Raw genomic sequence first — 72,089 nt, forward strand, 5'->3', positions numbered from 1 at the left:
AGAAAATTTTCTTCACCCAACGTGTAGTTAAACTCTGGAATTCATTGCCAGAGAAGGTGGTAAAGGCAGTTAGCTTAGCGGAGTTTAAAAAAGGTTTGGACAGCTTCCTAAAGGAAAAGTCCATAGACCATTATTAAATGGACTTGGGGAAAATCCACTATTTCTGGGATAAGCAGTATAAAATGTTTTGTACTTTTTTGGGATCTTGCCAGGTATTTGTGACCTGGCTTGGTCACTGTTGGAAACAGGATACAAGGCTTATGTTACGTTCCTCACCTGATTCCAGGCCTGCGCGTCTGATTTGCCGGCGAGGTGCAGTCCAGCAGAGCTAGCCGGCTTTTTGATGTTTCTCCAGGATGGGCCGGTTTCAGTGTCCAAAGTCTGGCAGCCATCATCCGGCTTAGAGCAAGGGCAGTGGCCATCTTGGCTAGCTCAGGAGGGGGCGGCCATCTTGTATAAACGAGATCAGGAAGGAACTCCATATTTGGTCTTGGGAGGATCTCCTATGGGGCAGCCATGTTGGCTTCACCTGAGTTTGGTTTGCTCAGATTTCTTCACTATTTAAAGCACTGCCTCCAGGCCTTCATTGCTTCGGCCTCATTTGTTCTGAGGAGTTGCTGTCGGAGTGCTGTTCACCGACTTCCTTCTGTTCCTGTTTTTCCTGTGTATCAGACCTTGGCTAGTTATCTCGGATTTCGCTTGTCTGCTGCCTGCCTTGACTCTGGACTGATTTGACTATTTCTTTGCCTGTTGGAGTACTGGTTCTGGACTGTGTCTGTTTCCTGCTATCCTGGTCAGCGGCTGTGCAACCCCGCCGGTTCCTGAAGTCCTGGTGGCCGCCTGCAGCTGGGGGCTCAACTCCCGGTGAACGGTGGTTGCTTCCCAGGTGAAGCTAGGGGTTGTCTGGCTGCCTGACCGAGTGCGGTGTCACTCCATCTCTGCTGTGCTCAGTCGGGGTACAGGGGCTCACCACTACCGGGTCATAACAGCTTAATGGACCTTTGGTCTTTCCCAGTAAGGAAATACTTATGTACTTATGTAAGTCTACAAAATCCTGAGTGAAGTAGAATGGGTAAACATGAATTGATTGTTTACACTTTCAAAAAGTACAAATACAATGAGGATACTCCATGAAGAAACATAGACAAACCAAAGGCAGATAAAGACCATATGGCCTATCCAATCAGCTCATCTATAATATCTACTATCCCTTCCCCTCCTTTAGAGATCACAGTCAAATAAATTAATCAGATTTGTCTGTCAAGACCTGCCTCTAGTGAAACCATGTTGCCTCAGGACCTGCATTCCATTTGATTCCAGAAATCTCACTATTCTCTGTTTTTAAAGCATTTTCATTAATTTACTTACCACAGAGGTCAGACTTACTAGTCTGTAGTTCTCAACCTCCTCCTTAATTCTACTTTTGTGGAGAGGGACCACATCTGCCCTTCTTCAATCCTCTGAGACCACTCCCTATTCTAGAGAAGCATTGAAAATGGTCAGCCAATGGACTTCCCTAAATTCCTTCAATATCCTCAGAGGTATGCCATTCAGCCCTAATCCTTTAGCCAGCTTTCCACAAACATAGTCCTCTGAAAATTGTTTAGGGTTTACCACACCTCCATTCCTGTTTGTGTTTGTCTTCTTCTTTGCTTTTTTGACTAACAGCTTCTCTTAGCTTTTCCAGATATTGTCAATTGTCTTCCTTTTTCTGTGATCTCGTGTAGTTTATGAAGGCTAACATCTGTTCCTTACTTTTTCAGCTACTACTTTTGAGAACCAAAGCAGACTTCTTTTCCTCTTACTTTTATTTACTTTCCTTACAAAAAAAGTTTTATTGCCCTTAAAATAGCTCCTTTTAATTTTCCCTACTGTTTTCCTTCTTTTTCCAGATGATCCCACCCAGCTAACAACTCCTAGAGGTAAACTCTCATCTTTTTTTTTTAAAGACTAGAACCTTCACATTTGAATGAACCCTTTCCACACCTGTTTTAATATTGAACCACACTATCCGGTGATCACTGGATACCAAATGATCACCCACTATAACATCAGAAATTATTTCCACATTCATAACCACAAATTCCAGTATGGCCTCATCCTGTGTGGGTTCCATTACCGACTGCTGGCACAGTTCTCCTTGTAGAAAATCCAGGACCTCCTTATATTTAGAAGACCCATTAAAAGGGATACCCCAATCAAAATCTGGCTTATTAAAAATCACCTATTAGTAGTATTTTCCCTTTCCCAGCTATATTTTGAACGTCTTCAATTAACTCTTTGTCCATCTTTTCTGTCTGTGAAGGAGGCCTTCATAATCACATAAGTGTAAATATATTTTCCATTTCATCTTTCCAGATTGACCTACAGTGCTTCTTACTCGCCCTGTAACTCCTGCAGTTCTGTTGCGTTAAAATTATCTTTAACATATAAAGCCACTCCACCTCCCTTTCATTCTTCCTTGTCTTTCCTGAATGCATTATAGTCTGGTATAAATATATCCCAGTCAGATTCTCTATGAACCACATCTCTGTGACCACCACTAAATCTAAATCACCATCTTCCATCACAGCCTCAGGATACAGAACTTTGGAGCCCTTGTACAAAACGGTGGTAAGCCCAATACGGGCTTATCGCTTGCTAAACAGGAAGTACCATTAGGCTACCACAGCAGCCCAGCAGTACCCAATGTGCTGTCATATCCGGCGTTTCAAAAATATATTTATTTTTGTACTGCCGGGTTAGCGTGGGAGCCCTTAACGCTACCTCAATAGTACTTGTGATCTGGATTGGCCACTGTTGGAAGCAGAATACTAGGTTAGATGAACCATCGGTCTTATTCTTATGTTCTTATGATTGTTTAGAAACTAGGGGACAAATCATGAATTTACTAAGTCATACATTGAAATCAAATATGAGGAATTCTTTTTTTTTTTCATTCAGCACATAGTTAAGATCTGGAACTCATTGCTGGAGGATGTGGTAAAGGCAATAGGTGTAGCTGGGTTTAAAAAAGGTTTAGACAAATTGGTCTGACCGAGTGTGGGAATTCATATGTTCTTATGTTCACACTTGAAATGGCCACATACATGTGAGCAGATCCAATTAACTGTTGACGCTGCATCAGAAGCTAGCAATAAAATAAGCTAATTTGGCAATCTTTTATGTTTTAAAACCATAGGAGTTGTGACTATGTGCATATATTATGCACGTAGCTAGAGCTATAATAGGTGTTTAAATATTTAAGATCTCATCATGGCATAGGAAAGATAAGCAGGTGAAAATAATTATTGTATTCATTCGGGATATAGTATATTTCAGATCATACAACTGCTGTAGGCTGATATATTCATATTTTATGAAACACCTAAGGATTCAAGTGAAAGCTGGATTCTAGTGTGAAATAGTTTTTCATGTGAGTTATTAAAATTAAGGAGTTCTTTTACTACACAGTGTCCGGAAAAGAACGGGACCTCTTATATAATCTCAAAATACTTTGCAATTGTTTAATCATTTAGTATGACCTTTGAAAATACATTAGTATAATGGGCTTTTTTCTTAGTTAATTTATAATTTGTGTTCAAAGTGTCCTCCTTCAACCTTGACACATTCACAAAGTCTTTGACACCACTGAGCTGTTGGCTCAATGAATTCTGGGGTTTCATTAATTAAGAGCTAAACAGTTTTGCAAGCTTGATGTGCTGGAGCTCTATCTTGTTGAAAAATAAACTATTCAGAAATGTCTTGAATTTCAAACAGAAGCTTCTGCTGCAATATGATATTTTTGGAAAAATATTGGGGTCCCATTTTTTCTATACACGGTGTAATGCTTAGTGCATCTTAATTGGAATTAGTACCTGCTATCTACTGCGTGGCCCATTTTATTATTATGAAACATGCAGCAGATAGCATATACTAAAGGGCATTAACATGCACTAAGTGTTCGTAAAAGACCCTATAAGGTTGTGAGGGAAGCCACTGTACAGATGTATTATGACTAGGAGCAGAAGAACAATAAGCAATCATTGACAAACCTATTCAGTAGGAGCCAAATTCTATAAATGGTGCCGAAAAACGATATGCTTAGCGTGATTCTATAAACTACGCCTAAAGTTATAAAATAAGCTTAGCAGCTGCTTTTGTTACTAAAATTTAGGCACACCCATTTAGGTCATATAAAACCAGGCCTAAATACCTGCACCTAACTTAGACGCAGGTCAGGTATATTCTATAATTGTGTGCATAGTTTTTTGAAATGCCCATGCCCCGCCCATTCCATGCCCATGGCCATGCCCCCTTTTTGGCTGTGCACACTAAAATTTACATGCACCATGTTATAGAATATGCCTAGAAAATTGTGCGCCAAATTCTAATTAAAGCCAATTAGTGCTGCTAATTGGTTAAGTACCAGTTATCGGCACTGATAAGTTGTGCACACAATTTGGCCATGCAAGCTCAATTGACGTGCACAATTTAAGCCACCACTTTTAGATTTTGGGGGTAATCCTATTAAGACAAATAGCAGTGATTCTGAAAATCCCTTTTCTTGACCTAGTCTAGCACTGCCACCAGTCATGTTTTATTGGTTCTGTTTGTTTAATGCTCCTCTTCTACCATGTTCTGAATACTTTACTGGGTATGGGTTTAAGCTATGAAAGTGAACTTTAACACCTCCAGGTTTTAGAAAACTGTAGCAAAGAAAGTGGAGAACACCAAAATGCTTTTAGATGAGGAAGATGCATTAATATTCACCACCGTCTGTATCTCAATGACCTTGAATGTATTCAGCATAGGTATATAAAATTCAGCACTGTTTTACAAGGATGGCAGTGAAAGTTCAATTTGAGTTTAAAAGACTAAGGCAAGGAACTGGCAAGATTTTAATTTGTTGGAGAAAAAAAAGCACATTTAAAAAAATAAGATATACTTCCTGCATGATGATCTTCAATTATGAGGTAATTGATTATAAATCATTTGAATAATTAAGGGCTTAATCTACTAAGGGGCCCTTTTACTAACAAGTGGTAAACACTAATGAATGCTTACTTCATGCTAAAAGGCACTACCGCAGGATGCGCTCAGGTGTTCCGCGGTATTTCTGGGATTGGCAAGCACCAATCCCATGCTAAAAAATAGAAAATATTTTTTAGCAAGGGAGTGTGTTTGGGGGCAAAGAGTAGGTGTGCCCTGTGCTAATTGGCAAATTGTCATGCACTGCAGATTAGCACAAGAGCCTTTACCCAGGGCCGGTCTTAGGGCGAGGCGACCGAGGCGACCGCATAGGGCCTTGCGCTCAAGGGGGCCCCGCACGGCGTACCTGAAGTCACCCCGCCCCGAGCTCCAGTCCCCCCTCCCGAGTCCCTCTTAATTTTAAAAGTTACCTCGTCGACGTCAGGTTACAGTGGACAGCAGGTAGCAGCAGCATTGAAAAGCGTGCGAGCTGTTCGGCACTTCGGGAGCCTTCCTTTCCCTCTCTCAACTCTGGTCCCATTGGCGGAGCTGGGGGGAGGAGAGCCCTGGAGTTGTGGGCCTTGGAGCTGGGAGGGAGCTCGGAGGGGATGGCCTGGGAGCTCGGAGGGTGGGGTGGCCACCCTGGAGCTCAGAGGGAGGGGTGGCCAGCCCTGGAGCTAGGGTGGGGGTGGAGCTAGGGTAGGGTGGAGCTAGGGTGGTGGCGGGCTAGGATGGGGCCCCATCAAATTGGTCTGCATAGGGCCCCGCACTTGCTAAGACCAGCCCTGCCTTTACCGCCTAGTAAATTGGTGGTGGTAAGAAATTGCGGCCATTTTATAGCCACACTAAAAGTGGTTTCAACGCGTGGGAAACCCACACGTTGAAAATAGAGCAGTCCACTTTTTAAGTATGGCTTAGTTAAATCGTTCCTCCCATTCTCTGTCATTCTCTGTCTGTGGAATAAAAGCTTAGTAAATCAAGTCCAAAGTAGATCCATCTTCCCACCTGTAATGTATCTATGATGTGTGAACTGTTCTAGAAAATTGTGCTGCTCTTTTGGTAATTTTAACATTAAAAATGTTTTTTTTTAATGATCAGTTATAGAACCTTGTTTTAAAAAGCACCTTTCTTTCTTGGCATACTTTCTTTCTCTATCCATCTTTCTGTTGTAGTGTTCTTTATAAAAAAGTCATTCTATTTTTTTCTCTACTAAAGTTTGTCCAAGTTGTTCTGGTATCTAGTACAATAGCTTTGCAAATGTGAGTTCAAGTGCATTGACTTTATTGCCTTCCTTTAATGAAGTTTCTGAAAAATATGGCTCAAGTGTCATCAACAGGGGAAAATAATTCAGAATATTATAAAATATTAGACAGGAGAAGACAGTAGCCAAGAGCTGAGCATCAACTTTCACAGCTCATGTGTTTTACAAGCGACCGTGCAGTAAGATGGTAAATGGCACGAAGGAAGCCAATCAAGGGAGCAACAGGCAGATAATTAAATTGCTTCAAAAACTGCTGGACTAGGTGCCAGCAAAATGAGATGTTGATTTAGTCTGCAGGCCTAGACTAACAATAACAGGATCTTTTGTTGTATGTAAAATAAAATTTGCTGCATAAAATATATTATGATAAATCTAATGACAGAATATTCCTTTTCACCCCTTTCTAATTTATATCATCTACTTTGCTTTTTTTTTTTATTTTTTACAGTTGCCAATATATCCACCCCTTTATATCAGTCTCTTCTCTTGTTCAGTATATCTGATATTGAATCTTTCCTTTGCAATTAAAATGAGTCTATGTACTCGCTGGTACACTGAGAACAAATGTCAAAGCCATTTATAGGGGCTAATAATGATCTACCAAGGCACGGCACAGTTAGGTATTATTAGGAAAGGAATGGAAAACAAAAATGAGGATGCTATAATGCCTTTGTATCACTCCATGGTGTGACCGCACCTCGAATATTGTGTTCAATTCTGGTCGCCGCATCTCAAAAAGGATATAGTGGAATTAGAAAAGGTGCAGAGAAGGGCAACAAAAATGATAAAGGGGATGGGACGACTTCCCTATGAGGAAAGGCTAAAGCGGCTAGGGCTCTTCAGCTTGGAGAAAAGGCAGCTGAGGGAAGATATGATAGAGGTCTATAAAATAATGAGTGGAGTTGAACGGGTAGATGTGAAGCGTCTGTTTATGCTTTCCAAAAATACTAGGACTAGGGGGCATGCGATGAAGCTACAATGTAGTAAATTTAAAATGAATCTGAGAAATGTTTTCTTCACTCAACATGTAATTAAACTCTGGAATTCGTTGCCAGAGAATGTGGTAAAGGCGGTTAGCTTAGCGGAGTTTAAAAAGGGTTTGGACGGCTTCCTACAGGAAAAGTCCATAGACCGTTATTAAATGGACTTGGGGAAAATCCACTATTTCTAGGATAAGCAGTATAAAATGTTTTGTACATTTTTGGGATCTTGCCAGGTATTTGTGACCTGGCTTGGCCACTGTTGGAAACAGGATGCTGGACTCGATGGACCTTTGGTCTTTCCCTGTATGGCAATACTTATGTACTTATGAGGGAAACAAAAATGCATTCCACTTCTACTGATAAAAATACAAATATAAAAGAAATGCACATTTTGAAAATTTGCATTCCACTCTAAACTGAATGCAAAAACGATCTTTTCTACTTTTATTTTTATTAATTGGGTGGTTTTGGTCTCTTTTTTTTTTTGTCTTCTAAACTCATTTCCAGGGTCTTCTTTTCATTTTCCATTTCTTTTCTATTCTGTTATCATCTCTACCTTCCTTATACTTTGTAGCTCATTTTTGAAAGAGGAGAACATCCAAAAAGTGTCATAACTAACTATTTGGACAGATTTTTTCTCAAAACGTCCAAATCAGTATTTTTGAAACTTATTTTGCAGACATCTATCTATCTAAGCATTTCATCTGCAGTGTGTCTAAATCACAAGTGGGCATGTTGGGGGCATTTTGAAGGCTGGATTAGGGTGGGCTTAGGGCAGTGATGGCGAACATTTCAGAGACAGAGTGCCCAAACAGCAACCCAAAATCTAATTATTTATCGCAAAGTGCCAACAGGGCAATTTAACCTAAATAACAGAACTTTAAAAGCATTTGGCATGCTTTTGAATAATTAATGTGATTTTTGCTGTTGCATGCATGCTGATAACTTGTCTAACCTTGGCTCATACTTTTCTCTCTCCCCAGCCCTCCCCTCCATCCACCCATCCACCTATGTCCAGCAACTCTTCTCTCCCCTGCCCCCTCCATCCATCCATACCCAGCGATTCTCTTCTCTCCCTTGCCCTCCCCTCCTGCTCCCATCCATGCCCTGCATGTAACTCTTTTTTATTACCTCCGTCGAAGTGACCGTGTCTTTGAAAGCCCTTCCCGTCTCTAGCTGTCCCTTCGTGAGTTCGTTCCCTCAGAGTCAGTCCAGCCCTCGCGGAAATGATGTCAGAAGGCAGGACTGACTCTGAGGGAATGAACTCATGAAGGGACGGGTAGAGATGGGCAGGGCTTTCAAAGATGCAGCCGCTTCGACGTAGGTAATCAGTGCTGGCAGGAAGGACATGCGAGGGGATGTTGGGTGGGTGGGCCTGGAGGGAAAGTGGCTGGGCCTGGGCCCGTCCAGGCCTGCTCATGGCTACGCCCCTGGGCGACAGTGCACGTGCCAACAGAGAGGGCTCTTCATGCCCTCTCTGGCACGCGTGAAATAGGTTCACCATCACTGGCTTAGGGAATGCCTAACACTTGCAGGTTTTACAGCCATAATGGAACAAAACCAAAACGCTTAGGGTGAAAACTTCAATGTTTTGGTCTAGAACTGTTTTTCTAATGAATAAGACACAAAAAGGTGCCCTAAATGACCAGATTGCCACTGGATGGATTCAGGAATCACCCCCTTACTTCTCCAGTGATTCAGGGATAACCCCCTCCCACCTTCCAAAAATGTGAATAAAAATAGTACTCACCAGCCTCTATGACAGCCTCAGATGTTACAGCCAGGTCCATTAGAGCAGCATACAGGTCCCTGAAGTAGTGCAGTGGTGGGTGCAGTGCACTGTATACAAGTGGGCCCAGGCCCATACCTCCCCCTACCTGTTACACCTGTGATGAAAACTGTGAGCCCTTCAAAACTTACCAGAAACCCACTGTACCCACATATAGGTGCCCCCTTCACCCATAAGGGCTATTGTAGTGATGTACAGTTGGAAGCAGTGACTTTTGGAGGGCTCAGCAGACAACATAAGGGAACAATGGTGAGATGTGTACCTGAAAGCATTTATGTAAAGTTCACAGCAATGCCCCCCAGGGTGCCCCATTGCTCTCCTGGGATGTCTGGGTGATCAGTCTGTTAAAAATGCTGCCCCCTCCTATATCCCAATGGCTTGATTTTCTATGTTTTTCACTTGTCCTTTTTTTTAATGGCCTGAAAAATAAATGCACAGAGCACAAAATCTTGTTACAAATGGTATTTTTGAAAAAAAATATAGATGTTTTGCTTTTTTTGAAAATGGTTACATTTGCTATTCAGGTTTGGGACATTTAGCGCATATCGTCCAAAGACCAATTTAAACATCATATTGAAAATGCCACTCCACATATCTGATATTGATATTTAATTCTTTATCTTTCTTTCTTTCTTCCTTCTTTATCTCTGTACCTATTCATAGCTGAATTTCACTTATTCTATTCCCTCTCTTAAGTCCTTCAGTCATCAATATCCCTTTTTCCATCTCTAACTTACCTACCAACTTTCCATCTCCTATTCTTACCCTTCCCGAGTCTCACTGACACAGACTACTCAATAATTACCGTGGATTCTTTTGGATTCGTATTAGGTAAATGAGACTTTTATTAGAGGTGCTAAAATCTACAATGATTAAGATATATACAATGGTTAGCTATATAAACACAATGATTAGCTATAAAAACAATCATTACATCACAGGTCTCTACATCTAAGCAATGCTAAGAGTTCTTAGACCAGGAAAAAAAGCAATAATACACTATACATACAACGCCATTGGTCCTTACATCATCCAGGCTCTTAACATCAGCTGGGGGACCCGCTTCACAATGAAAGCCAGGAGCTTCTTTGACCAGGAACAAGTCCTCTGCGCGGTACATCTACCCACAGATGAGCCCCCAATTTCATGGAAAGAAACTCCCCTTTTTATTAGGCTCAGAACTCATGTTCAGAGCTAAGGAAAATTAAAGAATGCTTCTCTGTTTAGGTACTGTGGGAACATGGTCACATGTTTTCCAAGTCCCGGTGGACAGGCTGAACTCCAAAAACAAGCACCATCCCCCTCTTCACATACCAAATTAATTAGAGCTGTGTCTTATCTTCTGCATTCCAACTTATTTTCACAGAATCAAAGTTAAACAATCATTTAAACAGAATTACTTCTAATCAACAATACAGACCCCAAGTGCACTGGTCGGTTAAGACAGAGTTGAAAAACAATCTTCAAAATTCACTTTTATTACACATACCTTCCTAAATCTCCTATTACCCCTGTATTTTTCATCTCCCCATTTCCACCCTCTCTATTAGAGAGTTGCACAGGGACAGAGATCCAACCCATCCCCACTCATCCCCTATGGAATCTAACCGATCCCCATCTGTCCCCGTGGGGAATCTAACCCGTCCCCACCAGAATTTAATAGTGCATTAAAAAAAAATTCCTGTCTGCTCTCTGGGTTCGAGCCACAGCACTGCAGGCAAGGAAGGAATGGAAGTTGGAATACGCTGGTGCGTACATGTAAGATTTCTCTGATTCACTGGCACTGTGTGCTAAGAGATCACCAAATGCACACACCAATAGGTCAGGTGACATCTGATGCTCGTGCCTATGTCAGAGCTGAGGTTTGCACATCATCCCGGGAGCAGAGAGGATTAATAGTAACATAGTAATTGACAGCAGATAAAAACCGGAACGATCCATCCAGTCTGCCCAATAGATAAAATCATTATCAATTCATTATTAAATCAATAATGAATGTGATATTATATACTTGATTATGGTCTTTACTACTACTACTATTTAACATTTCTAAAGCGCTACTAGGGTTATGCAGCGCTGTACAATTTAACATAGGACAGTCCCTGCTCAAAGAGCTTACAATCTAATAGACAAATGTACAGTCAGTCAAGTAGGGACAGTCAAATTAGGGCAGTCTAGATTTCCTGAAAGGTATAAAGGTTAGGTGCCGAAGGCAACATTGAAGAGGTGGGCTTTGAGCAAGGATTTGAAGATGGGTAGGGGGGGGGCTTGGCGTAGGGGCTCAGGAAGTTGACTCCACACAAAGGGTGAGGTGAGGCAGAATGGGCGAAGCCTGGAGTTGATGGTGGTGGAGAAGGGTACTGAGAGGAGGGATTTGTCCTGTGAGCAGAGTTTCGGGCGGGAACGTAAGGGGAGATGAGGGTAGAGAGGTAATGAGGGGCTGCAGACTGAGTGCATTTGTAGGTGAGAAGGAGAAGCTTGAACTGTATGCGGTATCTGATCGGAAGCCAGTGAAGCGACCTGAGGAGAGGGGTGATATGAGTATATCGGTTCAGGCGAATCATTTCTCAGATTCGTTTTAAATTTACTACATTGTAGCTTCATCACATGCCCCCTAGTCCTAGTATTTTTGGAAAGCGTAACCAGACGCTTCACATCTACCCGTTCAACTCCACTCATAATATAAGACGTGCAGTAGAGTTCTGAACGGATTGAAGGGGGGATAGATGGCTAAGTGGGAGGCCAGTGAGGAGAAGGTTGCAGTAGTCAAGGCGAGAGGTAATGAGGGCGTGGATGAGAATTCGGGTGGTGTGCTCAGAGAGGAAAGGGCAAATTTTGCTGATGTTAAAGAGGAAGAAGTGACAGGTTTTGGCTGTCTGCTGGATATGCGCAGAGAATGAGAGGGAGGAGTCGAAGATGACTCTGAGGTTGTGGGCAGATGAGACAGGGAGGATGAGGGTGTTATCAACTGAGATCGAGAGCGGAGGAAGAGGAGAAGTGGGTTTTGGTGGAAAGACGATAAGCTCGGTCTTGGCCATGTTCAGTTTCAGGTGGCGGTTGGACATCCATGCAGCAATGTTGGATAAGCAGGCCGATACCTTGGCCTGGGTCTCCATGGTGATGTCTGGTGTGGAGAGATACAGTTGGGTGACATCAGCATAAAGATGATACTGGAAACCATGAGATGAGATCAGTGAGCCCAGGGAAGAGGTATAGATTGAAAAAAGAAGGGGTCAAGAACAGATCCCTGGGGAACTCCAACAGAGAGCGGGATGGGGTGGAAAAAGAACCATGAGAGTGTACTCTGAAGGTGCGGTGGGAGAGATAGGAGGAGAACCAAGAGAGGACAGAGCCCTGGAACTCAAATGAGGACAGTGTGGCAAGAAGTAAATCATGATTGACAGTGTCAAAAGCGGCAGATAGATTGAGGAGAATAAGGATGGAGTAGTGGCCTCTGAATTTGGCAAGGAACAGGTCATTACAGACTTTAGAGAGTGCTGTTTCTGTCGAGTGTAGAGGATGAAAACCGGATTGAAGTGGATCGAGGATGGAATGAGAGGAGAGGAAATCAAGGCAGCGGCTGTGAACGGCGCGCTCAAGTATTTTGGAGAGGAAGGGTAGGAGGGAGATGGGGCGGTAGTTGGAGGGACAGATAGGGTCAAGTGATAGTTTTTTGAGGAGAGGTGTGACTACGGCGTGCTTGAAGGTGTCAGGGACAGTTGCAGTGGAGAGAGAGAGGTTGAGGATATGACAGATGGAGGGGGTGACAGTATGAGAGATGGTGTTAAGTAAATTGGTGGGGATGGGATCAGAGGAACAAGTTGTGCATTTCTGTAGCGTTTCTGGGACATAGACCATAGAAGTCTGCCTGGCCCTATCCTTATGTTCCAACTGCTGGAGTTGCCCTCGAAGTCCACTCCAACCTATTTATCTTCTCATTTGCTGGACACAGACCGTAAAAGTCTGTTCAGCACTGTCCTCATATTCCAGCCACAAAGGTTGCTGTCTAAGCCCTTTCCAGCCCATCTTAAACCAGATTGCCATATATGAGACACAGACCACACAGGTCTCACGGTATTGGCCCTAGTTCATCACAGCCAGAGTTGCCATCTATCACTTGACACATCCACACACATTTAGCCATTTAAGTTCAGTTTTTTCATAACTTCCACTTTCTAATTAGAGGTCCTCTGTGTTCATTCCATGCCTTTTTGAATTTCATCACCATTTGTATCTCTGCCACCTCCTTAATGGAGACTTTCCACATCTGTGCTGTTAAAGCAAGAAGGAGGAGGAGGAGGAGACAAAACTCAAAGAACTTGGTACTCGGGAGGTGAGAGGCTGGAGAAAGTGCAGCATACAGTTCCATGGGAACCCAACAGAACTGCTTCCGTCCCCGTGGGAACCCTGCAGGAACTGCTTCTGTCGCCACAGGATCTCAGCAGAACTGCTTCCATCCAGGCGGGAATCCCACAGGAACTGCTTCCGTCCCCACGGGATCCCCGCAGAACTGCTTCCATCCATGCAGGAATCCCACGGGTTCCATGGGACTCCTGTGAACCCCGTTCCCATGCAAGGCTCTACTCTCTAGTCACCTCATTTTCAATCATCATCTACCTTCCCCTGCCTCTCATCCCTTCACCTAAGTCACCTCCCACTCAATCACTCATTCTTTCTTTGTCCTTCAGCCCATTTCTTCTGTCTCGTACCTGTTATCAGCCCTCCCATTATCCTTCCTTCACTGCCTAACCAGCCTTATTCCTACCCTCCTTTACCTCTTTACAAACTCTTCTCATTAACTCAGCCCATCTGAAGTCCTTTTTGTCTTTCATACTGCTCTCATCTCCCCACCCTTCAACCTCCATAACATACCTTCATTTTACACATACCTTAGACCATAATCACATAATTTGAGTCCTTACTGTCCAACTCAAATATCTTCTCAATTGACAATTATTCACTATTCCTATCTCCAGTCTTGGAGCACTGGACCCTGAGCTACTGCTCTCTAATTTTGATTTCCCATTCCCAAGTTCTAATTTTGGCCTTGCGTTCTCACCTATTTGCTGAGTCCATTCTCTCCATTCCCTTCCCTTCCCTTCCCCATTCTGCCAATCAATTTCTGACTATTTGATCTCCCCAAATTCTAAGTCCTTGATATCATTCCTTCCCTTTCTCTGGTTGTTTCACATGACATTATGATCTGAAACTTTCTGCTATCCCTGCTTCCAGCTTGTATGTATCTTCTCTCCTCTCCCCTGCAGCCAGCACAATTCAGACTTAATTGTTTGAACCATGGGGCTTTGTATCTATAGAGTCCCACATGATTAGTACATCAGCTGTTTGAACTGAACAGAGATGCAAAGTTAAGCATCAGCTCTTTGAAAGTATGCATAATTCAGATTTCAGCTGTGTGCAACTCCAGATCAAGAATGAGAAGGAAGGAGGAAAAAGGCAGCTGAGTCACCTGCAGGAACACCCCCCCCCCCCCAATCTCCTCCTAACAGGAAAAATGCAAAAACCAAGGAGATTTACTAAAACAATATAAACCTCACAAGTTTGCAATTGTTTTCAATAATGTCGGTGAATGATTGGGATCACTCAATATGGCAGCAAGTTCCACCTACTGTCTTCAGCCCAGATAATGGGCTGAAGGCAGCCGTCTCCTGTCATAAAACCTCCTTGGTGTAGACACCCTGAGGATGAGAGGTAGGACCCTGTTCTACAATAGAATCTGGGCACCCAGATTCTATTATAGAATACCAGAGTAACCCAATATTGGAGTGCTTAATATTTAGGCACCTGAAGTTATATCTCCCCTAGATCTGGAGTAAATGCAGGCACCTATATGTGGCAAAGATGCATAACTTGGAGCCCTGCCCATGTGCATACCGCTTGCATTTATGCACAATGAAGGTCAGGCATACCATTACAAAATAATGTATAGGCACCCTGCATAAATGTACAGTTACACATATAAGTGCTAGTATTCTAGACATTTATGTGTGCAAGGGGCATATAAATGCAGGAACACATAGTATTGAATTGCCTTCCATTATCTTAAGTTTACCCATACAAGATGCTGCTGAGGCTAGTGCTAGCTTTAGCACCATTAAGAAAGGGTCCTGATAGTCATATAATAAATGATGATAGAAAAAATCCCAACATAGCCCATCAGGTCTGCTCAGGAAGGTTGTTGGGGCTGTATACGCCACGCAATGGTTACTATTTCTGTGCTTTAGTTGTTGGAGTTGAACCTGCTGCACAGTGAGGGTTAATTTCCCCTTGCTTGTGTTGAAGATTACTTGTAGATGGAGGAGGTTCAGATGCCAGGATTCATCATAGTTGGGCCTGGATAGTTTCCCTTCCTGGCATCAATAGAATGGATGTGCCACAACTGATTGAAGGATATTCTGATATGATATCCTGTATGGAATCTTTTACATTTTTCATTTCACTTCATGTTCATTCCATATACACAGTTCAGTGGAGTAATCTTTATTTTCAAATCAAGCTGCTTTATTTTAAGAGGATTTTAACTCGCTGAGCTTCATTGAAGTTATTTCCAAGTGCATTATTGAATATAGAACCAGAGTTTATGATTCTTCTTTCAGCACCCACAATTTTAATACAAGGTATGCTCCTCATGTTGAATTAAGCACATTTTTATCAAAGTAATTTCATTTGTCAAATCATTGTTCTTATTCTTATCTTTATATTTGTTTGAAAGCTACATTACATATGTTTTGGTGCAATAGTAATTTATGATGATCATTTATGTTTTGGGTGTTCTAATGTATATCAATCAAATGTTATGTTTATTTTCACTTTTTTGGTCATTTATATAGTTTTTATTTTTTGTTTGTAGAGAAGTTACCCCTGACACAGGCATATTTGTATGCCAAAACACAGCTGTGTCGGGTTTATCCTTATTCATAGTTGCTGAGCCTAATAAAGATTCATCTGGTTCCACTTTTATCCACTAACTCCACTTTTTGACTATATGGTTTGCACCATTCGTGAAGTCTTTTTCCTTCTCCTTCTTGCTATCAGAACTTCTCCTCTATACAAAATCCACTTGCTAGATGTTGTTTGTTGATATGAGTAAGTCATTCACGAAGGGTGTGACACTGCATTCAGAATGATACTATCTATTCCCTTTTCTCTAACCCTTTCTTCTTCTCCTGCTATTCTTTGTCCTCTATGTTCTTGGATGACACTGGAGATATGTGTTTGGTCTGGTTTTACCTCTCTTAGAAGACTTTTCTTTCACTTCCCTTCTGCTTCTGAATGTTAGCACTAACAACCCATTCCAGGTTTATAAAAGGGATGACCCATATGGAAAAGAGAACTGTAACTGCTCAATTTGGTACGTATGCACCACTTAGTGATCAGTCAGATATAGCACATAGTAACATAGTATATGATGGCTGATAAAGACCTGTATGGTCCATTCAGTCTGCTCAACAATATAAACTCATAGCATAAGGTATGATGCGATAATACATATTTATACTTGATCTTGATTTGTTCTTACCATTTTCAGGGCACGAACTGTAGAAGTCTACCCGCTACTGGCCTTATTCTCCAACTTCTAAGATATCATCAAAACTGCACTCCAGCCCATCCAAATCTGTCCACCACTGGCCTTGTTCTCCAGCTACTGAAGCTGAATCTGTCCAGGCATAATCAGGGCACAGATTGTAGAAGTCTGCTCAGCACTGGCTTTGCTTCCCAACTACTGGTGTTGTCCTCTAATCCCAGCTAAGCTTGCTTGGTTCCATGCCTTTTATGAAGGTTTCCTTTGTGTTTATTTCATGCATTTTTGAATTCTGTTACCACTTTCATCTCTACCATCTCTCACGGGAGGGCATTCCAGATATCTACCACCCTCTCTGTAAAAAAGTACTTCCTGAAATTATTCCTGAGTCAGCACCCTTGCAACCTCAATTCATGTCATCTAGTTCTACTACCTTTCTGTCTCTGGAAAAGGTTTGTAGATTAAAACCTTTCAAATATTTGAATATTTGTATCATATCACCTTTGTCCCTCCTTTCTTCCAGGGTATACATGTTTAGGTCTTCAAATCTCTCCTCATACATCTTGTGATGCAAATTCCATATGGCTTACAAAACTGAACACAATATTCCAAGTGAGACCTCACCAATGACTTGTACAGGAGCATCAACACCTCCTTTCTTTTGTTGATTATACCCCTCTCTATTCAGCCTAGCATCATTCTGGCTGTGGCTTCCACTGTTAGGACTGGGTAGTGAGCCCTTGTGCCACGACTGAGCATGGTGGATGAAGAGCAGTACTGCACTCGGTAAGGCAGCCAGACAACCCCTAGCTTCACCTGGGAAGCGACCACCATTCCCCAGGAGTTGAGCACCCAGGTGCAGGTGGCCAATAGGATGTCGGGATCCGGATGGGGTTGGGCAGCCACTGACCTGGCTAGTGGTAAGAGCGGGCTTAACTTGGTGGGTAGGCAGGTTCAGTCCAGAGATCAAGGCAGGCAGCACTACAGTGGGTAATCAGGTATGGTCCAAGGGTCAAGGCAGGCAGCAACACAGCGAGTAATCAGGTCCGGTCCAAAAGTAAAGGCAAGCAACGATACAGCGGGTAGTCAGGTTAGGTCCAACGGTCAAGGCAGGCAGCAAAACAGCGGGTAGTCAGGAACGTTCCAAAGGTCAAAGCAGGTAAAGCAGATGAGTAGTAGTGAAGCATACAATACAAGCACCAAACCTCTAACAAGATAGAAGCCGAAGTAAAGATGGTGTCCCAGGCCAGCTCTTAAATAGGCCTCCAATTAGAGGATCCTGGTCTCAGCTGAGAGGCGAGAAATCTCATAGGGCATGCCCAAAAGACATTCAAGATGGCTGCCTCCTTGATGAGCTACCTAAGATGGCTGCTCCTCAAATGATCCTTCCAAGGTCGCTGCCCCTCAGATGATCTTCCCAAAATGGTTGCTGCTCAGATGATCCTGCCAATATGGCCGCTGCCAGAAGAACAAGGTAGGGATGCAACATCCACCTTGTTTGTTTTGTCACTTTGAGGTCTCCAGACATCATCACCCCAAGGTCCCTTTCCTAAACTTGGCTTATCAATCTCTCTCCTCCTATCTGGTATATCTTTGAATTTATGCACCCCAAAATGCATCACTTTGCACTTCTTGGAATTACATTTTAACTAAAATCACAAAAACCACAATAATTCAAATATCAACTAAAATATAAAATAATAAAAATTATGAATTATAGTGCTCAGACCCAGTGCATATTGATCAATGGAGAAGCAGCTCCTAAAAAATTACAAAGGGACAACTACAAAGGGATAAAAAGTCTCAGCTGAAATTTGTATTTGCCTCCCCAAAAAAATTATATGTAATTTTAAAATGAAAAACTATGTTCCCTTGACCTAACTACACCCAGGAACACTTCCAGAAATACATAATAAAGTACACCTGTTGTGAGACAGGTTGTGATACTTTCATCCACACATAGTGGATGGAGTGGAGGAGTGGCCTAGTGGTTAGGGTGGTGGACTTTGGTCCTGAGGAACTGAGTTCAATTCCCACTTCAAGCACAGGCAGCTCCTTGTGACTCTGGGCAAGTCACTTAACCCTCAGTTGCCCCATGTAAGCCACATTAAGCCTGCCATGAGTGGGAAAGCACAGGGTACAAATGTAATAAAAAAAATGTATAGGGTAGACAATTTTCAAAAAAGCCTTTTACCCAGGTAAATGGCCATTTATAACTTAACAGGTGTTTTAATGTGCAGGCTTCTAAACTTGAACTGGTTCTCCTATTTGTAAAGATACATGCATTTAAGCCAGAAATGTAATTGGAAATTAGATTTGCAATCAATAGTTGGACTTAAAGCGATCGGCTGGATAAAGATTCTGAAATAATAACAGGTCAGTACTGAATTTGATAAGAAAGCAAAGCTTAAAAATTTTGATGACTGGGACTGAGGCTTAACAGATCGCCTGTCAAATGGAAAACTCATTAACTTCTTTTCCTCTGTCAGCAAAAGCTCAGCAGTTAAAGCTTGGAACAATGGGGCATATCCACTAAAAGCACAGTAAAATTAACAAACATGTCTATCCCTGTTAGCATGTGTTAATAAGCAAGCAGATTGTATGTTAACATTTTGTCATAGCTAAACAGGTACAATGCCTTGCAAAAGTATTCATACCCATGTACAGGTTTTGCATTATGTTATCTAAATATTACTGCATTACATTAGAAGTTAGTTTCACTGATCTACACAACATACTTTACACTTTCAATGTGATGCAAAAAATATATATAGTTTAATTAGAAAAGGTACAGAGAAGGGCAACGAAAATGATAAAGGGGATTGGACGACTTCTCTAAGAGAAAAGACTAAAGCAGCTAGGGGAGATAAAATAATGAGTGGAGTAGAACGGGTAGACATGAATCGCTTGTTTACTCTTTCCAAAAATAGAACCAGGGGGCACACAATGAAGCTAGAAAGTAGTAAAGTTAGTGTTGGGGTGGTTCATGGAGAGACCTTGGAAGGAGCCAGTATTTAACTAGTTAGCAGTGATATTTAGTCCACTAACTGGTTAGGAAAGGCTAAGTCGGTTAGGGCTCTTCAGCTTAGAGAAGAGGCGGCTGAGGGGTGATATGATAGAAGTCTACAAGATAATGAGTGGAATGGAGTGGAGAGGCGTGAAGCATTTATTTACACTTTCTAACAATAATAGAACCAGAGGACATAAGATGAAGCTAGAATGTGGTAGATTTAAAACAAATAGGAGAAAGTTTTTCTTTACTCAGCGCATAGTTAGACTCTGGAACTCATTGCTGGAAAATGTAGTAACAGCAGTTGGCCGTGCTGAGTTTAAAGGGGGTTTGGACAGATTCCTGAAGGAAAAGTCCAATGAACATTATTAATTAAAATTTTTGTTTTGTTTTGGGGGTTTTGACTGGTTCCTGAGGCCTGGATTGGCCACTGTTGGAGACAGGATGCTGGGCTTGATGGACCCTTGGTCTTTTCCCAGTATGGTGGTGCTTATGTTCTTACTAGCCGTTGAGCCCATTAAAACGGGCTAGTATGGGGTTTTTCCAAGGCCCCCTCCCCTTGCCGCTGCAGGCCCCCCCCCAAGGTCGCCGCTACCAGTCCCCCCCCCCCGGAGTCGCCGCCGCCGTCGCCACCCCTCCACCTGGCCCGGGCCATCTCTTCGCTATTGAACTTATGTCGCCGAAACGCAACACGCAGATCAGCAGAGCTCCCGTCGGCCTTCCTTCTCTGCCTGTGTCCTGCCCTCATGTGACGTAACGTCGGCGAGGGCGGGATTTTGATTCTTTACCACAGAAATTTTTGCAGCTCACCGGTGGTGAAACTTTAAAGATTGAGAATAAATCTGAAGTGTTTGGTATAATACTAGATTCAAATTCACCCTTGAGTATTAAATTAATGTTCTTGTTAAGAAGTTTAATTTTCATCCTCAACAATTAAGAGTATCCAAAGTATTAGAAGCATTTCTCAGGTGGTTATTTTACCTTATTTGGACTACTGCAACTCTTCATATGAGGGAGTCAAAAGATAAACCTTGCTTTCTCTACCTCACCAGCTCTCCCTCCACTAGTCCGTTCCCCTCTCTCTCCTTCCCCTCATTCCCTTTCCTCCTTTCCTGAAGTTACTATTGAGGAAACTACACTTCTCCTTTCTTCCTCAAAATGTACCACCTGTTCCTCTGATCCCATTCCCACCCACCTTCTTAATGCCATCTCTCCTACTCTTATTCCTTTTATCTGTCACATTCTCAACCTCTCACTTTCCACTGCGACTGTCCCTGCTGCCTTTAAACATGCTGTGGTCACACCTCTCCTTAAGAAGCCTTCACTTGACCCTACTTGTCCCTCTAATTACCGACCCATCTCCCTCCTTCCTTTTCTCTCCAAATTACTTGAGCGTGCTGTTCACCGCCGCTGCCTTGATTTTCTCTCCTCACATGCTATTCTTGACCCATTACAATCTGGTTTTCGCCCTCTCCACTCAACCGAAACTGCGCTTACTAAAGTCTCCAATGACCTATTACTGGCTAAATCCAGAGGTCAATATTCCATCCTCATTCTTCTTGATCTTTCCGCTGCTTTTGACACTGTCGATCACAGCATACTTCTCGATACCCTGTCCTCACTTGGATTCCAGGGCTCTGTCCTTTCCTGGTTCTCTTCCTACCTCTCCCTCCGCACCTTTAGTGTTCACTCTGGTGGATCCTCTTCTACTTCTATCCCTCTGCCTGTCGGCGTACCCCAGGGTTCTGTTCTTGGTCCCCTCCTCTTTTCTATCTACACTTCTTCCCTTGGTTCATTAATCTCATCCCATGGCTTTTCCTACCACCTCTATGCTGATGACTCCCAAATCTACCTTTCTACCCCTGATATCTCACCTTGCATCCAAACCAAAGTTTCAGCGTGCTTGTCTGACATTGCTGCCTGGATGTCTCAACGCCACCTGAAATTAAATATGACCAAAACCGAGCTTCTCATTTTCCCCCCCAAACCCACCTCCCCGCTCCCCCCGTTTTCTATTTCTGTTGATGGCTCTCTCATTCTCCCTGTCTCCTCAGCTCGAAACCTTGGGGTCATCTTTGACTCTTCTCTCTCCTTCTCTGCTCATATCCAGCAGACCGCCAAGACCTGTCGTTTCTTTCTTTACAACATCCGTAAAATCCGCCCCTTTCTTTCCGAGCACTCTACCAAAACCCTCATCCACACCCTTGTCACCTCTCGTTTAGACTACTGCAATCTGCTTCTTGCTGGCCTCCCACTTAGTCACCTCTCCCCTCTCCAGTCGGTTCAAAACTCTGCTGCCCGTCTCATCTTCCGCCAGGGTCGCTTTACTCATACTACCCCTCTCCTCAAGACCCTTCACTGGCTCCCTATCCGTTTTCGCATCCTGTTCAAACTTCTTCTACTAACCTATAAATGTACTCACTCTGCTGCTCCCCAGTATCTCTCCACACTCGTCCTTCCCTACACCCCTTCCCGTGCACTCCGCTCCATGGATAAATCCTTCTTATCTGTTCCCTTCTCCAGTACTGCCAACTCCAGACTTCGCGCCTTCTGTCTCGCTGCACCCTACGCCTGGAATAAACTTCCTGAGCCCCTACGTCTTGCCCCATCCTTGGCCACCTTTAAATCTAGACTGAAAACCCACCTCTTTAACATTGCTTTTGACTCGTAACCACTTGTAACCACTCGCCTCCACCTACCCTCCTCTCTTCCTTCCCGTTCACATTAATTGATCTGATTTGCTTACTTTATTTATTTTTTGTCTATTAGATTGTAAGCTCTTTGAGCAGGGACTGTCTTTCTTCTATGTTTGTACAGCGCTGCGTATGCCTTGTAGCGCTATAGAAATGCTAAATAGTAGTAGTAGTAGTAGTAGTAGTCACTGTGAAGCTGCTGAATAGATACAACTGCTTCAAAATACAGCAGCTTGGTTGACTTGAGTGAATAAATTTGAGAGAGCATCTCTTCTCAAAGTGTTGCATTGGCTTCCAGTTTCCTCTCATATATAGTTTGATTGCTTGTATGTTTTTTAAATCACTTGCAGGTCAAAATTTGGTAACAAAGATACTGTCTTTTATTATCTAGTGGTAGAGATTCTTGATTAGTACATTCTTATACCCTGGTATTTCTGTGTCTAGTGTTCAGCACTGCGTATGTCTAGTAGCACTAAAGAAATGAGCACTAGTAGTAGTAAAGTAGTGAAATTAAAGAGATATTTATACTCCTCTTTTAAATATTTAGCTGCAAAGGTCTGGAACAGGATACCGAGTTGTATAGCATATGTTGACTCTTATTTTTTTGTTTAGAAAAAAATTGAAGACTTCTTTGTTCTCAGATATTGATACTGATTGATCTATGATATATTTTATTGTTTATAATATGTTTTAGTTGCAATGTCCTTGATTTTACTTACACTATGTAATTCCATTGGCTGGGATGGTCCTCTTTTTCTAAACCACACCTCTCTACTCTAAACCACACTGAATCTATATGGAGATACTGTGTACAGTATAGCTTAGTATAGTATAGTAAAGCACAAAGAAAACAACTGTCCATGCTAACAAATTTGGTTGAAAATGTAATTTGCTGGGTAGTTAAAATAAAATAAAATAGTTCATTTGATACTTCACAGACACCAATCAGGAGAAAAAAAAAATAAAATGACAGTATAAAAATACATGGTGAGTGCTTCATTCATGAAGTGTTCTTAGTTGTCCTCTACGTATTCTCCAGAATTTGTCACCTAAGATTAAATGCTAAAAAATGCATTTAGGCCACAAAATTCCAAGGTTAGTTTAGGGAACAAAGTGTTTCTGTGCATGAAAGAAGAGCAGGACTTTGTATGTGATGATCTTAAGGTGGTCAAAGAGGTAGAAAAGGCAACGACAAAAGTCAGAAAGATATTGGATGCATAGAGAAAGGAATGACCAGCAGAAAAAAAAAGAGGTGATAGTGAGAACTCATATATAAAGGGTGGGGCAAAAAAAAAAAAAAAACCCAAAACCCTAGAGGTTTTTTGTTGCCATTTTCTTAGCAACTGCTTTGAATTTCAATGACAAATTTTACATACTTATTTAGTCATCATCTTATTATTAAATAACATGTAATTACCATCACAAAATGCCTAGCCATCCGCCTGGGGCTTCCCCATAGCCACTTAGAGGGTCTATCCCTAGCACAGCTCAGGTCTGCATGTAGCTGCCACTTGAATGGGCTGTGCCAGCAATGCCACACGGCAGCCGCTAGCTCGGCTTAGTAAACAGGGTGGGTAGGAGTGAATATCACTGCTGTAGCCGATTTTCAGGTGAATTTCTTTTTTTCTACTACCTGAGGTGGCGACAAATCATTTTGAGTTTGAATTGTTTTATTTCTCCTTTAGAAAAATGTACTGCACTGAAGCATACCATTATTGAAGAGATTACCATACTTCATATGACCTTATCTGCCCTTTTTGTTTTCAAGCATATTGACCACTATCTCAATGAACCAGGTTGTGCTATGGATCAGGAATTCTTGCTGCTTTTGTGGTTGTTGAATTGGAACAATTGGTAAGAGGTCTCACTTGGCTGGTGGGAAAAGATTAAGGATTTAAAAGGAATTATGGTACCATGGTCATATTACAGATTGTTAGAATTAGATCTGACTCTGGTAGTTTCTCCTTGAAAAATAAGTAATTTGTATACCACTTACAAGTTAATAAAAAACAATCAAAGAGAAGTACAAGCAGCAATAAAACTACAACGTTCCTCCTTTCTATACCCAGTATAACATATACAATTAACCCTCGACTTTAAAAATCCTAAAAGTCATTAGAAAAATTTAGTTCATTTCTCTTCCCTTACAAATAGCCTAATGAAACTCCTCTTCAGCTGACACCACTCTCTCCAGGGAATGGCCAGGTATTTAAGGCTTTCTGAACCCTTCATAATATTCAATCATTCAGAGTTCGGGTGTTAATCTTCTCCATCTCATAGGAGCTGCCACAGACAAAGGTCTGTCTCCGAGATAAGAGCTTCCAGTTTGATGCACTGATGCTTAAACCAATATATCCAGCATAAAGTATCTACATGCAAAGGATGCATGTACTTTGTATTTATCTGTGCTGGTAGAAAGTTTAGGATAAAATCATGCATTCCTATAGCAAAAAAAAAAAAAAAACCCTATGCATTCTTTGGATGCTGATGCCTACTTTTAGCAGGTCAGACGGCTGCAAATTTAGGCCTGGTGAATTTACATCAATACATCAGTGCTTATCCAAGTAAGGGGGGGGGAGGGAAGAAGGTGTGGAAGAAGAGACCCCCCACCTCCGCCCAGGCAACAATGCAGCATGTGACTGCAGCTGAGCCCCCTAGAAATGGCTGTCACACCTGTAGGTGATCCAACCCTTACACAGAGACATACAACAGGAGCTGGGACGCTGCACAACATACAGGGGGAAATCCTCACAGAGTTAAGGGTGCTCTGTGAAGACCAGGGCAGCCAGAATGAAGGCCATGAACCTAATTTTTGTTACATAGTTTGCTGTTTTATTTTTGTCACAAATACAATGTTCACAGTTATTTGCATACAAAGGTCTCTGCCTCCACTCTCTAAAAAAGGTGTACATTCCCTGATATGCAAGGCTGACAAATGCTGTGGTTTAAACACTACTAAAAAATTATGAAAATACTCAGATTATTATTTTTTCTCTCCAAGCAGCTCATCTTAGCAAAGATGTTCAGGCCTTTTTTTTTAAACTTACTATTTTAAGTTATTTTTAATTTTTGAAATATAGAAAAGCTCATGTATTCAAGAAATTTGTTTTGCAATCTAATAAATAGTATGGATTAGCTTATCTAAGACTATTTGTTTTTTTAATGTGTATGTAAACCTTGCTGATTATTTCTTGTAATTCCTGGAAATGTCCAGCTTTTCGTATACTGGGATCCACTTTGAACCGTGAGTAATTAGTGGAATACAAGTTTCATTGTTAATGTTAGTGATACTAGGCAAACCCTGGAAAAGGGAGACTATAGAAAGAGAGTCAGGAGAGACAGAGGTGTCCAAAGGGCCCTCAGTGTACACATTCAGAGCAGCTTAACCAGAGGGCTACCTACTTGAGGGGGATCCAATGTGTCCTACATCATAAGAAGACCCAGTGGGACTCAAACCTGGCATACCCAGGATCCCACACCATTCCCCAAAACATTATGCCATGCCTTCAGTAGCTAGAAAAGAGGTGACAAGGAACGTGTAATGGGCTACTACAGCCAGAAATAGCCTTTGAACCTAGGTTGTCCACGCCAACACCTGACGCAGATGTAAGGTATATGGAAGCTACTGCCAGCTTTCACAATGGGGGGGGGGGGGGGCACATGACTGCAATCTCCCTTTCCAGTCCTTTCTCCCAAGCTCATGGCTGTAAGGCATGTTAGTGGGACCTTTCCTGAGAGGAGACCTTTGGTCAGATATCGCCCTGTCAGGTCCTGGGAACACCCTAGTCCCTTAGGTGGTGAGGAGATGCTCAAATAATCTGTCTGAGAGGTATGTGCAAGCACTGGCAATGCTACCCCCCAGCAAGTACATGACCTTCCCACTGGAACTGGTAAGCCCCCAGAGGCAACAGCCACCACAGATAGCAGGTAGCAACCAAGCAGGTCCTGTGTGGCCCCAGTAACAGCTTCACACTGACCTGTTTGTCAATTTCTTCTATGTCTAGATGTTCAAATCAGACTTTATACAGATGATATGCAGTTCTTTTTTTATGGCCACTGAGTCTGTTGAGAAGAGTTTGCAATTTTTAACTATCTGTCTTCAGTCAGTGAGGGCTTGAATGAGTGCTAATCACTTTGAATTGAATGGGGCCCATATTTAGACCATGGGAGGCAACCTGGCTAATTCCCACAGTTGGTGGTCAGCCCTGAAATTCAATGCCGGGACATTTCCGGTGATTGGTATTGAATATCTGGTTTATTTTTGGCTGGTTTAAACTTAAGCAGCTATGTTAATATTCAGAGATAGCCAGTTAAATTTAAACCAACCAAAGATATTCCAGCTATTTATGCAACCCAATGTGGCTGCTTACAATAGCCGGCTATGCACTTAATATTCACGGATAGCCAGCTGGCACCTTAACATAATAACCTGGACAAAATAGCTCTAACAAAATAGTCCATAGCCCTTTACAAAATTAAGAAATATAGTAAAAACTCTGTCTCCATCCCTCTGGGGGTCCAGCTTCCCTTCTCCCCCTCTATCCCCCTCTCCCTCATCTCTGTCCTATTACCCCCTTTCCTGTATTCTGGCACCTATCTCCATTCTACCCCCTTCCCATGGTCTGGAAATGCATCTCTTACCCTTCCTTCCTTCCCACCTACCTCCCAACATACTCCAGCATGTCTCCCTCTTCCTTCTGCCTAACTCTCCACAGTTTGGTATCTCTCCCCCCCTCCCCCCGGCAATCCTCCAATATTCCTGTGGTCCACCGGCAGCATCAACAAGCTGCTTTAGCCATAGGCGTAGACTGGGGGGGGCGAGGGGGGGCAATGCCCCCCCAAACGACGCGAGGCGCCGCCGTGCCATTACTTAAAAAAAAAAAAAAAAAACATGCAGGCACGCGCTCCTCTCCGTCCGCTTGGCTTCCCTGCCCTCTCTATCTGCGTCCCGCCTTCCTCTGACGTCATTTCCTTTCGGGCGGGACGCAGACAGAGAGGGCAGGGAAGCCAAGCGGACGGAGAGGAGCGTGTCCGTCTACCCCTCTCTCTTCCTCCCTCCCTCCGGCGCAGGCAGCAGTCTTCCAGCGTTCCTGGCAGCGGTAGCGTTGTACACGCTGCCTTTGGCTCTGCCCCGAAGCCTTCTCTTCAAGTTCCTGTTCCCGCATAGGTGGGAACAGGAACTTGAAGAGAAGGCTTCCGGGGCAGACCGAAGGCAGCGTGTACATCGCTACCACTGCCAGGAACGCTGGAAAAGCTGAAGACTGTTGCCTGCACCGGAGGGAGGAAGAGAGGGGGTAAACGGAGTCACCATCTTGGACCTCGGGGGGGGGGGAGCAGAGGGAAGATGGATGGGACTGGGAGGGGTGGGAAGCAGAGGGAAGGAGCAGGAGTTGAATGGGACTGGGAGGGGTGGGAAGCAGAGGGAAGGAGCAAGAGATGGATGGGACTGGGAGGGGTGGGAAGCAGAGGGAAGGAGCAGGAGATGAATGGGACTGGGAGGGGTGGGAAGCAGAGGGAAGGAGCAGGAGATGAATGGGACTGGGAGGGGTGGGAAGCAGAGGGAAGGAGCAAGAGATGGATGGGACTGGGAGGGGTGGGAAACAGAGGGAAGGAGCAGGAGATGAATGGGACTGGGAGGGGTGGGAAGCAGAGGGAAGGAGCAAGAGATGGATGGGACTGGGAGGGGTGGGAAGCAGAGGGAAGGAGCAAGAGATGGATGGGACTGGGAGGGGTGGGAAGCAGAGGGAAGGAGCAGGAGATGAATGGGACTGGGAGGGGTGGGAAGCAGAGGGAAGGAGCAAGAGATGGATGGGACTGGGAGGGGTGGGAAGCAGAGGGAAGGAGCAGGAGATGAATGGGACTGGGAGGGGTGGGAAGCAGAGGGAAGGAGCAAGAGATGGATGGGACTGGGAGGGGTGGGAAGCACAGGGAAGGAGCAGGAGATGAATGGGACTGGGAGGGGTGGGAAGCAGAGGGAAGGAGCAAGAGATGGATGGGACTGAGAGGGGTGGGAAGCAGAGGGAAGGAGCAAGAGATGGATGGGACTGGGAGGGGTGGGAAGCAGAGGGAAGGAGCAGGAGATGAATGGGACTGGGAGGGGTGGGAAGCAGAGGGAAGGAGCAAGAGATGGATGGGACTGGGAGGGGTGGGAAGCAGAGGGAAGGAGCAAGAAATGAATGGGACTGGGAGGGGTGGGAAGCAGAGGGAAGGAGCAGGAAATGAATGGGACTGGGAGGGGTGGGAAGCAGAGGGAAGGAGCAAGAGATGGATGGGACTGGGAGGGGTGGGAAGCAGAGGGAAGGAGCAAGAGATGAATGGGACTGGGAGGGGTGGGAAGCAGAGGGAAGGAGCAAGAGATGGATGGGACTGCGAGGGGTGGGGAGCAGAGGGATGGACCAGGAGATGGATGGAATTGGGAGAGGTCAGGCACAGCAGAGGGAAGGAGCAGAAGATGGATGGGACGGAGGGATGGTGAGCAGAGGGAAGGAACAGAAGATGGATGGAACTGGGAGGGTTGGGGAGCAGAGGGAAGGAGCAAGAGATGGATGGGACTGGGAGGGTGGGGAGCAGAGGGAAGCCTACTGGAAAGAAGACACTGCATAAAACAGAAGACACTGGGATCAAAGCGAATAGAAAAACTAAATGATCAGACAACAAAGGTAAATAAAAGTATTTTATTCATAATTTATTAATTGAAATGTGTCAGCTTTTTGAAATGTGCATCTGTGATATTTTGCCTGTAAATTTCATTTCCTTCCTCCATATTAGCATATTCATTTGCATATTTATATATGCAAATGATATGCTAATATGCTCCGCCCATTCTTTGCCCCCCCAAATGAAACAGTCAAACTACGCCTATGGCTTTAGCTGGCCCCAGAAGCATTTTCTCTGTTGTGTCCTGCTTACATGGACACAGGACATTGTATCAGGTGAGGCAGGACACAACAGAGGGAACGCTTCAGGAGCTGCCTGAAGCAGCTTGTTTTTCTTTTGATGCGGCTGATGGCCCACAGGAATGTTGGAGGATCAGGCAGAGGGGTGGGCCCTTTTGTCAAGGGGCTTATTTGTCAGTGGCCAAATTTGGGCAGGCCCTTTTGTCAGGTACTGATTTGCCGGGAGCTATTTTGTCAGGGCATTTTAGTTTGGTTGGTTGTTTTTTTTTTTTTGGGGGGGGGGGGCTATTTTGTATTTGGGCCTTTTTTTCAGAGCTTTTTTGTCTGTACTATTTTGACCGCTTACAATAGCCGGCTTGCAGTTGTTATGTTTTAAGCTGTGTTAATCTACTGTGTTAACTAAAAAAAGAAAGGCCAGTTCTTTGTATGCTATTACAAAAAACTGACCTTTCCTTCTCTATTTAACACAGATAAAGGACATGCTTGCAGTGATGTAACCAGTTATTTTTGAAGACTGTTGCTCTGGGTTCTGATTGACCCAGAAGCGCATTTTGACCTGGGTTTTACTGGCTTTTTTTTCCAGTCTTATTCAGGAAGAAAAGAGTGACAGATCTCCTTACTGCGGCTCTCTGAACAGTTATATGTCCTGATCTTCCCAGATACTTTTTAGAAAGTAAACAAATGTTTGGATAATTTTATAATTGATCCATATATCAGTTATATGTTAGTTAGTTAGTTAGTTAGTTATTTGTTACATTTGTATCCCACATTTTCCCACCTTTTTGCAGGCTCAGTGTGGCTTACATATAACTGATAACGGTCTGAATTTGGTTAGGAGAGTGAGTAGTACTGTTTCAGTGCTGATTGCACTTTTTTTGTTCATTGTTCAATTTTAAAGACAATAAACAATTTAAGTTGTTGCCTCTGTCTGTCTGGACTGATAAAGAATCCTGGTGGTTTGTGTGTTGGGTTTGTGAGTGCTTTTTGGGAACTGTGGGACCACTGGGAGTGTGGCCCCAGTAACCTAGAAATCATTGGGGATAATTTGAGAGATACTCACCCAGAGATGGTTGTGACCCAGTTAGTGGGAGGAGGGTGCTAGTATAGATCACAAGTGGCAGGTGGACCTGAGCTGTGCTGGGGATAGACCCTCTAAGTGCCCACGGAATAATCCAGGCTGGTGGCTAGGCATTTCATGACAAGGGGAATGTCTTTAAATCACAGATCTTGTTTCTGTCTGGCAAGGCCTTCCCTTCTTTGGTTCCAGAAGTTTTTTCCAGTTCTTAAGAGTTTAAAGTATCTTGGCATCTGGATGGAAACTAATGTATCTTTGGTAATTCAAGTTAGAACTGCTTTCTGGAACATTTTCTTTATACTGTGACTAGTCAGAAGACTGAAGTATTTATCTTATGTTAATTTTAGAACTGTTCTACCGTGTGTAATTACACCATTGTTCTCTGTATCTAGGAGGACCTTTAGGTAGGATTTGGTCTTTGCAAATTGCACAGAATGTCACTACAAGCCAAAACAACCAAAAAGTAGAAACAAAACCTTACTTCTCACCACAAAAGCTCAGGTTGTATATGTAGGGAGTGGATTATTTCTCAAGTTTTTGTTTTTTCACTATTGAATGCCACTGCCCATTTACTTACAGATACACCTTGATTATCTCACATAACACCGATTCTTAAAGATCTGCACTGGTTGCCTATTCAGTGGAGGATTAGATTTTAGGTTTTTACGTTGATTTTCAAGGCACTGAATAATGATGTTCCTATCATTGTTGCCAGCTCCTTGAGAATCTGTCGTCCTTCTTGGACCTTGGACCTTGAGTTCTATAGATAAACTAATACTTAATATTCATTATTTTCACCACATCAGATTAACAGAATATTGTGCTTCCACGTATTATATTGAGGGGGCAAAACTATGGAATTTTTTATCTTTCAGTTTACGAAGTATTACCTGGTTTTTCAATTTAGCAAACATTTAAAAGCACATCTTTTTACTCATGCTTTTGATGCTGCTTAGAGATATGTTTAATGAGATGCTGATGTTAGCTGTTTTCGTTACTGCATTTGAACTGATTGGATTCTCTTTTATTACTGCACTTCATCTGCTTGGAATTTATTTTGTATGTTTATATATTTTTATATGTATGTGATATTGTGATTCACCTATGGTTGTAGGATAGTGTGGAATATAAATTTTTTAAAATAAATAATACCTAGGGCAGGGGGCCCCGGCCTCAAGGTCTACTGAACATGAGGGCCAGTACAGGGATATAGGTACATGATCCTGGACATTGTAAACCTCAATGATGGGAATGGATGGCCATATGTCCCCAACTAAATGAAATCTATTACTCAAAAGGAGATGTGGAGGATTGGCCAAAAAAATGGGAGAGAACTGAAGAGGGATGTGAAGCGCAAGGCTGGAGAAAAGCCATCAGATGTGGACCCTATGAAGCTCAGCCTTGAGGTGCACATGGTACAGAGGCCTATTCCCAGGGACTCCAAACTCCACCCAGCTTCTCATGCAGGCAGACACAAAAGGGTGTGTCCACTATAGTACAATATGCACATATCCCTACAGTTACTTAGTTTCAGCATTAAAACAGTAAATACATAAATAGCATAAAACAGTGTCTTGCAAAGTCCACTTCTGTCCCTTGTGCTGACCAGTGCCTGTGCTGTATCTTGTCCAGCAGCCAGATACTACAAAAAGCAAGGAGTCCTTTGTTAGCAGAGACATGAGGCAGACCAGATCTCAGGTCATTTCCCTCTGCCTGAAGGGGAAGGGTAGAATCAAAGGTTTCTGCCTACCTGGAGACAGTGGCAAATGGGGACTTCAGTTGGTCATGGCTCCCAGGGTTCAACTGCCTGATAATGAGGGGAAAGAATGGAGAGCATAAGAGTCAGCTTCTAAGGTGCTGAGGATTCAAGGCTGATGATAATCCACCTCCACCTTAGCAATGTTGATACAATGTTGAGGGCCAAAATGGCATCTAAATCACTTTATTTAGCTGTCATTCTCCCCAAAACATTTTCATGTGTGAGCCATTATTTAAAAAATACCTTTATCTCTCAAACATCTAAGTGCCTGCAGATAAAATGTTATGCCCTATAAAAATGTGCATCTAGGGATTTTCAAACCTCCACAGCCCCCACTTGCAACGACATCCTAAAAAAAGGGCCCCTAGCAGGAAGCCCAACTTCAGCAATGCTGAGATTGAGCTCATAGTCAATCTATTTGCTCCCAAGGGACAAATAATTTCTACTTAGACCAAGCAGAAAGAATCGATGACAATATGCCACAGGTGCTGTGGAGGACTTGCAGCCCATCTGCTTATCCTCCTAGCCTACTCCAGGGTTACTCCCTGGTCCACCCCAATCCACCTAGAGCCTCCATTTCAGGTGCCTAGAACTCCCTCCAGTTGCCTGCCAGGTGCTGTGGAGGACTTGCAGTCCATCTGTATATCTTCTCAGTGGTCGGAGAGAGACCCCGACCATGCAGCAATAGACAACACTAAGAACCTCACCTAGAAAACCATGATGAATTTAAGTATGAATGACCAATGTGCAATGACACCTCAAAAAACACTTTACCAGATGCTCCTAATACTAACACTGCTCATCCTTACAATCAGGACTTCCACACTTGTATGGGGGGATGAACAGATGATCCTGATCCTCACACACCACAGCTGGTGTTTTATCACCCTCACAGAGTTCAGACTAACGCATACCACAAACAGCCTAACTGATACCGCATGTGAACTCAACCATTTGATAAACCAGAACAAAGAAGGAAGCCAAACATACCACAATAACTCCAGGAAATGAATCCAAAGGCAGCTGATCAGGGTTTCAGCAGAACCCTCAAAAGAGGAAAACTAACTTCCTATTCCCATTGGATATATTAATGCACGATCAGTGATAAATGAAGCTGAGATAATCAGAGACTGGATTGAACAAGAAAAACTAGGCCTGGTCTTCATTACTGAAACATGACTGCTCTAAGGATAACACAATCCTCAATTAAATATGCCCTATGGGATATAAAATATCCCATTAGACCAGGGCACAGAAAAAAGAGGAGGAATAGCAGTCCTATACAGATTCTTTTTTCAGACCGAAACTATTGCAGAACTCATAACCTCACAACTGGAAATATCTGCCATCAAAATAAGAGATGACTCATGCTCAGGCCACCTTTGTGATGCTTTGATATATAGACCACCAGGTGGACAGTTTCAATCGGACTTCATGGACTTTATCTCAAATGTCAGCATGTCTTACTCAAATATCTTGGTCACAGGAGACATCAACCTTCATCTAGAAACATGGCAGATGAAAACACCAAGGAATGCAAAGAATTCCTAATGTGGGACTTCCATACCCCCCAGCTCCAAAAACACATATTAAAAGTCACCCACTGGACCTCTTTACCTACAGGTTCACCACCAATCAAGACCTTTATGTGGGAGACTACAAGTGGGAACAAGTACCTTGGTCAGATCACCACAGACTTCATCTAACATTAAACTGGAGGCATACACCGACTCAACCAAAGAAAACACAAACACAATACATATCCCGAGAAAAAAATCACTAGTGAGAAATTCTGGGACAGAATCCATAATGACACCAAATGTATCCCAACAGAGGCCACTGAATTCCTCACAACCTAGGATGAAAATTGCAAATAATAGACAAAATCACCCCTTTAAAGATGAAACAGCAACCCAGAGTGAAACCATCCCCCTAGTTCCACGAGGTACTGAAAAAAGCTTAAACTCTAATGCAGGAAGCTAGAGCAAAAATGGCAAAAATGTAGAGATGAAAAATCAAAACTTGCATGGAAAGATATCATCAAATGCTACATGGTGAGTATAAGACGCAAAATGGAAATACTAAAGCGAGCAGGTTGGAACCGACTACAGAAACGTAAAGAACTTATATGGACTAATAAACAATCTAATAGATAAAAATCTTGTGACATCAAAAACTGAGGCAGCCCCATCTGCAATTGATTTAGCATAATACTTTGAAAAAAAGATCATTGACCTAAGAAAGGGACTAATACAAGACAGTAGAAACCTAGAACTTTACATCGAAGAACTAGAAGAACAGCAAATAGGAATCATAGCAGACAGTCTCCACCCACACTCGAAGCAGTTGCCCACTCTGTGAAGAAGCTCTCCAGGACCTACTGCATATTAGATCCCTGCCCCAACTACCTAATGAAAGATGCCCCAGCACACTTTACAATTCAAATTCACTCCCACATATCATTCATGCTAACCAACGGCCTATTCCCAATGGAGAGAGGTATAATAGTACTGACACCAATCCCAAAGACTATGCAAAAGAGCAGAAGTGAAATCTTGAACTACAGACCAATGACCTCCATCTCACTCATGACCAAGGTAACTGAATGCCTGGTCTCCAGTCAACTAATAGACTACCTCAACAACTTCTCCATAATCTATAATTCCCAATCAGGATTAAGGCTTCAGTTCAGCACTAAAACTGTTCTTACAATCTTACTAGTCAACTTCAAAAGTGAAATCAGCAAGGGCAAGAAAGTCCTGCTTCTACAATTTGACATGTCAAGCACATTTAACATGGTCGACTTCCAAATCCTACTAAGAATGCTAGACAAACTGTGTATCAGAGGCGAGGTACTACAATGGTTTAAAGGATTCCTATCATCAAGATCCTACCAGGTCAAAATGAACAATATACTCTCCCCTCATGGAAGGCAGACAGTGGGGTACTGCAAGGCTCACCAATCTCACCCGCACTGTTCAACATAATGATGATACCACTGGCAAGGACACTACCAAAGCATGGCTTCAACCTTTTAATCTATGCTGATGATGTATCTATACACATACAAACAAAAGGAAAGTCCAAATCTCCCATAAAATCAAACACAAACCACAAAAAATGGCGGAAGATAAACCAAAACAGACCAGAAAAACCATAAGGAGTAAGAGCACCAGACAAGTTTAATGGGACCCATTAAACCTTTCTGGTGCTCTTACTCCTTATGGTTTTTCTGGTCTGTTTTGGTTCATCTTCCGCCATTGTTTGTGGTTTGTATCTATACACATCCCATTTAGTCAAGACATGTCAGAAATAAACACCTTAATAACTCAATATCTTGGAATCCTGGACCACAATATTCAAACTCAAACTCAACAGAGAACAGATTAAATTCTTAGTGTTCACATCCAGTTATTGCAAGGAGTCCTTCTCCAGTATTACCCTTGACAGCACCACCTACCCAATAGCAGACAACCTGAAAATCCTAAGAATTGCACTAGACTGATACCTGTCCTTCAAAGTACAAAGAAAGAATACTGTGACCAAAATATTCCATACACTGTGTAAATTGAGGCACAACAGAAGCTACTTTCCAAGAGAAGTCTTCCAAATGCTTGTACAAACCCTAACCCTTGCACACATTGACTACTGTAACAGTGTCTATGCAGGCTGCAAAGATTCAGTTATTAAAAAAAAAAAAAAAAACTTCAAACAGCACAAAACACTACCGCCCTACTGATCTTTGGAAAATCGCACTTTTGAAAGAGCCAACCCACTGCTGCAAGCCTTGTACTGGCTTCCTATGTAGGCAAGGATAACATTCAAGCTCTATACACTAGCATACAGAATCATCTTCGGTATGGCTCCGGAATACATGTAGAACTTAATAAACCTACTGCTATGCAACATACACACGGAAGCACAAAGCTATCTCACACTCCACTTCCCCAACTGCTGGAGTGTATGATACAAGACAGTTTACTCAACAGGCTTCACCTACCTATGCACTAACAGCTGGAATGTACTGCCTAAATCATGGAGGAGCCTAGATACTTACCTGATCTTCCGTAAAAAAGAAAGGCCCACTTCTTCAAAAAATCCTTCCACAAAACTCCACTGTGAATTAGCTTTGACTAGCCATCACTCTTACTCAGCAATGTCTCCTCTATCCCTTGCCTGTTCATGACCCCTCATTACCTTCTGCTAATAGATCTACCTGCCCACTCTGCCACTCTTCCCCTGTTCTTCATGTTTCCTCCTGCCTCACTTCTCCCCTATCCCTTTTCAAGCCACTTCAATTCTATACAGTATAATTCAGATACCCTATCTTATTGTATTTCTTAGTTTCACATAATAAATTCATTCAAGTATGTTTGTGTTTTATCCCAACATTTCCATGATTCTGCTGAACTTTTATAAGAAAGATAATGATTAGTGAGTAATGTTTTCCATATGCTGATAACATGTGATGCTGATAGCATGTGATTCCTGAATCTAATGATGATGTGGCTTTGATTCTTATCAATAAAAAGAAGAGGGCTGAAGTGTATCTGTGAGCCAGTCCTGTAGAATCTCTGCGGTTCAAGAGACTCAGGAATTCACTCCGCATTGGTCTTTGCTTTTATGTGCTTGGGGGGGGGGGGGGGGGAGGTCTGAGTTTGATGTGTGAGGGGAAGTGGTCTATGGTGTAGAACTAAGTCAATTTGTTCTGTAGGACCTGGGTGGTAGCGGGGAAGGTAGTATAGTGTGAGGTGTGGGTGAGGAAGGCATCGAGAAACTGGGTAACACAGTTGGAGAAGGTAAGCTGGGTGAGGTCTGCATTAACTGTGCACTAACTGAAAAGTGCTGGTGGCAAGAAAGGTGAATGAGGCAGCGACCTTAAAATGGACTGGCATTGGACTATTCCTGTGTGTCATGGCCTGGAGGAGGGGTTGTTTCTGCTGCTATATGGCAGGCCTGTCAAAGCAGTATCTAGTAAGGCATTGCTGGTCAGTGAGGTCCATGAAGCAGGTTCTGGGCCTAAATAATCTTAGACTGGGATATCTCCTCCTGAGTCCTCTCTCCAAACTCTCATCCATATCCAGCAAAGCTTCAACCACAATAGCATTCAGCACAGCCATGATTGATGTACAGATGTCCCACCATCACAGGTGCAACCCACTAGCCCAATATACCACTGTGTACTCCTCTACCTACTGAACCCAGTGAGACCCAGCACTAGCACTCAACACTCACTCTCCCAACAACAGCAAACAGTCTTCACACAAACAGCAGCAACACAAGGCATAGTGACAAACTGGAAGTGGACAAACAAAGGAACAATGAGAGACAGAAGACAAGCAGGTAAGGAGTTTGAATGGGAAGTGTGAGGGTTTGGGACAGTGAGGGTTTGGTGGGGGGCAAGCTATAGAGCAAGGGATGGGTGTGGCTGGGGGGCTAGCAGGTGTGGCCAAGGACCTCAGGAGGTGAGACACAGTGGAGGCATGGCAGGAGATGTGAGGATCAAAAGGTTCAGACAGGGGCAAAGAAACAAAGGTTACAGACCATTCAGCAACTTTCCACATTAACATAAACCAACAATTCCACCTCTTCACTCTCCAACTCAGCAAAATCACAAATGGGTCCAAAGACAAGTTTGGTCTTGAGCTAGTTGCTTTTAAGGCATGTCTAAATCATGATGTTTTTCTTTCCAGCACAAGGAAATAATTTTGCTGTTATTGAAAAAAAAAAAAAGCACGTTACATAACACCACCCATCTCACACCCACAACACCCCCCTGAAACACACTCTCAAAAGGTTTTTCTTTTTTGAATATCAAACTTAAACTTTTTCTTGTTTGATTATATGCTTTATGTGAGAAGCATGCCCATCTGCCCCTTATGCTATTTTTTGTATGTTTGTTTTTCTTTTGATTGTGAGCCCCTGTATGAAATAATTACTGTGGTAATCAGGTAGTCATTTAAACAAATCCCTTCTCCTTCTCCTTTTCTTATATTATACTCACCTATATGAGTGAAAAATACACCTCATTTGTAGAAACCAACAATCAATATCAGGATGACACAGTGTGCAAAAACTCCAAACATACCAAGGGGATGGTTTCCTGAGCAACAAGGCTCCATAAAAGGTAAAAAACAGCTCTCCATTTATATTTCTTTATGTTTAAAGTGGTTTGTCAATAGAAGAATCATGCAGTGAGCCTCCAGTTCACATTTTCATTAGCAGTGAAAATGCAATGATTCATGGACACATCCATTTTATTAGTAAACTAACTTTGAACTGAGGCTAGTTTCTTTCGAAGGCCAGCAGATTTCTTTGTACTGAACAATGAGGTTGATTGACTGTGTTTAACCCACCTTAGGTGCGCAGAGGCACATATTTAGGTCTTCCCAAATAGAAAATGTTATATAAAGGACTACTTGAGAGACATTTAGATGCATATTCAGCATAACTCTAAATTATTCAAAGCTGTTTTAATGGCTGAGAATTGTGGAGATCTTGTGAGACTGAGCATCTAAATGGCAGATTGAATTTAATGTGGACAAGAGCATTGTGATGCCTGTAGGGAGCAATAATCCTACTAGAAGTACAAATTCTTGGCTTCTAAATTAAGAGTCACTACCCCAGAAAAAGATCATGGAGTCATTGTGGATAAACTAATATCCAAATGTTTGTCCGGTTGCAGATCGACTTCACTATTATACAAACAAAAGAACTGCTGTCAAAAAATGACTAAGAACAACTAAATAGTATGCCACGCTAGCGGAAAAGGCCTCAAAGAGCTTCCAGGTCTTGAATTGATCTGTTGAAGCTATATCGGGTCAAAAGGACCCTGCTTTCATCATTGGCACAAAAAAACGCTGCTGCTGCTTAGACTGTTTTTAATTATTTTGCTTAGTTTTTAATTGTTTTACTTATTGGTTTTATTTTACTAATGTTACTATCAATGTTAGATAAACACCACACTTATCTTTATAGTGGGTGCTTCATGGATCGCGTATATTGCTGAATTCTTCTCTCTCAGGTACATGTGCGGGGCCGACGATGGCCAGCGTTTCACAAGGCTGCTTCAGGGCCTCTGTCGCACACTTTAGAAGAAAGGTCAGCCCAATGTATCACTATTTAGTTGTTCTTAGTAATTTTTTGACAGCAGTCATTGTGGATAAATACATTCAAAATCTCTGCTCCATTTGCTTTGGCTGCTAAATAAGAAAATGGAATAGTAGGAATTATCTAAAAAAAAAAAAAAGGGGTGGAGAATAAAACTATCATTAAGCGTCTGCATAGGTCCCTGGTGTGCCATTGTGGTCACCTCATTTGAAAAAGGACGTAGTGGAATTGGGAAAGATTCAGAGAAGTGCAACAAACATGATAAAGGGAATGTAACACCTATGGTATGAATAACGGCTAAACAGGTAAGTGCTTTCCAGCTGGGAAATAAAATTATAAGTGGAGTAGAATGGTTAAATGAGGAATGGTTGTTTAATCTGTCAAACAACACAGAAACAAGAAGAGGATGCGGTCAAGATGACAAATATAGCCAGCAAAAAAAGCACAAAGGAGCCCTCAAGACTAGAACAGTGTAGAAAACTTTAATGCCAAAGACCTTCTAAACAATCTACTTTAAGGGGACCATATAAAATAAGTGTGAGGATTAACCTGCTTATAATCGAACGAGAATAACGCCCAAGTTCCGACCTAAATCGGGAGATGGGCGTTCTTCTCACAAAAACAAATAAAGCGGCATAATCGAAAGCCGAACTTTGGACGCTTTCAACTGCACTCCGTCGCGGATGCGGACAAAGTTGACGGGGGAGTGTCGGAGGCGTGGTGAAGGCGGAACTGGGGTGTGGTTATCACCCGAACAGAGATGGGCGCCCTTCGCCGATAATGGATGCGTTTGTAGCTAGAATTTAGGGCACTTTTCCTGGACCCTGTTTTTTGACGAATAAGGCCCCAAAAAGTGCCCTAAATGACCAGATGACCCCCAGAGGGAGTCGGGGATGACCTCCCCTGACTCCCCCAGTGGTCACTAACCCCCTCCCACCACAACAAATGATGTTTCACAACTTTTTACTTTCACCCTCAAATTTCATACCCTCCTCCCAAGCAGCAGTATGCAGGTCCCTGGAACAGTTGTTAGGGGGTGCAGTGGACGTCAGGCAGGTGGACCCAGGCCCATCCCCCCCTTACCTGTTACAATTGTGCTGCTTAATGCTACTAGTCGTCCAACCCCCCCCAAACCCCCTGTACCCACATGTAGGTGCCCCCCTTCACCGCTTAGGGCTATAGTACTGGTGTAGACTTGTGGGCAGTGGGTTTTGAGGGGGATTTGGGGGGCTCAACACCCAAGGGAAGGGTGCTATGCACCTGGGAGCTCTTTTACCTTTTTTTTTGTTTTTGTAAAAGTGCCCCCTAGGGTGCCCGGTTGGTGTCCTGGCATGTGAGGGGGACCAGTGCACTATGAATCCTGGCCCCTCCCACGAACAAATGCCTTGCATTTATTCGTTTTTGAGCTGGGCGATTTCATTTTCCATTATCGGTGAAAAGCAAAAACGCCCAGCTCACACCTTGGCGAATAAAGCATGGGCGTCTATTTTTTTTAAAAAATACGGTTCACTCCACCCCTTCACGGACCCGTTCTCGGAGATTAACGCCCATGGAGATAGGCGTTTCTGGTCGATTATGCCCCTCTAAGTCAATCAATAATCTTCAAATCATCCCAGACACTAAAGAATTAAATCATTTATAGTCTTTTCACAGTGTATTCATTATTAACTCCTTCATGTTTTAATACGCGGGGATCTTCAGAATTAATAACAGCAGAGAGCCATCTAACAAACTTTTCAGTTATAATGATGGAGCTATTCACCTCATCATAGATCAACCCGTTTTCTCCTAATTTCTTACTTATTTATATTTATTTATTCATTTATTTTCAGTCGTTTCTTAAATGAGTTTCTTCTTGAAAATTTTCCTAAATACTTTTTAATGGCAGCCATTTTGTTTGTACAAACTAATGAAGTTTTAAATGTAAACCTCTTCCCTGAAGAAGACCTCTGAAACCTGGCCAAGTCGGTAGAGGTTTATTTTGGAGATATAATGCTGCTTTAAGCTTCTTCAAAAGCTAAGTTATATTATTTTATTTCTTCTGGAAAAAGATTTAAAAAGTATTTAGGAAAATTTTCAAGAAGAAACTCATTTAAGAAACGACTGAAAATAAATGAATAAATAAATATAAATAAGTAAGAAATTAGGAGAAAACGGGTTGATCTATGACGAGGTGAACAGCTCCATCATTATAACTGAAAAGTTTTTTAGATGGCTCTCTGCTGTTATTAATTCTGAAGATCCCCGCGTATTAAAACATGAAGGAGTTAATAATGAATACACTGTGAAAAGACTATAAATGATTTAATTCTTTAGTGTCTGGGATGATTTGAAGATTATTGAAAGACCTTCTAAAGGCACATCAAGTTAGGCAGTAGGTTATAGAAGGATGGCTTTGGATTTCATTTTCTATCAAACAGAATATTATTTTGACCCCTGACGCAGGCACCTTTTTGCACCAAAACACTGCCCATGTCTGGTCTTTGGCATTAAAAATTTCTACACTGTTCCAGTTTTGAGGGCTCCTTTGTGCTTTGTTTGCTGTCTTGGGGGTCCTTTTACTAAGGTGCACCAAAAAATGGCCTGCACTGTTGTAGGCACATTTATTAGACATGTGCAGGTCCATTTTTCAGCACGCCTGCAAAAAAAGATCTTTTTTGTTCAGCTGAAAATGGATCTGTGGCAAAATAAAAATTGCCATGCATCCATTTTTGGCATTAGTCCCTACCGTCACCCATTGACTTAGTGGTAAGGTCTCATGCGTTAACTGGGCAGTAATCATCAGCATGCATTTTCTGCCAATTACTGCCTGGTTAGCGCCACTTGGTAGAAAATAAAAAAATATTTTCTGACACATGTAAAAAATGGAATTATCGCCCGGGGAATGCGGTACTACTACTACTACTTATCACTTTTATAGCGCTACAAGGCATACACAGCGCTGTACACCATATATCACAAAGACAGTCCCTGCTCAAAGAGCTCACAATCTAAGTATGACAAGTAAACAGACAGAACAACTAAGAGGTAAGGGAATTAAAGAGGTGGGGATAAGAGGATACAAATGAAGTGAGTAATGGTTAGGAGTCAAAAGCAGCGGTAAAGAGGTGGGCTTTTACCCTGGATTTGAAAACGGCCAAAGACGGGGCTAGACGTACAGGCTCGGGAAGTCTATTCCAGGCGTGAGGTGCAGTGAGATAAAAGGAACGGAGTCTGGAATTAGCAGTAGAGGAGAAGGGGACAGACAAGAGAGATTTATCCATAGAATGGAGTACCCGAGGGGGGGGGGGCGTAGGGAGAGACAAGAGTGGAGAGGTACTGGGGACCTGTACAGTGAATGCACTTATAGGTCAGTAAGAGAAGTTTGAATTGAATGCAGAAATGGATAAGGAGCCAGTGAAGTGACTTGAAGAGAGGGCTAATGTGAGCATAGCGACTCTGGCAGAAAATGAGTCACGCAGCAGAGTTTTGGACTAATTGAAGGGGAGAGAGATGGCTAAGTGGGAGGCCGGTGAGTAGCAGGTTGCAAAAATCAAGGCGAGAGGTGATAAGAGTGTGGATAAGGGTTCTGGTAGAGTGCTCAAAGAGGAAGGGACGGATTTTACTGATGTTATAGAGAAAGAAATGACAGGTTTTGGCAATCTGCTGAATGTGAGCAGAGAAGGAGAGAGAGAGGAGTCGAAGATGACCCCAAGGTTACGAGCTGATGAGACAGGGAGAATGAGAGTGCCATCCACAGAAATAGAGAAAGGGGGGAGAGGAGAGGTGGGTTTAGGGGGAACGATGAGAAGCTCAGTTTTGGCCATGTTAAGTTTCAGATGACGTTGAGACATCCAGGCAGTGATATCCGATAGGCAAGCTGATACATTGGTCTGGATGCTGGTTGAGATTTTGGGGGTAGAGAGGTAGATCTGGGAGTCGTCAGCGTATAGATGGTATTGAAAGCCATGGGATGATATCTGAGAGCCAAGGGAAGAAGTGTAGATGGAGAACAGGAGAGGACTGAGAACAGAACCTTGAGGTACACCGATTGGTAGTGGGATAGAAGTGGAAGAGGATCCACCAGAGTGTACACTAAAGGTGCGAAGCGAGAGGTAGGAGGAGAACCAGGAAAGGACAGAGACCTGGAATCCAAGTGAAGACAACGTATCAAGGAGTAAGCTGTGATCAACAGTGTCAAAAGCGGTGGATAGATTGAGAAGGATGAGGATAGAATAGAGACCTTTGAATTTGACCAGTAAAATGTCATTGGAAACTTTTGTAAGTACAGTTGAAGTTGAATGAAGAGGGCGAAAGCCAGATTGGACTGGGTCAAGAACAGCTTGAGATGACAGAAAGTCAAGACAGCAGCGGTGAACGGCACGTTCAAGTATCTTGGAGAGGAAGGGGAGGAGGGAGATGGGTTGATAGTTGGAAGGACAGGTAGGGTCAAGTGAAAGCTTCTTAAGGAGTGGTGTGACCATGGCATGTTTGAAGGCATCAGGAATGGTTGCAGTGGAAATTGAAAGATTGAGGATATGACAGATAAAAAGAATGAGAGTAGGAGAGATGGTGTTAAGAAGGTGGGTAGGAATGGGATCAGAGGAACAGGTAGTTCGTTTTGAGGAGGAAAGAAGATGTGTTGTTTCCTCGACAGTGATTTCGGGAAAGGAGGAAAAAGACGGTAGCCGGGCGGTAGTTCAAAATTAGCACACATTGGACGCGCATAGGTGCCTATGAGTCTTAGTAAAAGGGCTCCTTGATTAGTATACTTTTGCACCCTGAGTGGAGGAGTGACCTAGTGGTTAGAGCACCAGTCTTGACGTCCAGAGGTCACCAGTTCAAATCTTGCTGCTGCTTCTTTTGATCTTGGGCAAGTTACTTAACCCTCCATTACCTTAGGTTCAAAATTAGATTGTGAGCCTTCCAGTGAGAGGGGAAATAACCAGTGTACCTGAATGTAACTCACCTTGAGCTACTATTGAAATGTTATGTAATTTGGAATACATCTTTGTTAATCTCTCAGTGGGTATATATCATCAAGTCAATATTTTTATCCTATTCTCATTGATTTTCATGAGTGCTATTGAACACCTTTATCTAGCTCTTTTCCTTTCAATTCTTCCCCAATATTTTCCTCCAAGGCCAACATTTGGGGAAATTCTTGAAAGTCATCCTGTGATACTATTTTGTATAATGCCAAAACAAGCTCTGGGACTCACCTCTTTTCCAAATGCTTTCCAGGGGTGTTAACCTCTTGTGAAAGCTCCCCAACATTTCCTCCCTTGTATGAAATGTCTGTCTTGCTGATATTGGAAAAATCCCCCCCCCCCCCCCCCCCCCCACTCCCACCTCCTGCAACTCAGATTCCTCCTGCAGGTCCTCAAATGACTATACTTTCCCTTCTTGCACAAATTGAAAAAAATGTATAAAGCTCCTTCTACTCCCAGTTTTGAAATACTGTACTGGTTAGGGCCAGAGAAAAATGTATTTTATACTTTAGCAGTATAACTAGGGAGAAGTCCTTACCCCTCTGTGCTTGGTGCCGCTCCCTTGTCCACAAACCACAAATGTCTCACATAAGAGTTGTCTGTCGGAATCACACGTTTCCCCCTCCCTTCCCCAATCACATGTTTCCCCCTCCCTTCCCCACAGTACATAATAAAGTGGAGTTACCCTTGTATGACATTATTCAGGGGTCCTTTTACTAAGGTGTGCCAAAAACTGGCCTGCGCTGTTGTAAATGCATGCATTGGACGCTTTCAGGTCCATTTTTCAGCGTGCCTTCAAAAAAGGCCTTTTTTTGGCCAAAAATGGGCATGTGGGAAAATAAAAATTGGCGTGTGTTTCCATTTTGAGCCTGAGACCTTACCACCACCCATTCACTTAGTGGTAGGGTCTCATACGCTAACCGGGCGGTAATTGTCAGCACACATACAATGCCAATTACCGCCTAGTTAGCACCACGCACCGGAAAATAAAATTTATTTTCCAGTGCGCATACTGGACACGCATAAAAAAATGAAATTACTGCCAAGGCATGGCTTAATAAAAGAGCCCCTCAATTTGCACACATCTCTTAACCTGAATCACCTGCCTCCAATCCCAGATATGTTGCAATTGGGCTGCCACATAATAAGCCCACAAATCTGGGACTCCCTACCCAATACTCTCTGGAAGCATATAGCATTTATTTTTTTGTGGAACTTGGCTTCCAACACTTCTACACAAAGTCACAAGTTTCCACTGAAAATCATTTAGCATTGTGCTGGGAAGTGAGATGGGGGGGGGGGGGGGAGTCTGTAAAATGTAAACTAACCTAGGGAGCACATTCATTTTAATAATGGCAATTCTCCCTAACCATGAGAGGTCTCCACCCTTCCACCAATTTGAGTCTACCTTAAGAATCCATTGAACCAGTTTGCAACTGCCCCATTGATTCCCATGTTGTCAAGTAGGGTCATTAGTGTTGTGTGGTCTACCATATTGAAGGCACTCGACATGTCAAATTGTAGTAGTAAGATTCTCTGGCCTTGGCTCATCAGCCTTCTGAATTTTGTTATCAGCTTAGTTAAGAGTGTTTCAGTGCTGTGTAGTGGTCTGAATACTGATTGTGATTTGTAAAGGATTGAAAAGTTTGTTAGATATTCCATTAGTTATTGAGCTACTAATCCCTCCATCGTTTTGGTCAGTAGTGATATTGAGGCCACTAGTCCATAATTTGTGAGTTCATTGATCTTATTCGTTGTGTTTTGGGGGATTGGGGTCAGTGAGATATTGCCCTTGTCCCGGGGGAATTGACCATTTATAAACATGTATTTTATATGTTCAGTGAGGCAGTTGATGAATCAGTCTAGTGGATTTTCATGAGGTAGTTGGGACACTTGTCCAGTAGGTATTTGGCATGTGTGTATTTTGTTAGCATTGTTTTAACTGATTTGGTTGTAGGTACCATGAATGATGTCCACTCGTAGTTGTGTAGAAAGTCCTTGATGGATGTATATGTTTTAACTAGGTTTGAGCGTAGGTTAGTTATTTTTTGTTCAAGGTTTTTTGCAAGCTTGCTCGCAGTTTGATACTAGTAGCTTTTTGGTGATTAGTAAGTTATCCATGAGTTTGTATACTTTTTTTGTGTTAATCTGATCTTGGCTCATGTACGTGCTGTAATATTCGGCTTTTGTTCTTTTTATCTTGTGTTTATATGTTCGTATTGCTTTACTCCATTTGGTTTTGTTTAAGTCTTTTTGGTACAGTTTCTTTCTAGTTTCTACATATTTTTTTCATTTCTCCTAGCTCATTACTGAACCATGGGTGTGGTTGTTTCTTACATGTTTTTGTTTTAAGTGGTGCTATTTTGTTCAGTGTGTTTGTGCTTAGTTCATCCCATTTACTCATGAAGTAGATGTTGGGTGGTATGCTAATTTGTTTATGTAGCACTGTTTGCCAGAAGGTGTGGTTGTCCATTTTTTTGTTTCTCTTTTCTTGCCATTTTCTTTCCAATGAAGTGTGAATCTGACCATATCACTTCTTCCCATTTGTGATTTTCTAATTTGTGGTTGTTTTCCACTGAGAATCTGTAGGCAAGTATGTCCAGTAGATGACCTTTTGTGTGTGATAATGTGCCTTGTGGTGTTTTGAAGTCCCATTGGGTCAGGAAGGTCAAGAGATTTCTAGTGTTATGGTATTACTGGTTTTCTAGGTGCAGGTTAGTATCACCTAGTAGAAGGACATTGGAGAAGTTAGTGCAGATGGTTGATACAAATTCCATAAAGTCCTCTTGAGGATTGGACCAGCTACCCGGAGGATGATAAATGAGTATGAAATTTAATGGGCCTGTTAGTATTGGATCTGTGATTTTGCATGCCAAAAGTTCAATTGTGGAGGTTTTGTGTTCCGCAATGTGTTCTACTGATGATTGTATATTAAGGCAACTCTGCCTCCTTTCCTTTTGATTCTGCTGCTATATATTATTTTGTAGTCTTGTATAACCAGATCATCTTTGAGGTGCAGCCATGTTTCTGTTATGACTAGCAGCCCTAGTTGTTCGTTTTTGATCTAGTCTATGATTGTGTTTGACTTGTTAATTACTCACCTCACATTTATATAACTTACTGGGATTGGGACATATGTTTTGTTTTTTGTGTTGCTGTATTTGACTGGTTGTAGTTGTCTGTTCTTTCTTTTTTAGCTATATGATCATTTTGCTTTTGGTTTTCGTAGTTCTATTCTTCTAGTAGAATGTAGGGGTACCATCTTTCTGATAAAAATACCAGTATTTTGTTCCATTCGTTCAGCACTGTAGCTTGCAGCTTGATTATCCATAGTAGTATCAACTAGAGGAAGATTCATTCCCTTATGTTGGTCATTTTCGGCTCATTTTATGTCACAGGTGTTGAGTTCCTTCTAGGTTCAACACTGGACTAATTGGTGATCTGCTTTCTGCTTTCTCCTAAAATTCTATGATCCTAAATCTCCTGTTGAGGTCATGTCCCTCTTTTGTGAGATGCTGCTTGCGTTTAGGTATGCATTTTAGATTTTAGGAGGTGGGTCTCCAGTTGTGGTTGTGTCCCTCAAGTTGTGGGACCCAGCTTGCGTCTTGGGTAGCATTTGGGGTTATAGGAGGTGAGGTTCTGATTCATTCTCATCCCTCCAACTGTAGAATTAAGTTAGTAAAGGGATCTTTTACTAAAGTTTAGCTCGAGTTATCTTCAGCAGGGCCCATTTTATTCCTGTGGGCCCTGCTGCAGATAACTTGAGCAAAGCTTTAGTAAAAGACCCCCTAAGTTACTAAAGGTGGTTAAGTTCTCACAGGCTGTTTGTGCATGAAAAAAGGCTTAACACAAAATGTGTTAATGACTGATTAGGTTAATTTGCCAGTTTGCTTTTGCTAGTTGCAAATTATTTATTTATTTTATTTATTAACATTTGGGAGAGGATTTGTCATGGGCTGGGAGTGGATATAAGTGTTATCCAGCTAGCATGTTCACATTAGCACATGATAATTCTTTTGCAAGTCATGTGTCCTGTGCCAGGTTTCAGTTGGTGTAAATCCTCACACCCAAAATTCAGCATGGAAATTGGCTCTAAGTGATATTCTATAAACATCATGCAACTCAGAGTGCCATTTATAGAATAGTGCTCCAAATGGATTTTTGTTGGCACCATTTATTGAGCACCATTTACTAAATTTAGTCCTATATGACCTATTGCTTGCCTTTTCTCTCTTTTTTTCCTCCTGCTGTATTTTCTGTTTTGTCCTTCAAGAATATTGTAGTTCATTTCTTTCTGTTTTATAAACTGTTTTATAAACTGCTTTGATAGCTCTGCCAAAAAGGTGGTATCGGAGATACCTAACAAACATATTACAATACATTTACTTGGATACCATAGCAGGAACGTAGGACCTAGAGCTAAAGTCTCTTGGTGCAGTGCCAGCAACATTTTCCCTCTCTCTTGCGTGGCATGAGCTACTTCTGGAAATATCCAAATACTTTGTCCCAGAAAAGAAACTTAGGGGGTCTTTTACAAAGGCACACTAGCATTTATACTGCATTCTGAATGCTGATGCCCATAGGAATAGGCATCTTAGCATTTAGTGCACACTAATTTTTAGAGCACTAAAAACGCTAATACACCTTTGTAAAAGGGGCCCTTATGCATTTCAGAAGTAAAGGTGCAGTAGCATGTTTAAGTCCAGTGCAGATACCAGACTGACCAAAAGGTTTGCTCTATTCAGAACCTCTGTCATAGATGATTCTAATAACTTCGGACTTCTTATACCAAACTGCGCTAGCGATTCCCATGCGGCAATGCAGATGAAGCCTTTGTCCGCACTGCCGTGCCGGGATCACTGGCACGATTTGGTAAAACAGGCCCTTAGACATATCCAAGCTACCAGATCTACCTTCCAAATGCCTTTCTTTCTTCACTATTTCTTTAATGTAAAAAAAGTAAATTTTAATTTTAACATACTTTAGCAAATGTCCTCTTCCTCCTCCCAGTTCAATTTACATTATTATATTTGATTGTTTATATTTTGGTGTTACCGGCTTTAAATAACCTTGGAAAATGGGATAAATATCAAAATTAATAATTTTAACCATCACCAAGGTCAGACTAATTGGTCTGCAGCTACTAACTCCCTTGCTATTGCCACCAGACAGGAATAAACAGGGCTGATGCCTGCCTTTCCCCAGCTCTCTGGAACCAGGAACTTCCCCTTAAAGTCAAGGTTTTTTACTTCTTGCTCATCCACTGAAATGTTTGGCCTGTACTAATGTAGCTTCCCTCTATTGAGAGGAGAACTCAGTCCTACTTTTATCTATCTGTTGTCGTGAACAGGCGAGTTACCTTAGACTAAGTCAGCTTTCAGGAGTGAGGTGGTACAAAAGAAATGACTCCATCTAATTATTCAATGCCAAGAACAGATGAAAACTAGAGTAACATGGTTAAAGTGTGTGAGTCCTTGATGTTAAACAGAATGAATAAGTGTCACAATATTTTTAACTTTCCACTCAGTGCAAAGATGTTCACCACACTGAAATAAAGTGCAAACAATAAAATTTATTACACAAATATTTGTTTTCTTTTTAAAACCTTAAAATGGATAGAAAGTTTAAAATGTAGAATAAATATTTTTAAGCAATGTTAAAAACTGCCTACTGGATCTAATTTAACAAAATTCTAAGGGCCCTGTTTACAAAGGCACACTAACCGTGTAGACGCGGTTAGCGTGCGCTAATTTTTAATGCACACTAAAAATGCTAGTGCACCTTTGTAAACAGGGCCCTAAATATTTTAAAATAGTAAAATGGTGAAATAGCAGGTTACATTTAAGTAATTCAACTCAGGTAAGTATATTTCAATTTACTTAAAGTGAATAATTAACTTCAAGCCACTAGTTTGAAGTTTATTCACTTTAAGTGAATAATTTAAGATCAATTTTCTCTTTTTACAGGGTCTCCAGTAACTCTGGGATCCTTTTACCGAGCTGCGGGAAAAAGGGCCCTGTGGTAGTGGTGGATGCAATTTTTCCCATGCGCCAGGGCCCTTTTTACCCCAGTGGGTAAAAAGCTTCCCTCAAAATATGGCCACACGGTAAGATAACTCTTACTCCATGGCCATGCAGTGGGGAGCACTTACTGCCACCCATTTGGGTGGCGGTTAGGGCTCCTGCGGTAACCCAGAGGTAACTGGGCAGCGTGCGGTGATGCTCGATTATTGCCGGGTTACCACCGTGCTAACCATTTCTGGGGTTTTAATATTTTCCCTGGAAATGGTACACACTTGACCCGGAACTACTACCGGCAGCTACGTTGGGCCAGCAGTAGTCCAGGAATATTATGCAGTATGCCCATGTTGGGCTTACCACCACTTCATAAAAGGGCTTCTCTTTGTATGAAGTAAGTATAACTTGTTATACTTGTTATTTGTTATAACTGAAATTTACTTTAGTGTTTTAAAATGTATTCCGTATTCTTTCTCAGAACCTTTTCATGATTACTCAGCAGATTTGTGACTGGTGAGTACAGGTAAGTATGGTATCTATGTTGTTGTTGTTTTTTTTGTTTTAATTAGAGTCCTAGAGTCTCTAAGCTTTCTTTAATTCATCTTCTCTTCATCTCAGTTGAATTCATCTGTGTCTTCACCCTGTAATCTTAACCCTTTTACTTAACTTTATGTAAGCCACATTGTGCCTGCATGTGTGGGAAAATGTGGGATATAAGCAAACCATAAATAAATAAATAAATAAATAATCTCACTTTTAAATAAAAATCATAGGAGAGACTCCTTCTCCCTGTGTGTGTGTCAGTAAATTATTTGCCTTCCTGTCACTATATACCTGAAGTTGTTTTCTGACTAAAAAAATAAGAAGTACTTTTTTTTTTTTAGAAAACTCTGACTATATTTCCTTACTATTCTTATTTATTACTGTTTATGAGGAGCTGGCTAAGCTAAAGGTGGACAGTGCGTTGGAACTGGATGGCATACATCTGAGGGTACTGAAGAAAGTTAGGGAAGTTCTAGCAGCTCTGCTGGCTGACCTTTTCAATGCTTCTTTAGTGTCGGGAGTGGTCCCAGAATACTGGGAATGTGATCCCTCTCCAAAAAAGCAGAAGTAAGAAAGAGGCTGGGAATTACAGGCTGGTAAGTTTGACTTCTCTGGTAAGCAGCGGCGTACCAAGGGTGGGGCGGTCTGCCCCGGGTGCACACCGCTGGAGGGGTGCAGAGAGCAGCCATGCGCCTGTCGGCTCTGCTGGTTCCCTGCTCCTTCTGCCCCGGAACAGGTTACTTCCTGTTCCGGGGCAGAGGGAACAGGGAGCCAGTGGAGCCGAGAGCCCGCGCGGCTGCTCCCAGCAGCCAAGAATGCACCTGGGGGAGGGGGGGTTGATGCGCTGGTGGGATGACATTGCACCAGGAGGGAGGGTCGATCGGTGATCCGCCCTGGGTGGCAGCCGACCTAGGATCATCACTGCTGGTAAGTAAACTAATGCAAATGTTTTTAAAACAGAGAATAGTAACGTTTTTGGAATTCATGGATACAGGACCTGAGGTGACATGGTTTCACTAGAGGCTAATCTTGTCAGTCAAATCTGACTCATTTCTTTTACTGGGTGACATAGAGTTGCATCGAGGAAGAGTGCTAGACGAGGTGTATTTAGATTTTAGCAAAGCCTTTGACATGGTTCTGCATAGACATCTAAAAAATAAATTGAATGCCCTCGGTGTGGGCCCTAAAGTGACTGACTGGGTTAGGAACTGGTTGAGTGGAAGGCGACAGAAGGTAGTGGTAAATGGAGCTCATTTTGAGGAAAAGGATGTTACCAGGTTCGGTTCGGTTCTTGGGCATATTCTTTCTCCTCCTATTTTAAAGGATTCAATTCTTTCTGTAACTATTAAATTTTTTTACTCTGACTAAAAGAACAAATTAAGGGATCCTTTTATTAAGGTGCGCTAATGGATTTAACATGTGCTAAATGCTAAGACCCCCATTATATTCCTATGAGTCTTATTACTTAGCGTGTGCTAAGCATGTGCTAAAGCAGTTAGAGTACCTTAGTAAAAAGACTACTAAGTTTCAGACAAAATTGGTACTTTTCTTCAACTGTCAGACTTATCTATCTGCAGGGGTGGACTGACAGTGATCTGGGCCCCTAGGCAGAAAAGGTCATTGGAGGCTGGGGCCCTGGCCAGAAAGGGTCATTGGTGCCCCTACCACTGCCGTCACCTCCTTTTGTTTCCAGCACCCCCTTGCACACTATAGCCCCTCCCCCCTCCAGTCCTACATTGAAGAGCCCTGGTGGTCTAATAGCCTCTTCAGGAGGCAGGAAAGAACGCCACTCTTTCCTGCCCAGTATCACCACTTCTAATGGCTGCCAAGACTTCCTGCAGCAGTCATGCGGGTGTCAGCAGTCTTGCGAGACTGCCACAGGATGTCTCAGCAGCCATTTTGAAGACACGGTGGTGCTGGACAGAGCAGCACAGCGGGCAGGAAAGAGTGGGGTTCTTTTCTTCCCCCAAAGAAGCTACTAGACTGCCAGGGCCCTTCAAAGTATGCCTGAAGAGGGCAAACTGAGGCTCAAGGGGCTGTAGTGTACAGGGGGAAAAGAGGCACTTTGCACCCCAGACCCTCTGGGCTATCATGCACTGCCCGATTGTATGATCAGTCTGCCACTGTCTAACTGAGTTTAAAACTTCTTTTATGGATCAAACTTTACTTCATAATTTAGAGTCTATATCAATTGACTTTCTGTCAGAAAACTACTCTTATTTGTAAACTGACAGACCTGAAACAGACCAATTTCTCAGAAAATATTCCTTTCATCTATTTTAAACTCCTTCTCAATAAGTTTTCAAGTTATACCAAATATCAGCTCAGATACTACTCTCTGAAGAATTGTCTTCCTCAGAATTAATCTAAACTTTGGAAATTCCCTTTTATAAATTTTATCAAACACTTTAGAGTTTATTATTTGTCATCAAACACCCACTTTCAAGACCTAACATTTTTTCTTACACTCTTAGCAGCACCTCTGCTCTCCTCAGTGGTGTCTATTGCTCTCCTCCAACTGTTTCTGTGAAGGTTCCTTTTATCACTAGTGCAGCCAATCAGAGAACAGTTTACAAACACTCGAAAGCCCACATACATTCCATTACTCTATTTCAAGTTAAAATAAATATTTAAAAACTTCATTTTTTGGTTTAAACTAGAATAACTGAAGAGTACTAGCATCAAAACTCACATTTATCTAAAAATTTCCAAACTTTGAAATTATTTTATTTTTATTTTTGACTCTATCTCCTGCAATTTTCAGTCTTTTGCAACATTTTTGGAAAGCTGCAACCTCATAACACATCTTAAGGGACTTGCAGCATCTTTTCTGGCCACCTTAGATGGTCTAAAATTATTACAACTGAATTTTTACATTTTTAATAAGGAGCTGGTCTAAATGCCACTCTCCTTTGACCCTACTGGACATAAGCGAGAAAATCGCACCAAAACACCAATTCTAGGCATTTCTGGTCTCCCTTGTTCTCCCATAACTTCCTGGGACCACTTTTCTTCTAAATTGTGTGTTTTATGCATTCAAAAATGCAAATTACACGATTCGCGTTGTCAGCGTGACCACTAAAGGCTGCTTTTCATTTAACTTCCCTTGCTCCTCTGGTGCTTTAATAATTTAAAATTTAAGCTCCTGCATCCCAATCCTCCCTTTTTGGCCTACCCAAAGCTCCAGGTCATATCCCAGTGCCTCCATGCATACGTGACCTGCTACATCATCTCCATACTTGTGCGATGACATCACGCACATGCACGGACAATCTCTGGAAGTGGCCCCATGGCTCCGGCAGAGTCAGGGACTAGCCTATCACAGCTCCCCTGAGTGGAATGAACCCCATGTGGCTCAAAAATGGAGTCCCATGCTTTACAGTGCCAGCCTTCTCTTCTGCTGTGAAAATCTCAGCATCACCCGCAACAGCACCCTCAGAGCTCCTCCAATCCCTGGCACCCTCCTCAGGGTTAAATACATATATTTATTTATTTTTTCCTTTCTGGATACACTGTTGGGGTATGATCAAGTCTTTTTGTTAAGCCTTAATCATTCAGCGGGTGAACAAAAAGTACAAATGTTTTAATTCTAGGGTCAAAGCTCTCGTCTAAAAAAAAAGAAAGCCAAGATTGATCTGAGGCCAAAAACCTAATTTGTTATAAACACATTAATCTGAGTCAGGGTGATTTCGAGGGACTCATTTTCTCTTATGGTAACTTTGTGACCTTCCATATTTATCAGTTCTTCTTCTAGTTCTTCAGTCAGGTTAAAATATACATTAGATTTAATGGTACAAGTGTACCTGAAGGCACAAATAGATTAATGGTTTAATATTGCATCAGTATTGTAGAGTGACCACTAGCTTCATACAAGGTTGAATTACATTACATTGTTGTGCTGTTAGCTAAAGTATTACTGTATGCACACCATTGACCTGTATTGCTGACTATAATATATGTTTTCACCTTTTTGTATGTGGCATTAATTGTTCCCTTTAGCTTACTTTCAGTCAAATGTTTGACAATTTTGTTTGATTTTGATCTAAGGGCTTAATTTGGTTCATTGTAAGAATTGTTTCTCATATCTATGTCTCTAACTTCCTCCCATAGGTCTACACTAGGCATATCTAGGCCTCAAGAAGGGGCAACATTATCTGTTTGTTCCATAGATACAAATTACTGAATTAGAATCTCATTCTCATTTATCAGGGTTTCTTGTTTGTAGCTGCCATGTTCTTTTGCTTATGCTGCTGTTTTCTCTCCTTTATGTTACTTTATTAAAAGAGCTTTGGGATTTTCAGCTACCATTTTTTGAGTACTGATTGTTCTGTTTAGAGCACTATAAAAAGCTGGCTTGTATTTTTTTAAATATACATAATAGGAAAAGGTTTGCTCATAAGAACATTAAAACATATGAATAAACATTCTGGGTCAGAACAATGGTCCATCTAGCCCAGTATCCTGTTTCTAACTGTGGTCAAGCCATGTCACAAGCATTTGACAGAAACTCAAAGTACCTGGCAGAAACCCAAGTTTCTGATATTTAAAAAAAATCTTTTCTTTCTTACATTCTGTCTATTTGTATCTCTTTCTTTTAATGTGTGAGCCTTTTGCATTTTTAATTGCATTGAGGTAGGTGTAAAAGGCATTTGGAAGTAAAATGGTTATGAATGAGATCTAAAGTCACCTTGTAAAATTTGCAGTCTTTTCAGAAGTGTGATTTGAGGCTGGTTTCATTACATTTCAGTGGTTTTGTATTTTCAGATAATCAATAGAAATAAAACAAAATAAAACAAGGAAAATAAAATAAGTTGATACCTTTTTTATTGGACATAACTTAATACATTTTTTAATTAGCCCTTCTTCATCAGATCAGAAATAAGCAAAGGTTGGTAGATGACAGTATATATAAGTGAAACATCAAAACATTTCAGTGACAGTCTAACAGGATAAGGGTGGGTTAGGTGAGAGACAGGGAGAGCTGGGTGGATGAGGGACAGGGAGATATGCATGGAGAAAAGAGGGTGACAAAGCAGTACAATTTTATGGTTTATAATGGGCTAGAAAACCCAGATCTTTGTTAAGTCCTGTCTGGGGAACTGAGGAACTCAGTTCGATTCCCACTTCAGGCACAGGCAGCTCCTTGTGACTCTGGGCAAGTCACTTAACCCTCCATTGCCCCATGTAAGCCACATTGAGTCTGCCATGAGTGGGAAAGCGCGGGGCACAAATGTAACAAAAAAATATTTAATCATTTTGTCTCATGTTCCTGTATTATTTTAAAGTTCCCTTTTAGGATTCTTACAATAAAAACATTGGTACAGTGTTCTGGTTTTGTAAAGTGCTGCCCCAAAGAGGTGACATCCTGGTTGGTACTGGCATTTTTCATATGGTGTCTATGTAAATTAAATCTGACTTGTTTCTCCAATGTAGCACCCTTCATTGCATTTTTTACACTTAATGTTTACTATTTTTCTTTTGTGAATGACTGTGGGGTCCTGTGAAATGTTTTGGCATAGTTTGCAGCTGGATATATTGCAAGGATGTGTGCCATTCTCTCCTTTTTGAGTCTGTGTTGGGAGGTTACTTCTTTCAGATAATTTCAGTTATATTTTTGGACCCAGCTTCCAGCTCTATCAGAGCCAAGAGGGATTACGAAAAAAAAGATAGCATTAGAGGCAAAAAACCATAGTAAATTTTTTTTCGTTAAATTAAAAGCAGGAAGCCGGCAAAAGAATCGGTTGGGCTGCTGGATGACCGAGGGGTAAAAGGGGCGATCAAGGAAGACAAAGATGTAGCAGAGAGATTGAATGAATTCTTTGCTTCGGTCTTCACCGAGGAAGATTTGAGTGGGATACCGGTGTCGGAAATGATATTTCAAGGGGACGAGTCGGAGAAACGTACTGACTTCACAGTAAACCTGGAGGACGTAATGGGGCAGTACGGCAAACTGAAGAGTAGCAAATATCCTGGACCGGATGGTATTCATCCTAGAGTACTGATAGAACTGAAAAATGAGCTTGCGGAGCTACTGCTAGTGATATGCAATTTATCCTTAAAATTGAGCGTGGTACCGGAAGATTGGAAGGTGGCCAATGTAACGCCCATTTTTTAAAAAGGCTCCAAGGGAGATCCGGGAAATTATAGACCGGTGAGTCTGACGTCGGTGCCGGGGAAAATGGTAGAGGCTATTATTAAAAACAAAATTACAGAGCACATCCGAGGACATGGATTACTGAGACCGAGTCAGCACGGCTTTTGTGTGGGGGAATCTTGCCTGATCAATTTACTTCAATTCTCTGAAGGAGTAAACAAACATGTGGACAAAGGGGAGCCGGTTGATATTGTGTATCTGGATTTTCAAAAGGCGTTTGACAAGGTACCTCATGAAAGGCTACAGAGGAAATTGGAGGGTCATGGGATAGGAGGAAAAGTCCTATTGTGGATTAAAAGCTGGTTGAAAAATAGGAAACAGAGAGTGGGGTTAAATGGGCAGTATTCACAATGGAGAAGGGTAGTTAGTGGGGTTCCTCAGGGGTCTGTGCTAGGACTGCTGCTTTTTAATATATATTTATAAATGATTTAGAGATGGGAGTAACTAGCGAGGTAATTAAATTTGCTGATGACACAAAGTTATTCAAAGTCATTAACTCGCGACAGGATTGCAAAAAATTACAGAAGGACCTTACGAGACTGGGAGAGTGGGCGGCTAGATGGCAGATGACATTTAATGTGAGCAAGTGCAAGGTGATGCATGTGGGAAAAAAGAACTCGAATTATAGCTACGTCATGCAAGGTTCCACGTTAGGAGTTACGGACCAAGAAAGGGATCTGGGTGTTGTCGTCGATAATACACTGAAACCTTCTGCTCAGTGTGCTGCTGTGGCTCGGAAAGCGAATAGAATGTTGGGTATTATTAGGAAAGGTATGGAAAACAGGTGTGAGGATGTTATAATGTCGTTACATCGCTCCATGGTGCGACCGCACCTTGAGTATTGTGTTCAATTCTGATCGCCGCATCTCAAGAAAGATATAATGGAATTGGAAAAGGTGCAGTGAAAGGTAACTAAAATGATAGCTGGGATGGGACGACTTCCCTATGAAGAAAGACTAAGGAGGCTAGGGCTTTTCAGCTTGGAGAAGAGACGGCTGAGGGGAGACATGATAGAGGTATATAAAATAATGAGTGGAGTGGAACAGGTGGATGTGAAGCGTCTGTTCACGCTTTCCAAAAATACTAGGACTAGGGGGCATGCGATGATACTACAGTGTAGTAAATTTAAAACAAATCGGAGAAAATGTTTCTTCACCCAACGCGTAATTAAACTCTGGAATTCGTTGCCGGAGAACGTGGTGAAGGCGGTTAGCTTGGCAGAGTTTAAAAGGGGGTTAGACGGTTTCCTAAAGGACAAGTCCATAAACCGCTACTAAATGGACTTGGGAAAAATCCGCGATTCCAGGAATAACATGTATAGAATGTTTGTACGTTTGGGAAGCTTGCCAGGTGCCCTTGGCCTGGATTGGCTGCTGTCATGGACAGGATGCTGGGCTCGATGGACCCTTGGTCTTTTCCCAGTGTGGCATTACTTATGTACTTAGAATGGGGGCTGGGATTCAGCACCAGCAACTTTCATTTCAAACTGAGGATTTGTTTTTATGATTTTGTCCAGTACCACTGTACTCTGCCTCTCTAAGGGGCCCTTTTACAAAGGTGTGATAGGGCTACCGCGTGGGTAGTGTGTGCTAAATTGGCCCTACCACTGGGGTGGGAGCACTGCAGTAGTTTTGAAGTTGGCTCATGCTGTTTCCTGCAGTAGAAAATAATTTTCTATTTTCTACCACAGGGGGCATTCCCGGTGGTAATCAGCAGTGTGCCCACATTGCTGTATGTTGCTTGATTAGTGAGGGGTTATCGCATGAGCCCTTACCACCTACTAAATAGGTGACAGTAAGGGCTTAGGCAGTAAATAACTGCACGATAATTTTAATATTAGCGCATGAGTATTTACTGCACTATTTTTAAAAATTCCTTTTTCCCACTGAGGGTAAAAGTGGCCCAGAATGCGCCAATTTCACATGCCAAAACTAGCGCAGGACACTTTTTACCATGACTTAGTAAAAGGGCCCCTTAAGGAATAAGGTAGCCCCAGAGGTGCTACATGAAAGAAAGGTAAACTAGAAAGATGGGCCCAACCAGCAAAAATTACCAAGACAGTTAAAATGAAGGGTCTAAGAAGCATGAGAGAAATCAGCACTTCAAATTCGAAGCTGGAGTGACAAGATAAAAAAAAACTAAACCACATGAAAAACAAAAAGGGTAACAGTCAATCAAAGTTCTAAAGAGAGAGGCCTTGTTTCAAGTCCTTAGTTGTGAATACAAATCCTATTAGAAAAATTAATTTCTTACTCTTCTGGGGACCTGGATAGCTCAGTCCCACTACTTCTGTTCTTCAAGATCCCAAGCTGGGCACCCCAGACTCCTCTCAGTAGATAGAATACTAAAAGAACATCCTTCTTCACAGTTCGTAGTTCAGAATTTACTTTAAATACTATCAGTGTCAAGTGCCCCAGACTTGAGAATACTTGTTTGAACCCCATTGTCATATAATATATGTCCTAGAGCAGTGTTTCTCAACCTTGTTTTAGTCAGAACACACCTGATATACAATACTACTTATCATTTCTATGGTGCTACTAGATTTACACATTATATGAAGGTACTTTCTCTGTCTCTATTGGGCTCACAATCTAAGGTGTTTTAGTATCTGGGTAAATGGAAGGGTTATGTGACTTACCCAGAGTCACAAGGATCTGCAGTGGGATTTGAACCCAGTTCTCCAGGTTCTTAACTCACTGTATTAACCGTTAAGCTACTCCTCCACTTTACGCACATATGTGACACACTGTATACATGACCCCCGTGGACAATTGTTCTGAAACATTATAACAGTGGAAAAGAGAGGGCCCAGAGTACACAAAAAAATACAAAGCAGAAAGCACAACAAAGACCTTCAGGAGCAGGACAATGGAAGATTCTTTATTGTAAAGACCCGACATGGGTCGTGTTTCGGTGACAATTTGCCTGTCTCAAGGGTCACAGGAGTCTGTAAAGTTCTGTGTCAAACAGTGACAGGTATGCCATTAACAAGGCTATTCACTATGAGGCAGTCCTGTTGTAAATGTCAAATAAGCATGCTTTTAAGAAAGAAGATGAATGTCTATGTATACTGCTGAAAATAAACAGGAAATGGATTATTTTTGGTTTATTCCATACCCATTTCTGTTTGGTTTGCTTTAAGGGGTTTGAATATGCCCTCATTTGTCATATTTTACCGTTTGTTTTGAAAAGAATGCATATCCTTGGAAAATATTTGAGAACCAATCTTCATTTAAACTAGGTGGGAGGAAGCCCTCTCATCCTTATACCAGGTAATATTATGCAATACTGAATCAGAAAATGCTTTCATTCTAATTATAAATTGCCATAATTACAGAACTGCATCTAAGATTTCACTTTTCCTTATCACTTTATATGAACAGTTTCAGTACGTATAGGTGGGTGGCAAAGATTTATGTTTTAAATTTAAGTTCAAATAGGCCCTAAATGATTTTTACAGTCGGCACAGGGATCATTGATTACATTAGTCATCCTCCCTCCTTGGCTATTTATGTATCTATGCAGGTGGTCCCTTTTATTGCACTGCAGCAGTCCAAAGCCTCATAGAACGAGATGTTACTCTGCATATCCTTTTAATTTAAATATTTTTATGGATATGCAATGTTTATAAACATTTTTCTTATTAATAAGGTGTTTATGTAATCTTTATATGCACATATTAGTTTGTTTAAGCTTTAATAATTTGTTTTGCTACTTGGAATTACTGTAACATTCTTAGTTGAAATTTGTTATATCTAATTACAGGTATATCCTAGATTATATACACAAGAGGGTAAATCTTTCATTGCTAGAGTCCCTCTTGGTTCAGGGATATAAATCAGCACCTGCACATACTAATCCTGGAATAAAATGCAGTTTCAAGTATTCTTCAAATAGGATTTGTACAGTTTTTAGGGTTGCTTCAATAGTGACTCCCCTTGATGTATCCTCTGACCAGACACAGTGGATCTTCAGGGATTTCAGCAGCCATCTGAAACCAGCGTTTCCAGGGCTTTTCCTAGCAGAGGATATGGCAGTCTTTCAAAATGCTAATGGGATAATTCGATAAATTGGTCCCTCACTTTAGGTGCCCCAAGGCCGTATACTTAGTGCCAATGCCAGAATGTCATCTTGGCACCAAGATACTAACTTAGGTAGGTTGGCATTCTCAAGTTTAAGTGTTTCTTCTTATGCCATGTTGATGGCAGGCATAAATTAAATTACCTACATAAGTACATAAGTACATAAGTAGTGCCATACTGGGAAAGACCAAAGGTCCATCTAGCCCAGCATCCTGTCACCGACAGTGGCCAATCCAGGTCAAGGGCACCTGGCACGCTCCCCAAACGTAAAAACATTCCAGACAAGTTATACCTAAAAATGCGAAATTATTCCAAGTCCATTTAATAGCGGTCTATGGACTTGTCCTTTAGGAATCTATCTAACCCCTTTTTAAACTCCGTCAAGCTAACCGCCCGTACCACGTTCTCCGGCAACGAATTCCAGAGTCTAATTACACGTTGGGTGAAGAAAAATTTTCTCCGATTCGTTTTAAATTTACCACACTGTAGCTTCAACTCATGCCCTCTAGTCCTAGTATTTTTGGATAGCGTGAACAGTCGCTTCACATCCACCCGATCCATTCCACTCATTATTTTATACACTTCTATCATATCTCCCCTCAGCCGTCTCTTCTCCAAGCTGAAAAGCCCTAGCCTTCTCAGCCTCTCTTCGTAGGAAAGTCGTCCCATCCCCACTATCATTTTCGTCGCCCTTCGCTGTACCTTTTCCAATTCTACTATATCTTTTTTGAGATACGGAGACCAGTACTGAACACAATACTCCAGGTGCGGTCGCACCATGGAGTGATACAACGGCATTATAACATCCGCACACCTGGACTCCATACCCTTCCTAATAACACCCAACATTCTATTCGCTTTCCTAGCCGCAGCAGCACACTGAGCAGAAGGTTTCAGCGTATCATCGACGACGACACCCAGATCCCTTTCTTGATCCGTAACTCCTAACGCGGAACCTTGCAAGACGTAGCTATAATTCGGGTTCCTCTTACCCACATGCATCACTTTGCACTTGTCAACATTGAACTTCATCTGCCACTTGCACGCCCATTCTCCCAGTCTCGCAAGGTCCTCCTGTAATCGTTCACATTCCTCCTGCGACTTGACGACCCTGAATAATTTTGTGTCATCGGCGAATTTAATTACCTCACTAGTTATTCCCATCTCTAGGTCATTTATAAATACATTAAAAAGCAACGGACCCAGCACAGACCCCTGCGGGACCCCACTAACTACCCTCCTCCACTGAGAATACTGGCCACGCAATCCTACTCTCTGCTTCCTATCTTTCAACCAGTTCTTAATCCATAATAATACCCTACCTCCGATTCCATGACTCTGCAATTTCTTCAGGAGTCTTTCGTGCGGCACTTTGTCAAACGCCTTCTGAAAATCCAGATATACAATATCAACCGGCTCCCCATTGTCCACATGTTTGCTTACCCCCTCAAAAAAATGCATTAGATTGGTGAGGCAAGACTTCCCTTCACTAAATCCGTGCTGACTTTGTCTCATCAGTCCATGTTTTTGTATATGCTCTGCAATTTTATTCTTAATAATAGCCTCCACCATCTTGCCCGGCACCGACGTCAGACTCACCGGTCTATAATTTCCCGGATCTCCTCTGGAACCCTTCTTAAAAATCGGAGTAACATTGGCTACCCTCCAGTCTTCCGGTACTACACTCGATTTAGGGACAGATTGCATATTTCTAACAGTAGCTCCGCAAGTTCATTTTTTAGTTCTATTAATACTCTGGGATGAATACCATCAGGTCCCGGTGATTTACTACTCTTCAGCTTGCTGAACTGACCCATTACATCCTCCAAGGTTACAGAGAATTTGTTTAGTTTCTCCGACTCCCCCGCTTCAAATATTCTTTCCGGCACTGGTGACCCCCCCAAATCCTCCTCGGTGAAGACCGAAGCAAAGAATTCATTTAATTTCTCCGCTACGGCTTTGTCCTCCTTGATCGCCCCTTTAACACCATTTTCGTCCAGCGGCCCAATAGTCCATCCATGCTCAGCTCATATGTACTCTACCTTGCAGTTAGGCCAGGGGTGGGGTGGGCAACCTGTGGACCGCCAGCTGATATACCTTAGGGAAGTTTATGCATGAAGGAAGAAAAGTACCAGTACCAATGAGTCTTGGTGCCCACAAGTGCTAAGGGTCTGCATGCTCCATTCCCTCTGATGCATACAGAACACATACGGAATACATCAGAGGAATTGAGACCAGCAGGGCTTTGTGCACCTGGGTGCCAAAGCTCCTTAGCATTGAAGTTATCACCGGTGCTGGTACTTTTGTCACTTCCACAGGCCTGGGCTCATAGGCATGGTAGTGGCAGCAAAAGGGAGGGAGATAAATTTAGGTTGAGATGCTGCATTTGGGGTGAGTGATGGAAAAAGAGACAAGGGACAATGTTGGGATAAGGGGAGGTGGGGAAATAGAGAGGGGTGATATTTGGTGGGTGGGGGAAGGGGTTAGAGAGAGGGGAAATGTGGCACATGGATGGAGGGAATGGAAGATAGAGAAGGGAAATGTGGCACATGGATATTGGGGAAGATAAGAGAGAGGAGAATTGTGGCACATGGATAGTGAGAAAAGGAAGAGAGAGGGGGGAACTGTGCACGTAGAGGGGAAGAGAAGAGAGAGGGGAACTGCAGCATATGGATGGAGAGGAAGGGAAGAGAGAAAGGAACTAATGCACATGAATAGGCATAGATAAGAACCAGACAACAATGGTAGAAAAACATTAATTATAATTTGAGTAATTGGAATATGTCTGTTTTGAGAATTTGCATCTGCACTCTATATTTTGCACTATACAAGAGGAAATATTATTTATTCTGTTTTTATTACATTGTGTTGTATACAGAGTCTGGCTTCTTGGGATTTCAGATTAATTGTTGTCTACACATCTCTGCTTTTTGTTTGTGGTCACTTTTGCTGTTTTTGAAGAAGATCTATCCGTGTTCTGCACATGTGACCAAGGAATGAGGAAGTAGAGGAGATGCTGACATGGAAGGGGTAGAGGGACACAGATGGTCGCTGGTAACTGAAAGTTCTTAGATGGCAGCTTTAATCATTTTAGTAATAATTCATCTGTACAGACCATTCTGGTAATAGTTGATATTCATTCAGTCATCTCATTGAGATTTGTTGGCAGAGCATTATATGGTACATTTGTTAATTTTCTGTGTGTAGCCCTCTAGGGATAGTACTTACATTCATGCAGCCATCTTCGTAAAAACGTTGCCCACCCCTGAGTTAGGCTATGAAACTTTGGTGTTACCTTATAGAATACTGCCTAGTGCATATAGGAGTCTTTGATGCATGTAAGTAGTGTATTCCTCTAGGCACCAGCTAACAGACTTGCCTTTTTAGGCTTATTGGAAATCCACTACAGCTCCAGTAAGGCTACAGAAATCACGCAATCATTCTGGATTAAACCTTTCCTAAAATAAACAGTTTACTGTGGAACTTGATGCAAATGAATTGATTGACTAATGGATACATTCTGATGCAGTCCATACAGAATAAAATTCATACAGTAGGAATGTGCTTTCATTTGAAATGAATGAGAAATGTAGACATTTCCCATGTCATTCCATGTCTTTTTTTTTTTTGTCCAGAATGCCAGAAAAAACAATTTCAGGGTTTTTCATGTTTCATTAGTAGTGTTCTCTCTTCTAAAAGAGTATACATTTTTCACAGAATGCGGACTCTGTCCTAATAATGTGCAGCATGAATAGTGCATGCATGTGTACATTATATATTCTTCTGAAAAAGTACAAACTCTTCACGAATAGTGAATGCTCTATTTGAAAATTGTGTACTCTTTCAGAGGAGTGTGAACTTTTTCCAAAACAGTGCACACTCTTCTGAAAGATTGTATGCTATAATTGATATTGATCCCATAATGAAAACATTTTTTTAAAACCTGAACAAAATGGAATTTCCCATAAATATGTGAAATGATATTAATAAACATATAATATAGTCCAAAAAGTAGTCACGTGATATTTGCATGTACAAGAAGTTTCTTCTCTAACCACTCCCTTGAAAAGACAATCTTTGGATAGGGATCCATCCTGGGTTTTCCCTATATTGGTACTTGTACAGCTTCCTGGAGAGTTGTGAATTCCTGAGAAGCACATGCTTGTGTTTTGGAGCACTGCATGCCTAAAAGCTAATGTAACCCTGGTCTCACCACAAAGTTCCGGTCAGTACCCGAATCAGGACCACAAATAAAAGTTTTATTTCTATTGAGCTGGGTGCAGGCCAGGCCAGAATAATTCCTGTAGGCTGTAGGGTTTTAAGCCTCACTCTTACTTTCAGACAAACTGGGACTAAAACAAGTACCTGCTGGCCCTATTAAAACTCTGTATTTCAGGCCTTACGATCATACCAGGTCTTTTGCTTAGTCTGAGCTATCTGCAAATTATCTCTGAGAAAGCCTACAAATCCTTCTCATCTCTGCCGCATATTAACTACATATTCAGTTACAAGGGTGTCAGAGGTATCAACCTTCCCCTCCCAATGTTCTTTAGTAGGCCAAGGGGCTCTCTCACCCTCTGACCATAAAGCAACTCAAATGGGGAGAACCCTGTAGACTCCTGAGGTGCTTCTCTGTATGCAAACAGCAGGTAAGGTAAACATTTTTCCCAGTCTTGGTCTCCTGTTTCTACAAAAGTCTTTAACAGGTGGTTTAATGTACCATTAAATCTCTCCATCAACCCATTAGTTTCAGGCTGATATGGGGTAGTACATACAAATTTCACTCAACAGTGTGCCCACAGATTCTGGATCAGCTCATACATAAACTGTGCCCCTTGGTCTGAGAGTATTTCTCATAGAAATCCTACCTGGGAAAATATTTCTAGCAGGGCGGTGGCAATTTACTCTGATTCTAAGGAGGTTAAGGCTTCCGCTTCAGGATATCTGGTAGCAAAGTCCACCACTGTCAATATATATCTTTTCCCAGTCTGACTAGGGACAGCTAAAGGCCCCACTATATCCACAGCTATTCTCTAACAGGGCTCACTGATAATGGGTAAAGGTTTCAGTTAAGCTCGGGGGTGATCTTGGGTCTTACCCACTCTTTGGCATGCATCACAGGTTTGACAATAGTCAGCTATGGCTTGAGATGCTCCCGGCCAAAAGACGTTTTGTGTCAATCTAGTGCTTGTGCATGTCACCCCCTGATGTCCTGCTACTGGAATATCATGTGCAATCTGTAAGACTTGTTCTCTATATACCTTGGGCACTATAAGCTGCTTACCTGCTCTTCAGAGCCTACTAGGATCAGCAGGATCAGTCTCTCTATAGAACAAGCCCCTTTTCCATAGGATGTGATCATTACCAGTCTCATTGGTTAGCTGACCTGCCCCCTGCCTTAGGGCTTCCAGGTCAGGGTCAAAAAGCTGTGCTTCCTGAAAAGCATGTCTCTGTCCTATATCAGTATCCATAACAGGAAGGGTCTCTGCTGGTGACTGTGCCAAATCAGAGTCATCAGTCTGATCAATAGGTGTGTCAGCTGTCAGGCTGTTCAATACTCATGGCCCTGGTCACCTCTGGAACTGGTGCTGCTGGAAACACCGGAGCACCTCCTCCTGTCACTTGGTCAGCTAGTTCCACCAGGACTTGCTCAGGATCTGGAACTGGAGAGGTGATCTCTACTGCTTCTGCTTGTTGGGCCAACCTGGCCTGAATACGGGTCACCATGGCAGAAATGCTGACTTTGCTATCAAGGGTAATGTTCATTGGACCCATATTGGTCCCACACAACATTATGCCTACTTCTCTGTTTCCAGGAACATTTGAGCAATGGGAACAGTCTCTCTGGATCTATTGGCTAGCACTATCTCTGCAGTGTGCCCTGGTAGAATAGTATCTTCTGGTACTAGCTCTGCTTGTAACAGTCATGCTAGAGCCAGTGTCCACAAGCCCAGCCACCTGGCTCTGGTTCACAGTTACTGGAGTGCTGTAGTGTTGTGGAAATCCATCTACTTCCTTGCTTGATGAATGACCAATAACTTTTTGTGCTGCGGCAACTGTGTGGGCCTCCTTCGTGGGACTGGAGCCACCCATGAAAGCCACCAGCCTTGGTGCAGGAACTGGAATGCTCTTTAGTGCACTCTTGGGATTATCTGGGCAATTTTCTTTGCAGTAATTTTTGCATGTTCTTCGAGTGTTAGATTTCGGTTGATTATGACTCTTTTCAGGCTATCTGAGATCGGGAGGGTCTTGCTTTTCTTTTGGATTTTGGTTTTCTATTTACTGCTGAGGGGTCTTTAGTTGCTTGCAAGCCCCTGCCAAGTGACCAAAAGAATGAGAAGGGGGATCCCATTGAAAAGAAGTGAATCCATTGGCTGAAGAAAAGGAGAGTTGTTATTACGAGAAGCAGTAACTGTGAAGGAGAGCTCGTTGGGCAGAGGAGAGACCCATCCTGGAACACAGGATAGGAGCCAGGGAGTGCCCAACTCATAGGGTCAGGGTCACCAAGAGACTGGGCCGGGCCCGGGGCAAGGATGCCTCCGGGGCCCTGCCCCCACTGCCGCCGCCCCCCCCCCCCCCCCGAGGTCACTGCTCCCCCTCCCACCGCCCCCCTCTGTCTGCCACCGGGCTGGGCCCCCTGCATTGAAATCACAGCACCTCTCACCTCCATGTGAAAACGCTGCAGGCACCAGATCGCTTCCCTTCGGGCCTCCTTCCCTCCCTGTATCCTGCCCTTGCGGAAGTTACGTCAGATGAGGGCGGGACTGTTGGAATGTAATTGTATTTTACATGCATTGCCTGTCACCTATTATTTCTCTGTGATTACTCTGTGACCTCTGATGTGAATTACTTAGAGAGGTCACACAGCTATGCAACTTCCTGTGGGGGTTAGATACAGCAGATGCAGCACATGGAGCACATGGAGCTCATGATCTCTCCTAACCTGAGAGGATCTATGGTGGTGTGAGCATCCATTACCATCTAAGCACATGGAAGGAGCTGATAATACAAATGTATAGTAATATGTATATATAAGCCTGTCTGATTATAATCTAACTACAAACTGTGAGTAAACAGATGTTTTGTTACTTCAACTTTAAAGTGACTCAGCAGTGAATTATTCAGGGGTGTATGAGAGAGAGATGAAGAAAGAAATTAACATTTCTAAAGCTGAAGCTGTGTGTACTAAAATCTGCTAATTATTTACTACAAATAATCCAACAAAAGGGTTATGGGCCCAGGGCTCAGGAATTGAAAAAGAAGAGAAATATTACCAGGCAGAAAAAAAAGGCCACATTTTTCTCTTAAGTTTTAAAGGAAAGATTCAGTCTGTCTCTCTCTCCCCCCACACAGCAGACAGAAGGCTAAGAAAATGGCTGAGGGAAGAAATTCACCATTGTTCTATTCTCTCAAGGTGCCTAGATTAACTGAGTTTAATTATCAGCAGTGGGAATTAAGATTCATATGTTTCCTTCGAGCAAAAAGATTAGATATATGCTTAGACCAAGACAGAACAGCTGAAAATATGGCTGAATGGGACAATGCAAACTATTATGTGAAGTGCATGTTTTTGGAAGCTCTCTCAGAGAAACAAGCCATATTAGTGGAGGGAAAAGATACACCAAAGGACATTTTATATAAACTGAGAACTATGTATGCAACTACATATGCAAAGCAGCAACCAATTTGGCTGGCAGAGTTGAATGAAACCAAATTAAGGGATAAAAGTAAATGTAATGATCACATTATGCATCTTATGTCTTCATTTCAAAAGCTAGAACTTTCTGGAATTCCCATGTGTGATGCATTGAAAAGAGCATTTCTTTTTACCTCACTATCAAAGAAGTTTGATGTTTTTAGGTCTGTAAATGAGGCCATTGAAGGGCAATCTTTTGAACAGGCAACATCAAAACTAAGGCAGGAATGCATAATAAATGATTCTGAGGAGATGTGTTCTCAAAGCAAGTCAGAGAGAAATGAAACAAATTTCTTGGCAAAGAACAGAGGAAGGCGGAGCTATGGGAAAACTCCACCCAAGGGCAAGCTGATTTGCTACTCATGTGGAAAGGAGGGACATGTATCTAAATGGTGTAAGGAAACACAAAACACTCCCTCTAGCTCACCTAAGCCAATGGAACTAAAGAATTTTCAAACCAGGAAATGTATGAAGGACAAAGATAAACACAAGGGCTTTCTAATGGCAGAAAAATCTTTGACTATGGTAAATAATAATTCAAATGAAAGTACTTGGATTTTGGATTCAGGGAGCACATGCCATTTAACCAATTGTAAGAATTTCTTTCAGGAAATGTGTCCAGAGGAAGGTATTCTTAAAACTGCAAACGCAGGGACTGCTAAGATCCAAGCAAAAGGTATTGGATTCTTAAAATGCAAAGTGTCTAATGAAGTTAAAGAAATTCCTGTAAGTGATGTCTTGTATATTCCCCAAGCAGTTTGCAATATGCTTAGTGTATCTACATTAGATAAGAAGGGATTTGTGATTCATTTTGAAAACAGTAAGTGCACAATCTCTAAAAATGATGAAGTGTATGCTGAAGCTTTTATGCATAATGATGTTTATAAACTGAGCATTTCAGGTGAAGCCTCACATATGGCGCAAGTAAGGAAGAATGATGGTAAATGTAGTCTGGAAATCTGGCATCGCCGCCTGGGACATCGTGATTCTAAGGTGATCCAGGATCTTTACAGTAAGCAACTAGCCACTGGCATTCAGATAAGTACAGATGCTGGTAAAATGGAGAAATGCATAGACTGTGTTACTCAAAAAGGTGTGAGACCCTCATTTCCTGCATACACAGGAAATAGGAGTAATAAAGTGCTGGACTTAATACACAGTGACTTATGTGGACCGTTTAATATCCCATCATTGGGAAATAACAGATTTGTGCTAATATTCTTGGATGATTTCTCTAGATATTGTGTGGCCTATTTGCTGAAAGAGAAAAGTCAAGTCACAGACATGCTGAAGAAATACGTAGCCATGGTGAGCAATAAATTTGAAAGAAAACCAAAGGTTCTTCAGACCGACAATGGTGGTGAGTTCACTTCACACAGCATGCGCACATTTCTAGAACAAGAAGGCATTCAGCATATCACAACAGTAGCTTATACACCAGAGCAAAATTCTGTTGCAGAGAGAAAATTTAGGTCACTTGTGGAAATGACCAGATGTATGCTGTCAGATAGCAATCTCCCTAAAAGACTATGGGGGGAAGCCATTCTCACAGCAGTGTACCTACAAAACAGAATGCCAACTAAAGGCGCTGAGCGCACACCACATGAGACATGGCATGGTAGGAAGCCAAACCTTTCACACATAAGAACATTTGGAAGTACAGCATATGCTCATATACCAAAGCAAAGAAGGCATAAGCTGGATTCCACAACAGAAAGGGGCATTTTAGTTGGCTATACTCCAGGACACAAAGGATATAGAATTTTAAATCTGAAAACTGGCATTGTTGGCATAAGACATGTTACATATTTTGATGAAAACAAAAGGGTTGATAAAGGCTGGATTATCCCAGATGAGCCTTATCATCCAGAATATGAAACTAGAACCATAATAGACATGCCAGTGTATATAAATGCCATACCAAGGCAGATGTCTGAAAGCAACTCACCTGTATCTAACGAGGAACAGGCAGAGGAAACAGACACAGAAAGGATCATTGAAGAAGACAGTACAGTTGGAGAAGGGGAATCAATTGGAGAAGAACTCTCAGATTTAGAGGATGCGGAAAGGTCGGACCAACCTGTAGTCAGACGCTCATCCAGGGAAAACAAAGGTGTTCCACCCCCAAGACTGTCTTACCTAACAAAGTCAGCAGAAGCTCAAGAGCCCTTAACATGGGATGAGATTGAGAAAATGCCAGCAGAAGAAGCTGCTGAATGGCATAAAGCTGCACAAGAAGAAATTGATGCATTGGATAAAAATAATACTTGGATTCTTACAAAATTACCTCCTGGCAAGAAAGCTATAGGATGCAAATGGGTATTCAAGTTAAAAAGGAATGCACAAGGAAAAGTGGAAAGGTATAAAGCCAGATTAGTGGCAAAGGGATATCTTCAAAAATATGGAGAAGATTTTGATGAAGTGTTTGCACCTGTAGTGAAACACACGACAATCAGAACACTTCTGAGCATTGCAGTCTCAAAAGGCATGCAAGTCAACCACGTTGATGTGAAAACAGCATTTCTTCACGGAGAAATAACTGAAGACTTGTACATGGAACAGCCAACAGGTTTCATAAATACAAAACAAAGACAGCTAGTGTGTAAATTAAACAAAGGTCTTTATGGATTAAAGCAAAGTGCAAAATGTTGGAATGAAAAATTGCATGAAATATTGACAAATTTAGGATTTAAGCAAGGTGAAGCAGATAAATGCTTGTACACTAGGTGCAGAAATGGACAATATGCATACATTTTAGCTTTTGTTGATGATCTGCTCATTGCAAGCAAAAGTGAGCAAGAGTACAAGGACATTGTAAAATGTTTAAACCTCAATGTTGAGATAAAAGAACTTGGTAATGTGTCATACTATCTTGGTATAGAAATTGAGAAACAAAATGATGGTTCTTATCTTCTAAGCCAGAAGCAGAAAATAAATGAGCTTATTGAAAGTTTAGGTATGCAAGATGCCCAAGTTGTAAGCACTCCCATGATCACTGATTTTCTGAAGGATGAAACAGTAAGAGAACCTTTACCAGATAACATCCAATATAGATCAGCCATAGGTAAGCTTTTATATCTAGCTACCACATACAGGGCTGATATAGCAAATGCAGTAGGAATTTTGAGCAGAAGGGTCAGCTCACCTACCAAATCAGATTGGACTGCAGTTAAAAGGATGGTAAGGTATTTAAAGGGTACCATTGATTGTAAATTAAAGATTTCAGCCAATAGTAATCCAAAACTAATATGTTACTGTGATTCAGATTGGGCAGGGGATCATTCTGATTATAAATCCACAAGTGGATATGTGTTTATGTATGGAAATGTACAAATTTCATGGGCCAGTCATAAACAAAGTATTGTGAGTTTGTCTTCTACAGAAGCTGAATACGTGGCTGTATCGGAAGCGTGCAGAGAACTGATGTGGATTGAAAAACTTATGCTGGATTTTGGAATAGCTGAAAAGAGACCAATCCAGATAATGGAAGATAATCAGAGCTGCATCCGACTGTCACAGAATGACAAGGTTCAGTCACGCACCAAGCACATCGCAACG

At 42.1% G+C, this 72,089-nt stretch overlaps 1 long non-coding RNA gene across 1 annotated transcript; it reads left to right on the forward strand.

The window, feature by feature from the left end:
• The first annotated feature begins 19,568 nt into the window (after nt 1-19,568).
• LOC115467372 lies at nt 19,569-39,104 on the forward strand. Its single transcript, XR_003941686.1, has 3 exons — nt 19,569-19,644; nt 24,023-24,025; nt 39,093-39,104. It is a non-coding gene; the product is annotated as an uncharacterized LOC115467372 (long non-coding RNA).
• The last annotated feature ends 32,985 nt before the right edge of the window (nt 39,105-72,089 follow it).

This window comes from Microcaecilia unicolor, chromosome 3 (genome assembly GCF_901765095.1).
Source record: "Microcaecilia unicolor chromosome 3, aMicUni1.1, whole genome shotgun sequence".
Taxonomy (NCBI): Eukaryota; Metazoa; Chordata; class Amphibia; order Gymnophiona; family Siphonopidae; genus Microcaecilia; species Microcaecilia unicolor.